At 39.8% G+C, this 63,174-nt stretch overlaps 8 protein-coding genes across 8 annotated transcripts; 1 reads left to right on the forward strand and 7 right to left on the reverse strand.

The window, feature by feature from the left end:
* Nucleotides 1–7,411: 7,411 nt before the first annotated feature.
* Nucleotides 7,412–8,177, reverse strand: LOC120295810 (ethylene-responsive transcription factor 13-like). The gene has a single exon (XM_039317388.1). It carries the CDS (start codon nucleotides 8,075–8,077, stop codon nucleotides 7,412–7,414), a length of 666 nt encoding a protein of 221 aa, XP_039173322.1. The 5' UTR covers nucleotides 8,078–8,177.
* A 9,633-nt stretch (nucleotides 8,178–17,810) lies between these two features.
* Nucleotides 17,811–18,946, forward strand: LOC120295811 (high mobility group B protein 6-like). The gene is made up of 2 exons (XM_039317389.1): nucleotides 17,811–18,671; nucleotides 18,938–18,946. The coding sequence occupies exons 1-2, from the start codon at nucleotides 17,811–17,813 to the stop codon at nucleotides 18,944–18,946; spliced, it is 870 nt and encodes a 289-aa protein (XP_039173323.1).
* Nucleotides 18,947–19,104: 158 nt separating this feature from the next.
* On the reverse strand, nucleotides 19,105–19,935 carry LOC104454905 (ethylene-responsive transcription factor 13). Its single transcript, XM_039317390.1, has 2 exons — nucleotides 19,605–19,935; nucleotides 19,105–19,496 (listed from the first exon to the last, which is right to left on the reverse strand). Exons 1-2 carry the CDS (start codon nucleotides 19,933–19,935, stop codon nucleotides 19,105–19,107), a joined length of 723 nt encoding a protein of 240 aa, XP_039173324.1.
* Nucleotides 19,936–22,655: 2,720 nt separating this feature from the next.
* Nucleotides 22,656–23,547, reverse strand: LOC104452607 (ethylene-responsive transcription factor 13). Its single transcript, XM_010067064.3, has one exon. It carries the CDS (start codon nucleotides 23,490–23,492, stop codon nucleotides 22,797–22,799), a length of 696 nt encoding a protein of 231 aa, XP_010065366.2. The 5' UTR covers nucleotides 23,493–23,547; the 3' UTR covers nucleotides 22,656–22,796.
* A 5,609-nt stretch (nucleotides 23,548–29,156) lies between these two features.
* Nucleotides 29,157–29,946, reverse strand: LOC104452608 (ethylene-responsive transcription factor 13). The gene is given in 3 exon segments (XM_039317391.1): nucleotides 29,157–29,486; nucleotides 29,489–29,692; nucleotides 29,730–29,946. Coding segments are annotated over 3 exon segments (714 nt in total). The 3' UTR covers nucleotides 29,157–29,193.
* An 8,214-nt stretch (nucleotides 29,947–38,160) lies between these two features.
* LOC120295813 (ethylene-responsive transcription factor 13-like) lies at nucleotides 38,161–38,913 on the reverse strand. The gene has a single exon (XM_039317392.1). It carries the CDS (start codon nucleotides 38,911–38,913, stop codon nucleotides 38,161–38,163), a length of 753 nt encoding a protein of 250 aa, XP_039173326.1.
* A 6,366-nt stretch (nucleotides 38,914–45,279) lies between these two features.
* Nucleotides 45,280–52,771, reverse strand: LOC120295814 (ethylene-responsive transcription factor 13-like). The gene is made up of 3 exons (XM_039317393.1): nucleotides 52,682–52,771; nucleotides 52,367–52,526; nucleotides 45,280–45,970 (listed from the first exon to the last, which is right to left on the reverse strand). The coding sequence occupies exons 1-3, from the start codon at nucleotides 52,769–52,771 to the stop codon at nucleotides 45,312–45,314; spliced, it is 909 nt and encodes a 302-aa protein (XP_039173327.1). The 3' UTR covers nucleotides 45,280–45,311.
* Nucleotides 52,772–53,446: 675 nt separating this feature from the next.
* LOC104454908 (ethylene-responsive transcription factor 13) lies at nucleotides 53,447–54,259 on the reverse strand. Its single transcript, XM_010069781.3, has one exon. It carries the CDS (start codon nucleotides 54,212–54,214, stop codon nucleotides 53,447–53,449), a length of 768 nt encoding a protein of 255 aa, XP_010068083.2. The 5' UTR covers nucleotides 54,215–54,259.
* Between the last annotated feature and the right edge of the window lie 8,915 nt (nucleotides 54,260–63,174).

Genomic DNA, 63,174 nt, shown 5'->3' on the forward strand with positions numbered 1-63,174 from the left:
TTTACATAATAAAAGAAACATCAGATCTTTCAATCATTGATGGGCATGAACAAAGGAAAGAAAATGAACTAAAATCGTGAAGATTACGCTTTGGCGTGCAAAGATGCAATCGAAAGAAGCAGAAAATTTTGCTTCTTCCATATAGGAAGTCAATTTAGTTGCGTATAAAAAGGGGCTCTTCCATTCGATCTTCAGGGGAAAGGCCAAAAGTTTCGGGAGCAAAATTTGAGAGGAGAACAAAAAGAAATTCATAGCAAAAAAAAAAAAAAAAAAAAAAGCGTGAGGAGAATTGGCCAAAAAAAAAAAAATTCATAAGGGACATAGTGAAAAGGAAGAATTTCATGAAAAAGAAAAAAAGGAAGAGGAAACCCCTCCCCTCTTTCGTCCAGAAGTCTTGTCTCTTCCTCTCTACGACAAGCTGCAAAGAAAGAAAAGCAGCAAATAAAAGAAGTTAGCAGAGAGTGACATAGAGAGAAGACGTGGAGTAACGGGAGAGAGATAGAAATGGTGCGTTTGGTAACATTTCTGTTTAAAAATTGTTTCTGGAACAAAAAAAAGAAAAAGTATTTCTCTGTTTCGGGAACAATTTTGAACAAAAAAACACGTTTGGTAAATCTGTTCCAAAAATATAAAAAGAATAGAAACACGTTTGGTAAATTTGTATAATTTTTTATTTCTTTAATTTTTAATATTTTTATTTTATTTTTTCTATTTTCTTTCTTATTCCTCTTATTTTCTTTTTTCTTTTTCTTCTTTGGCCGTTAGCCGGCCTCGGCCATCAGCTTCGCCATGCGGCCGATGAGGGCGGCGGCCTCGCCTAGCCACGAGGCTCGCCTAGCCACGGCGAGGCTCGCCGGCCCCCGGCAAGCCGAGCCTTGCTGTAGCTGGCGGCGAGAGCTCGGCCACGCCTTGGCTGGGTGAGCTCGAGCTCGCCTGGCACAGCGTGGGAGCCTCGCCGCCCGAGGGTCGGTACGCCAGCGCTCGAGGTCGCCTGCCCTCGGCGGCCGGTCACCGGCCATGGCCGAGGCCGGTGACCAGCCAAAGAAAAAAAAGAAAGAAAAAGTGTTCTTAAAATGTGTTCCAAAAACAATAAACAACTTTTTTTTTTTGTTTCTTGTTTATGTTCAGATGTGTTTCTAGGAACAAAAAATAATTTTGGAACAAAACAAACAAAAAAAAACAGATATTTTTGTTCTAGGAATAGAAACAATTTTTAACAAACGCAGCCAAACGGAAAAAAGAAAAAGAAAAATAGAAACAGGAGAAGAAGAAGGAGAGGACAGGTCCCCGTTCGCGCTTCCCTCGCCGGTCCCGAGCCTCCACCGCTGCACATCCTCGCGAGCACCGTTGTGCCCGGCGTCTAGCAACTGTGCTCAACACTTGATGACCACGCTTGCCTCTTCACCGCGCCACTCGCCTTTGTAGCTGTCGACGCTGAGATAGCTAGTATAAGCACCTAGAGGGGAGTGAATAGATAAAAAAAAAAAAATGTCGAGATAAGAGAGCAATACTAAGCAAACAATAGAAAAGGAAGTTCTCCTTTGGTTAACAAAATGAATTATGATCAAAGTAAAGCATAGAGTAGGGAAGAAAATTGAACACAAGGTTTATAATGGTTCGACTTATTTTAAGTCTACGTCCACTCTTCCGCACGCGACAGCCGCCGGCTGGATTTCACTATGAATAAAGAGATTCTGAATGTTCTCCTTGGTTCCACAGTGTAGATACTCTACCACACTTCCTCAAAGGTTTCTCACGAATATAGACTATCTTTTGCATATAAGATTTCATTTCAAAGAAATGAATTAACTAAGAACAAAGAGCTTTAGACTTTGGAATTCTTCTATCATGCACTCTCTCGAACAACTGGAACGTCTTCCTTATATATACCTTTATGCCAGCATACCCGTTGGCACTTACCAAAGGAATTCTTCCAACCTTCCCATTGGACAGAATCAATTAGGAAGATCATTCAGGCTATTTAAGGAATATGTCGATAGCCCATTAATCTTGCTCGCCCATACAATCAGGATCTCGATTTCCATAAGTAGAACCTTCCAAGTATACTTTGCCAATCATCGGATCCTTAATCAATCTTGATTCGAATAAAGGATTCCATTATGTCATATCCAGCCAAGAGATCTTCTCCCGTCGATAAGGTCAAATCCTCAATGAAACACCAGTTCTGGATAGCCTTTCTTCAATAAATTAGAAACTGTTAATGAAAATAGACTTTGAGTCTCGAGTCTGGCAGTCTGGAGGTCTTCAGACTTTTAAATAGTAGAGTCTGCAAATCTTGACTAGGCGATGGAAACGTTTTGTCGAGCTTCAAAATACTTCACGAAGATTTCTCCAACAAATGCCCCGCCCAGCCTCCATTCGCAAGCACACACCGCACCGACCGTTGCACCCGCGCCGTCGCACTCGCTCCTTTGTGCACGCACCCGCTCGGTAATGCCGGGAAGCTGCCACTGCCCGGCCCGCGGCCATTGCCTGTTCTTTGTCAAAAGCTCCACCACCTTTAGTCACCGTCCGTGCCCACTGGCTGCATCTGCTCCCACATCGCGCCCACGTCGGGCCGACCCGCCGGTCTTCGCGCACGAGCCACAACGCAGCACCCGCACGCCCGAGCGACCCCCTTCCCTTGTCGCGATCTGCCCGACCCAATACCGGCATCTTTGCTCCACTTTCGCTGCCGTCTCTTGTGCCGAGCCCAGATGCTTGCTCTTGCTCCACCGCATCAAGCCAGGGTTTCATCGCTACTTGCTTACGCAGTGTGGCCCGCTACTACCGCTGCCTCTACTTGACGCCGCTACCACCCTACAGCCATCCGAAGTCGCCCTATCTCCATCTCGAATCCTACCTTGCTCGGGCTTCCCTCCGAGCCCCCCAACCCGAAGCTCCACCCATTTGCCCGCTAGTCTTCGCCGCCGGTCGCCCGCCACCGATCCTCACCGGAGCTTCGGCAACCCACCATCAAAGTGACGACTTTGAGCCACTGCTAGAGCAAGCGGGTTATGGGTCCCAAGCTTTGCAAAAGAAAGGTCAAGGTAGTTTTTTTTTCTTTTATTATTATTTTTTAATTTTCTATTATCAAGTTTAGTTATTATTGCTCGAATTGGAACATTGGATCTCAATGTTCATTTAAGAATATTGTTAGCATTATCTGTAGGTTTTGCCCAAAATTATTGTAATTATTAATTTGATCCGTAAGACATTGGATCATTTTTTAATTATATTAATCTTATGGGCATTTTAATAGTATTACGATTCTTGAATCATTATAGTTATTAATTTGGTCCATAAAATTTCGAATCAAATTCCTAATTATTTTGAACTTTCTTATATGTTGTGATGTTTAGGATTAAAGTAATCGTTAATTTAATTCGTGAGACGACCGATTATTTTTGATTATTTTAATCTTTTATTTGATGAATATCTTGATTAGTTTAGATATAATGTTTACTTGATAATTGCTTGTTTTGAAAAACACTAAAAAAATCAAAAATCAAAATCAAAAATCAAATCTTGCATTGAAGTGTGTTGATTTAATAAATTAGGATTGCATTTTTTAGGATTGCACTTTTAGATAATTTTTGAAATTTAGGATTGATTTATATATATAAATAAGGGCTTAGATAATCTTTGCACATTTTAATAATCCCATTCTTCTAAAAAAATATTTTTCTAAGATAGGATAGGGTATAAGTCAAATTAATCCCTTAAACATATTAAGAAATTATTTATTTTGGATAGTTTAATTAGGGTTTTTATTAATTTCAATTTCAAATAAAAAAATACAAAAATGTTAGGTGCGTGTCAAATAGTTCACATAATAGGTTCATTTAATTAGAATTTGCTTGTTAGTAAAATTATGTCATGTAGTTAAATTACATGTTTTTATTTCGAGATAAAAAAAATTGTATGCTTTCTGCATTTAATTCTTTTGATACAATTTGTTTAATTCATTGAATGTTTAATGATGATTGAGCACCCATGTGATCACTTTTTCGCATGATAGTGATTTAAATTAAAATAAATCCAAACTACTTGCAAAAACATTTTTAAAAATAAAAAGAATAGTACCAAAATGATATTAGAGAAATCTAGTGTAACCAAATCTCCGTACCCAAAGTCTCTAGTTCGTAGGAGTAAAATAATTCTCTCATTATTTTATTTAGGTGTCTAATCGACCTACCATAAACTGATTAATGGTAACTCCTAGATAAAATCTATTTGCATGTTAAAAATTTGAACTTAAATCGCAAATTGGTATGGGCTTAGAAGAGCCCGAGTCAAGTCTAAGACTTAATAATCTATTAGCCTAAACCCTAGGTGGTTCACTCGAAAATTAGGTCGCAACAATGACCCTCCATTGGTTCTAGACTTTGACACCTAACTTGAGACAATGAGGATTATGAATCGAATGCTAGCCCCTTGAACGTGGATTTGTAAGGGGTGATTGTTGTCCATCAAGTCTCTGAGGTCACAATTTTGGCATCAAGGTCTACTTAGGTGCTATGTTCAGGTCGTAATCTCAGGCCTTGGATCTAGGTGTTGGTTCGTTTCAAACCCTCGTAAATCCTTGGGTAAACTTCCAAGGTCCAGGGTTAGGGCCTCTAGATCCAACCTTTAGTCCTAGGCCCAACCCATGATTTGTAATCTCATCTATCTAATCAAATCATGCATCCTAACGTAATAAAATATAGTCAACTTCCAACAAGCTAGCATCTCAAAAGCATGTGCGCTATGGCAAGACCCCCGTAGCATTGTTCCTCCCTTGTATCCAATTCATCAAGCAATCCCTCATCAGTAAACTAATCTGCCAATTGCATTGGGTGGATCCATCCACCTCCTCGAACTAGAACACAAAATAATAAGCAGTGTTTAACTTAAGGGTTTGACGAGGTTGAGTGTTAATGCCAGCAAGACTTTATCTCCCATCTCTTTTGTATTTTTTTTTATGGAATCTCTCCAATTTATTCAATGTGTCTTGCCACACAAAAACATTCTCTCTCCCCTCATGCTCCTTTCCATTGTGTCAATTACGAGTGGCGAACCTCCACATCTATTCGCGATTTTCGTGCAACCTTTTTCAGCTCGTGTACTGGCTAGTGAATTAGGCCCAAGTTCCTCGACGAGTGATTTCCGCGCTTCTTCCTTTATCTAAAGGTTGGATTTTTTTTGGGGGTAAGTACTAAAGGTTGGATTTTAATCTCTTCACGATCCATTGGAGAGCATTCTTTAGAGAAACGAGTTGTTAGGACCACCTTTGAGTCCAGCTCCATCATGAATTCCCACATCCTGGAGTCTAAAATGCTTCCACGCATCATCAAGAAACAACACAATTATTCTTTCTTTCTTTCTAAACTCTCCCGCAACATCGCTGCTTATTTCTTTGCGTTGTGATTTGGCGACACAATGATCGCAACTTTGCAATTAAATCAGAAGCTATAGAAAATGACATAAAAAGAACATGAGGAATAATGGAAAAGACACAAGAAATTTACATGTGCCTCAATCCGAACATCGAAACCTACATTCACGGGAAAATCAACAAAAAATGTTTCATCCACGGGAAAACCAACAAAAAATCTATTGATAAATCGGAGAATCTCAGAGTTACGGTCACTCACAATCAAGTATTTCACAGCCCTATAACTTACACCTAAACCCACAGCGTTTATCCTCAACATTAGTGCTCAACGAATTACTACTAACATCTTTTCGACCAAAAAAAAAAACAAATACTATTAACATCTGAATTTTTGTAGATTAATAGAGCATACATTAAAAAGAAGGGGGGCGGGGGGCGTTAGTTCGGTCCAATTATCTTCAGCCCGTGACGGCTGGGGCAGCCATATCCGAGATTCTCTCTTCTTTGACCCATTCAAACCCACGAAATCTCAAGAGAGAAACCTATCTTATCCAAGTTCAAATGACCATAGTCCTTGAAGCCTCCCCAAAAACGGAAGAGCTCATCTCTCTCTCTCTCTCTCTCTCTCTCTCTCTCTCTCTCTCTCTCTCGCGTCCGAAGAAGATGGAGATGCGAGCAAAAGAACAGGTGCGATCCAAACACTTATCATCTCGGTTCATCTTTGATCTAAAAAAATAAAAAATAAATAACGTCATCGTCGTGTTCGCAGGAAATCTGACTGATATTTAAGCTTTTTTTTGTTCATGGTTTTGCCTGAATTCCCCATCGATGAGATGGTGTCAGATCCAAACATTACTATAACGTTGTAAACAGAACCCTCGCTCAATATTGCTCACGTCTGACGAGATGTCGCTGAGAAATATAGGTGAGATGACGCCTATTTTTTGTTCGATCCGAAGACAGCCCGGTGTCCTTTTGTATGTCATTGGTTGCTTCCTTCATGAGTCATCAAATATCATTTTCCGAGATTTTATCTCTTACTGCAAGTGACATATTCTTTCTTGGGGTTGGCTAGCATGACCGTCCAATGCAGAATAACAGTGGAACGGTCAAAGGGTAGCCACTAATCCTTTTTGAAGGAAACCGATAACCAGTTTTAATTTGTGAAGAGTTGAAAAGACCAGCAAAGTGGGAGCTATAGGTAGGTTGAGCTTGACTGCTTGGCTGCTGGTGATTTCAACATAAATGATTTAATTCTTAGCTCCTAGTTATGTTAGATCAAGTTTCTAAGAAAGGGCATGTTTGAAATGCTCAATAAGACTTTTTTATTCACGAAAGACATGAATTAATATTTTTTATTATCCATTTTAAATTAAACCATGGCATGGGGCGCGCTCCTTTTTATTTCATTGGGGAAGGACAATAATGCGCGCATGCTTTTGTATATATATATATAGGGTTAGTGGCTGTCCAAAGGTTATTGAAATGTGCAATTTCAGTTTTAAAACTTACAATTTTTTTTGGCAACTGGCGACGTAAACCCGTGGGAATATTAGTGCAGGGTTCCACCACCCATGGCACCCCACTTAAGTCATGCAACGTGACAAGTAGGGGAATCGAACCCTAGCCTTTTGTGTGGCTAGTGTGTGCCCTAACCAACTCTCCCACCACAGGGTGGGTAAACTTATAGTTTTTTTTTTCTTTTTCAGTTTTAAAAACTTACGGTTGATACAAGTAAATCTTTATTTTTTTGGTAAAAAAATCTCTCTATTAACTGCATTCAATTTAATCAAGGGAAAATATTAATAAGGATTTTTGCTACTTTTTCTCTCGAACGTTTGTTAATTTTAATTTGAATGAGAATTACTGTCTAAAATGACATTGTTTTGACTTAAACCATAGCCAGGTTTGGAACTTCTCAAATAAAAAATGGTAATTGTCGATTAATCTATAGCAAAGAAGTATTTCCTTCTCTTTTCCTGTGTACAAACCCTAATGGAATGGGATAAAAACACTAAATTACAGTTTCCACAATCAAAATAAAAATTGTTCATCCACACTCAACAAGCTCATATCTAGAATGGGAAAGGAGATCGAACTGCCAAAGTCCACCTGAGTATCCACATTGACCTCTCCCTTTCTTCTCTTCGTCCCTGTCAAAAAGCTTCCACCGCTGGAGGTGGACGAAGAGCTAGGCTCGGCGGACCGACGTCTGGGGCTGACCCTGATGGGCTTGTAGTCGGTGGAGCCGATGAGGTGAGGGAAGTTGAGCTTGGCCTTGCACCCCCTCATCTTAAAAGCTGCCCGGTCATAGGCCAATGCCGCGTCCTCAAGCGTCTCATAAGAGCCGAGCCAAATCCTTGCTCCGTTCTTCTTGGGGTCCCTCATTTCTGCTGCGTATTTTCCCCACGGCCGCCTCCTCACTCCTCTATAATGCGTCTTCTTAACCGGCACTTGTACCTCACGCTCCACCGTCTCCTGTTTCTCCTCCGTCGCTAGACCAATGCTGTTATAATCAATGGTCGTCACTTCGAAATTCAGTTCTTGGCTCGAAGCCAGAGGCACTGTCCACCCGGAATTGAGTGCATCGCGCAAAGCGCTGTACACCACCATGTCCTCCGAGTCATCGACTTTTAGGGGCAGCTTGCTCCAACTCTCCATCAGTAAAAGATTGCCGAAGCCTGAACACCTCCTGCACATGTTTGCTGGAGTTTGTGTAGAAAATGATGCGTTGACAGCATGATCATCATCATCTTCTTCAAGAAGACGCTGACGGATGGATTTCAAAGCATCGCATGGATCGGTCTCAGAGGGACTGAAGATTTCCTTAAGCATTTTCGCTTTGGGCTAGAATTTGCAGCTTTGAGATCACTGGATGTGGAAGATTGAAGCGATGATTTGGTTTCTGAAGCAGTGAAATTGAAAAGAACATGAGAGAGAGAGCTTTATATAGGTCGAGCTATATTTTGGATGGAGCTTCTGAGAAAGTGCCATGTAGTCATCGATGACATATGACTGATGACTGATGAGATTCTCAACACCTGTCGCTCTATATCTTTATTTATTTATTATTCATTATTCTTTTTTGAGTTCTTTTTAGCACTATTTACTTCTTCTTTTTTAACTTTTTACAATAATTTATTGCTTAATTTGTCGAGTAAAATTTAAGAGTCGACAAAGCCATAACTGCTCCTTTGCTCGTCATGTGCACGTAGCCTAAATTCAACCAAGTATGATTAGTTTAGTGACTTGTCATGCTTACACATCTATCACTTTTTAGATTTAAATTTAAATCTGAAAATAAATAAAGAAAGTCGTCTTTAAATGTATTTGATCAATAATATTGATATAGATCTAAGGATAAAATATTTTGAAATCAATTTCTATAATCCTTCCAAAACACTTATATCTTTGAATTCATCTCATTGATTTTAAATTTGTAAAAACATATAAAAATAAGGAAAAAAAAAACAGAAAACACCTCGGACTATGCCCAAAGTAGCACATCTACCCCAAATTTATTTTGTAACATCAAAAACTCCAAACTTGTGCCCTCAGGACATATTTGATTTTTCAACCAAAAGAACGTCTTGAAGCCACATGAGTGCAATGTCAACGTGGATTTTAGTGGTGTTCATTGGTGAAATCTTGACGAGGGGTAAATGTATCCCATAGGTATAAGTTTAGGATTCATTGTATCACACACAAAAAAAAATTACAGTAAATATGTTATAATGAGTATAATTTGGGGTTTTATTCTCTAAAAATAAAGGAACTTCAAATAGATCGGTTTATCCGTGTAGTTTGTGATGAAGTCAAAACAAGAAATATATATTAATACATGAATGATACTCAGATTTTGAAATATAACTCTGGTTAATGATGTGATTAATGCATTATTTTCACTTAAATTCAAAATTAGATCAAAATAATTTCAAGGATAACTTAATTTATTCCTTGAATAAGCTCCCCTTAATATTCACTAAATTTTAGACACTACAATAAAAGAACGAAAACTTTAATTCGAAATACACATGCTTATCCTTCACTTAGTTTTATTTCCTAATTTTGATTTAGCTTTTGTACTTTTCGACCATAAAAAAAAATAGCTTTTGTACTTTAAAGAAAATTTATTTAGCAAACAACCAAAGTGAAACTAAGGTTTCTAAAAGACCACGTATTTTTGAGTTGGGGATATTTTTAAGATAAAAATAATGTTAAGTTGATGAGTTTTGGTTCATTAGTTTATTTTTCGACGATTAGTCAATTACACAAATTGAACCGACACTTATTAACTCAACTATGAAATGTATTTGATACTTACTTAAGTACAAGGTCTTGGATAAAAAAAAAACCTGAATCAGCCTAAAAGTTTCGAGTTCAAAGATTAAAGACTCCTCCCTTATCTCAAGTGTTTCTTAGTCCTGCAACTTATACCCGAATTGCACAATGTTTAGCCTCAACACTATTACACAATAAATTATCATTGGCACCTAAATTTGTGTCGATCAGTTAAGCATTCATTAAAAAAAAAAAAAAAAAGTAAGAAAGAAGAAGAAATAGAGTTGTTGAGTCAGTCCGATTAGTCTTCAACCGGCGACGGTTAGCGCTGCCATATCCGAGATTCTCGCTTCTTTGACCCATTCAAACCCACGAAATCTCAACAGAGAAATCCATCTTATCAGAGTTCAAATGACCAGAGTCCTTGAAGCCCCCTCAAAAACGGAAGATCTCTCTCTCTCTCTCTCTCTGTGGCTAACTCTCGCTTCCTCTCGCTCTCTCGCTCTCTCGCTGGCGTCCGAAGAAGATGAAGATGCGAGCAAAAGAGAAGGTGAGATCCAAGTACTCCTCATCTCGGTTCAATCTTTGATCTGAAACAATATAAAAAAATAACGTCATGGTAATGTTCGCAGGAAATCTGACTGATATTGAATCTTTTGTCCATGGTTTGACCTGAAATCCGTGTTGATGCGATGGTGTCAGATCCAAACATTACTATAACGTTCCATCCAGAACCCTCGCTCGATATTGATTACGTCTGAGGAGATGTCGCAGAGAAATATAAGCGAGATGACGCCTATTTTTTGTTCGATCCGAAGACAGCCCGATGTTATTTTGTATGTCATCGGTTGCCTCATGATTCATCAAATACGATTTTCTGAGATTTTATCTGTTAACTGCAACTGACATATTCTTTTCTTTTATTTCCGGATGGTTTGCCTGCTGTCGTGGTTCTGCGGTGGGCGTCCCGAGGAAACGATTCGATCATTACGGTCCGATTTCTGTGCTCCGATCTCGTTTGCGCGGGTATGTCTCTATATACATTAGCTGTACATTTTGAGTTCTATGAATGAGATATCATTGAGTTAATAGAAAATCCAAATGGGTGGATGATTGGTGATCAACGAGTGCGGCGATTATCTGGCAATACATGGAGGTGGTTGATAATCATGTTCCAGAGATTGGCGGTGGCCAATGATAAATTGTGCGATTTCCAATCCGATATGAATTGTTGTTGAAATTTTAATTGTCTAAAATTGAAAAATGAGTCATCAAGGTTTCTCTGTAATGATACGCAAAGGATGAATAATAATAATAACAACTGCATGATAAAACCAAAAATAAAAAAAGGGGAGAATAAGAGGATTGGTTTTATATTGGAAAACTGAATTAGAGTGCATTCTTGGAGCAGTCGTCCTTCAAGATAAGCTCAATTAAGGTTCAATAATGAATTTTGGGCTTGAACAGTGTCGGAAAGTATGGGCTTAACTTCATTAAAATATATTTGGGCTGAATTTGAATTTTGGGGAAATGGGTTAAATAGATTAAGGGGGCTTGATATAAGAGCCCAAATTGTATCCGTGGCCCATATACAGAAATAAATAATAAATCAATAATAAAATAAATTATAAAATAAAGAAAATTAGAAAACAGTTAGAAAAAAAATAGGCATTGATGAGGTAGTTAGATTTTAGTATTAAAATTAGCTTAATTTCATTTAGTTAGGGTACACATGGTTTAGGGTTTTAGTGGACACATTTGATCTAGTTTAGTTTTAGAAGGTCAATTTTTTAGAAAAGAAATTGAACTCAATTTGAACTAAGCTCATGAGGGTTACCATCTTGATAATAATGATAACGATAGGGCTATGTTAAATTCTTTGCTCGATTCTTATCGAGTCTTTTTACTGCACTTAATTTGTTAGTTATCCTTTCACTACTATCTTTAAGTGAATTGATTGTGATTCTTATATATATATTGTTATTTTTCTGTTTTAGTTTAATGGTTAGATTACAATTTAGGACCATAATAAATTTCACCATAATAAATTTAAAAACATTGCGTAGTACACCTATTGGACATAAATTATAAGAGTCATGATTGAATAAAAAAAAAAAAAAACGCATGTGATACTTAGTTAACAAATAATCAAGTTATGATATTGAAATGGCACTAGTTAGATAACTAGTGTAATCAAATCTCAAACTCTAGATTTCTGGTTATATAGAAAGTGATGTATAGTCCAATACCTATCTTGGTTTCTAGTTGATCTCAACTCCTAATATAAAATTCTCTTTGGGTTAATCGAAATTGAATATCTCAAGATTGCGCGAGATAGGAGTTTGGGAGAACTCGCGTTGAATAGGGATTGTTGGTCCTAACTCGACATCACCTCTGAACCTATCCTTTTCCCCAATGGAAAAAGTGTCACGACAATTACACTTGGGTTTCCGTGTACCTTTGCTAATAAAATTTAAAAAAAAAAAAAAACTTTGAAAAAGTCTAATATAAATATGTATATAATTTACATATTGGATATTTAATTTTTCTAATTATGGACTCTTGAATTTTTTTATTTTTTTTTATTTAGAACCAATATTTCACCATCTAAAATTTGTAGTTAATTATCCAACCACTTATTTTTCTGAATAATGTCGTCAGGTTTATTTCTTTAACTATTGCACACATGCAAAAGTAATCATTTTCTACGACAAGTAAGTATCTGGGTGCTAGTCATTAAAAAAAAAAAAGAACAATTCAAGTTCTATTGTCACTCGACGAAAGTAAGAGTATTGTTACACAAGTAAAGTCCGTTTTCTATATATTTGATTTGCATATTTTGGCATTGGTTTCTTTCACAGTCAAAGTCATTTCTCACTTTCATCCAAAACCCTAGAAAACCCTATTCCTCTTTTCCATGGCATCTCTTCCACCGCATTTCGACCTGAAAACAGCAGTCACGAGTTACCTCACTCCGCACATGCCTCCCTTCCAACCTATAGCCGCAATGCAAAATGTCCAACAAATAGATGCCAGACACTACGCATGGTTCTTTGTTGCACGTTGATTGTCGTATTAATCTATTTCACAGTGTTACTCATTTTCGCCATCTTCCTTTACCTTCCCAAATGGACCTAATTAACCATATTTAAAGTCGCGGGCCTGACTGTGTTGAGTATCACAGTCATCATATCCATTGGGACCAATTGAAATGCTGCCCTCTTGGTGGCGAAATCAAAGATTTACGAAAATTTGTACTTTCATGAAGTCGAATGCTTCATCGACTATCATTGGGACACAATGCAATCCATGGCATTGGCGTCATTAGAGCCATTCGTGCTACGATTGGCTGACAGAACTATAATAAAGGTAAATATGACAATGGAGAGGCCCAAGGAGGCAGTGGTGGAGGACATGGATTAAGAGCGGAGGTCCGTAGGGACAGTGGTTGTCAGGGTGGGTCTGACGATGTGAGGCACGTACGTGTTTGGGCTGTGAAAGAATGACTATTCCCACATTGAAGCTCATTGTGACGACATGAAGGTTGTTTTTGCAAAGTCTATGGGGGGAGTGAAGATTTAAGTTTCAGCGATAATTTAGTCCAATAATCTTTCACTGTGCTTCTATAACAATTTTGACTGAATCCATCCACAAACCCACGCTTAAGAGCTGCTATTGATAGTAAGATTTACAAGCCCGCCTTGAACTCTTGTTGGCCATAATGTTCGTTTTCTTTCCATATAATTTAGTGATCCACGATTTTTGAACGGTACATGAAATTTGCAAGTACTAAATATATATAAAAATGGGGTTGGGTTGTAACTTGCAGGCCATCTCATCTATTGAAATTCGCAAGTACTGATTTTTACTTTAAAAAATTAATTGAGTTATATATCGGGCAAAATAATACAAGGCAAGCTCATGAACCTTAATATCAATAGCAACACCTAAGATTGGGGTCGTGGATGGATTTAGTTAACATCAATATAGAAGCGTGATGAAAAATTATTGGACAAAAGATTATCGCCGATGACTAAGCTTTCCTCCCCTCTAAATTCGTCAAAGCTACCCTCAAGTTGTCACGGTGTGCTTTAATGTGGCCGTAGTTTTTCTTTCACCACAACCCAAGCACGTACATGCTTTGCATCTTCATACCCAATTCGATAGCCACTATGCTCACAGACCTCCACTCTCGATCCTATCCTAAACCACCGCCCCCTCAGGCCTTTTCGTCATATTCGCCTTTATCATAATCCTACCGGTAGCCCACAGCACGAATGGCTCCGTTGATGCCAATCCCAAGTGTTGCTATATGAACCAATGTTAGTAGAGGAAGCAGTCGACTTTATGGAAGAACAAATTGTTGTAGATCTTTAGGCTTTTTCCACCAAGAGGGCAGCTTTCCAATTGGCATCAGTGGATGTAGTGACTGTGAGATTGGGCACGATCAGCCTGACGACTTTCAATATGGGGTATCCAAAGAGGCAAAGGAAGATAGTGAAAACTAGTAATATCGTGAAACACATCAACATGACAGTCTGTGCGAGATAAAGAAGTCATGAGTCGGATGAGTCTAGTATCTATTCGTTCGACATTCTACATCATGACTGTGAATTGGAAAAGGGGGTATGCTAGAAGTAGATGTGATGCCAACATGCACATGGTGTCTTAGCGACACAATTTCTAAATGAAGCAAAAAAGTTGGCAGACTAAAAGAATAATCATAAAGATGACTCATATCATAACTGAATTCCAACTCTTTCATACGTCACATTTTGCCACGCGGGGTCTATACCAATATTGGTATTGCGTAAGTCACCGTCGCCAAAATTATAGTGACCTAGATGATTAACATAGTAAGTTTTGTGCATATCCATCACATTAACGACATTTTACTAATGAGAATCAAAATTATAGTAGTGACAATAGGAAACAAACAGTATTGCGTGAGATAAAAAATTTATACTCATTAATCATCGCATGCCAACTTGGTTTGGGCGGGCACACGGACGGGCACATTATATTACGAAAAAGCCTAAAAAAACTCTCCAGAATTAGTGTTTATTGGGATATATTGTTTGGAGTGATTTATGCTGTTAAATCGTCGCTTAACCTTTGCTCTTCTTTAAGCAACCATACTGAATCATCAGGGCATGCGATTCCAAAGAAGAAAACACGGTACCGATTCATTAAAGACCAACTTCGAACCAAGCGTACTGAATCATCACCTTCCTAGGTGCTGATGAGGTCTTCTCAGGGAGAGTTATAGAATGTTGCAAATGATTGTAAGAATTGTTTATTCTGGACTGATACCTGGACATTCTGAGAAGGCCATTTTCCCCTTTGCTCTCTGGTCGCTTTGGCCGTGACGCAATAACAAAGTCTTTTGGTGACAAAGCCAAGTTTCAAGACTTGAAGGAACTTTGTCTTGTGGGAGCTGCTGCAACACCATGCTGTTTCTGCAGAAAAGGAAACGCCATCCTGCGTGGAAACCGTCTTCGTGCAATGGACTCGCCCGGCCTCAAACTGGTTCAAGTTAAATTTGATGGCTCGACTATTGGCAACCCTGGTATCCCCGGATGCAAATGGCAATTGGGTTTCTGTTTTTAATTGCCACATTGACCACCTTGCTAGTTCTGCGGCCGAACTTTGGGCCGTTGGAGATGGTCCGAAACTTGCTGAGGAACTCCACATCAATTATCAGGAGGCGGAGTTGTGTTAAAAAGTGATCCGTTTTTGAAAAGCTCTAGAACACACTAGCCCACGCATGCTTGAGAATGAAGTATACTTCATGGAGAAGGAAAAGTGGTGGCAACAATCGTCGAAGTCGGCAACAAGCAGGAGCTGCAACAAGCTGGAGCTAGGGAACGTCCAACTGTAACATGCAAGAGGACAGCTTGCAAGCTGAAATTTTAAAAGTTATGTACTTATTGTTTTTTGTACTGAAAGTCGGCAGAAAAGGCGGTGAACGAAGTCTATCGACATTAAGTTGTCGGCCTATGTACACATCAACTAGAAACTAAGAGAACTCCTAAACTTTTGTACCACACACTTGAGAAATACATTCTCCGTGCTTTCAGTTATCCCTTACTCCATTCCTCAGCTCCCTTGCACACACACGCTTCCGCAAAATCCAACAAGTTGGATGCTTCGGTAACTGTATCGACACTCCCGTCTAATTTGTTGAAAATTCTCATTTTCACTTCCCTTATGAATGATCGTAGAACTCTACTGAAAGCTCTCGAGAGTGCTAAAACCAGGCACGCTTGCAGGTAAGGAAGCCGATGTGCAGATAAGCTTGCTCGGAGAGGAAGGATGCTGAAAGAACCTGGGAACTCTATCTCAAGACATAGACGCTGTAAATTTCTCTTTATGTTTAATTTAAAGCCTGCTATTTCCTGGAAAATAAGGTTAATACACTAAGAATTCTTTGACTTTGTTACTCACTTTTATATTGGCTGTTCTATAAGTAAACAAAACTCTAAGGAAATGGAGTAGGAAAAGCCAAATTGACAGTCTTTGCTCAACATAAAATTGCCTGATTGACTTCTCATTGATGAAGACAATAATGTCTTGAGTACAATCAAATTAAAAATTGTTCGTCATGTCAGAAGAAAAAGGCACCGCCTCTCTCTCTCTCTGGATTTTTCCAGATTACTCTCTCTCTCTCTCTATTGCTCTAGACATTTCTCTCCCTCTCTCCAGAATTTTCTCTCCCTCTCTCTCCAGATTTTTCTCGGCCATTTTGTCCGTGGACTCCACCGACTTTGGCTCCTATAAATAGGGGCTCTTGCCCCTTGAGTGTGTGTGAAGAAGTGTGAGGAGTGTGTACGTAAAGTGTGGGGTGTGTACGTGAGTGTGTGAGTGGGTGGGAGTAGGTGGTGTGAAGTGTAGAGTGAGAAAGAGTGAGTGGGTGTGTGCAAGAATTGTGTTGGTGTGAGGTGTGAGAGGTGTATGAGAGTGGTGTGTGTAGAGAGTTTGTAATATTGTTTATATAAAATAAAGTAATTATTTTACTTGCACATCCACTTGATTTCTCAACAAGTGGTATCAGAGCAGGTCGTTGGAGGCCGTGCGAAGACAGTGGTCGGGGACCATTGTAAGTGAGTAGTCGGTTGAGGATCATTGAGCCAAGGAGCGGAGTACGTCGGAGTTCTGCCAGTGCACAATCCGGGATTGTGAAGTCGGTTGGTCCAGGACCAGGCTTACTTGGTATAGTGCGGGGCATTATACTCAAGTCACGATGGCGGATTTCTCGAGTCCGGTGAACGGGATGGAGAAGCTTAATGACTTTAATTATAATAATTGGAGTACCCGCATGCGGTACTATTTTCTTGGACAAGATTTATGGGATATTGTTGGCGGCAACAACACCACACCACCCACAAATGATAGTGATTTAAGAAAGTGGAACGTCAAGTCGCAAGGCTCTTTACGTTCTTGCCGTGACTGTTGATGATGAATTATTGCAACACATAAAAAGTGCGAAGACCCCAAAGGAGGCTGGGATAACTTGGCGACACCGTTTGCAAGGACAAACGATGCCAAGTTACAATGCTCCGAGAACGAGCTCCTCTCAATCTTGCAACAAAGTATGACGGTAAGTCAATACTTTTCTAAAGTTAAATCTATTTGCAAAGAAATTTCAAAATTAGATCCCGAGAATGCCATCTCTGAGACAAGAATGAGAAGAATCATAATTCACGGGTTAAGGCCGGAATATAATGGTATTGTTACGGCCACTCGTGGATGGGCAAATGAGCCAACTCTAACAGAGTTGGAGAATATATTAGCCAATCAAGAGGCCTTAGATAAACAAATCCCTAAGGTCTCAATTAAGGAGAATGAAAGTGCCCTCTTCAGTAATAAAAGAGGGTTCAAGGGCCAAAATAGAAATAGAGTAGGTGCAAGAGATGGCAAACCATGGAAAAAATCATGGAGATTGGCGAAGGCAACCAGAAGAGAAGGGTTATAAGCCAGGGGGAGCTCATCAAGATTGTGACGACGATGACGATGAAGACAAGAGCAAAAGGCGTAGCAAACGATGCTACGTTTGTGGCAAGGTAGGACATATTGCCATATTCTGTTGGTACAGGTGAGAAGAAGGAAATGTCGTCACTTCTTGCAAGAAGGAGATTGAAAGCGAAGAAGAATGGGACTTTCAAGTGCCATTGCAATGAAGGAACAAGAAGAGCTTGCAACAGCTTGTATAGTTGAGTTGGATAATTCGACAGGTTCCATCACGACCCCGAATAAGAGCAAGCCAAGGGAGAACTCAAAGAAGCAACTAACAACGCCAACAAGTAGTCATGAAAAGAAACTGCAAGAGATGCAGGAGATGATAAAGAAGCTGAAGGTTGAGAACGCAAAGATGGAGAATATGTTGAAGAAAAGGGATGAGATGATAAGGCAGAAGGATCGAGAGCTTGAGGCAAAAGAAAGGGAGCTAGAGAAGTTCCGATGTGAGTTCAAGAAGCTGCAGAAGGTTCAGGATCTCAAGCTTGCTATGATGTTCCCAATTGGTCATGCTGAGAGAGATATCAAACACATGAAGGAGAAGAAGAAAGGTCTCTTTGAGGAAAGGAGGCCATCTACACCCTACATCCCATGGTGCAAGGATCGGTGGAATAAGATCAAGGGGAATAAATTTTATGAGGAAAAGGATCAAGAGGTCTACATTGAAGTGCTTCGGATGGGATTGAATCGGTTGAAGCACGAAATGAAAGTGACGAATGAGAGAGTTGATCAAATGAGTTCTAATCTCCAAATTCTTAGAGGAGATATGCTAAATACGAAGACTGAATTGAGTAAGAAGGAAAATGAGACTAAAGAGCAAAATGAATTGGCATTGCAAAAATTCAAGGATCATAAAACTCAATGGAAAATCGCAAGAGAAGCAACTGAAGATGAAGCCATAAAGCCATCCACGTACGAGGAAGCTTCACAATGTGCTGAATGGAAGAAGACAAAAGCAGATGCCGAAAAGCAACTTGACACAATGTCCAAGAAAAAGGCACCGCCTCTCTCTCTCTCTCTCTCTCTGGATTTTTCCAGATTACTCTCTCTCTCTCTCTACTGCTCTAGACATTTCTCTCCCTCTCTCCAGAATTTTCCCTCCCTCTCTCTCCAGATTTTTCTCGGCCATTTTGTCCGTGGACTCCACCGACTTTGGCTCCTATAAATAGGGGCTCTTGCCCCTTGAGTGTGTGTGAAGAAGTGTGAGGAGTGTGTACGTAAAGTGTGGGGTGTGTACGTGAGTGTGTGAGTGGGTGGGAGTAGGTGGTGTGAAGTGTAGAGTGAGAAAGAGTGAGTGGGTGTGTGCAAGAATTGTGTTGGTGTGAGGTGTGAGAGGTGTATGAGAGTGGTGTGTGTAGAGAGTTTGTAATATTGTTTATATAAAATAAAGTAATTATTTTACTTGCACATCCACTTGATTTCTCAACACGTCACACACCTAACAACCCCGTATCCAAAATGGGAAAAGGGATTGAAGTTCCGAACTCTGCCTCAGCATCTGAATCGACCTCCCTCTTTCTCCTCTTCGTCCTGGTCGACCCGTCATCACTGGATGGCGAGCTAGCCTCAGCGGACCAACGCTTGGTGCTGATCCTGATGGGCTCGTAGTCGGAGGAGCTGATGAGGTGAGGGAAGTTGAGCTTGGCCTTGGACCCCCTCATCTTAAAAGCTGCGCGGTCATAGGCGAATGCCGCGTCCTGAGGTGTCTCATAAGTACCGAGCCAAATTCTTGCCCCTTTCTTCTTGGGGTCCCTCATCTCCGCTGCGTATTTTCCCCACGGCCGCCTCCTCACTCTTCTGTAACTTGTCTTCTCGACCGGTGCTTGTACCTCATGCTCCACCACCTCCGGTTTCTCCTCCATCGCCACACCAATGCTGTTATAATCGATGGTCGTCACTTCGAAATCAAGTTCTTGATTTGAAGCCAGACCAATGCTATTATAACCAATGGTCGACACTTCAAAATCCAGTTCTTGATTCGAAGCCGAAGGCATCGTCCACCCAGAATGGAGCGCGTCGGGCAAAGCGCCGTACTCCAACATGTCCTCAGAGCAGTCGACTTCGAGGGGTGGTTCGGTCCAACTCTGTGCCAGTAAAAGATCGCTGAAGCTCGAACTCCTCGAGTACATGTGCGCAGGAGTCGGTGCATAAAATGTTGCATTGATTCCATCATCGAAATCATCTCCAAGAAGATGCTCCCAAATGGATCCCAAAGCATCGCGTTGATGGGTCTCAAGGGGACTGACGATTTCTTGAAGCATTTTCGTTTCTGGCGAGAATTTGTAGCTTTGAGGATCACTGATCGTGGAAGATCGAAGGGGATGATTTGGTTTCTGAAGTAAGACCGAACAGCTGAGAACATCGTCTAACTGGGAGCTATCTATATAAGTTGAGCTTGGGTTGTAGTGATCATCATTTCGATAATTTTTTCACCAGTATTTAGCTCCAACTCCCAAGACAATCTGTAGATTCCACGAAGGTGCATCTGGTGATGATCAAAGAGCTTCTCAGCACATGTTTCAAATGCTCGAATGGACTTCTTTAATCATAAGGAGACACAAAGTGATGTATTTCTTAATCTTATTTAAAAAGCATGGGGCACGCTCGTCGTATTTTTATTGGGTAAGGACGATGATGGTCCTTAGATCTGAAGACCTTAGATCTGAAGGTGTTAATGGATCCAGTGAATGATTGCTTGAAAAAAAAAATGGTGGCATGGAAACGTACATGATGTGCAGAAAAGCGAAAAAGAAAACAAAAGAAGACAAGAAAGATATTTCCCAAATTTTACTGTTTGACATTGCTCGAAATTCAAAAATGGACGGAAATTTTTTTATGGTCAACAATAATATAGCTAGGCATAATAAAAATGATTAACATGGGAACAAAGTTAGTATCCTATATCAAGTACCAAGGTTACAAGTTCACATCAAGGTCTTAGGTTCGATTGAGCACCCAAGTCTAGGTCCGAGCTTCGAGGTCCCAAGTTTGTGGGCATTGGGGTTGGAATTCGACCTTAATTAGATGTCTCGAGTCCGAGGAAGTCCCTAGATACGTACAAATATCCCTTTCATGATTCTCGGTGTCGTGTCTAACCCTTGTGAATCTTGGGTTTTAATCTTCTAAGTTCTAAGGTCCAAGTGCTTGGATTCGAGATCGTGTTGAGTCTAGCCATTGTGGGTTCGATGCCTTGTGCCTTGAGTCCAGCTATTGGGTTCGGAGTCTAAGGGCTCTAAGATCATACGCTCCATAATTAGATTCATTTAGATTTTTTAGTACCAAGAATGGAAATATCAGTTCTGCCTCATTTAAAAGGTCAAACTAAAATATTTCCTTCTTTTAAGAATTACTCCCTTGGAATATATTTTACAGTCTTGCCTAATAATCCGAAAACAGATGAGCCCTAAGTAATTTCTGAAATTCTGGATACTATTTCTAATTGCTAGAAAGTATCTAGAACTCAAACTATCATCAATTTAATATATTTTTGTTCTAATTATGAAAAATATTCTGTCGTTTTCCTTTAGTGTTGTCATTTACATTCTTTTGTTGTTTATTGGGAAACTTTCTTTTAGAGTAATTGATGCTGTTTAAGTCATCACTTACACCTGCTTCTCTTTAAGCAAACATACCGATTCATCAAGGCATGCGATTCCAAAGAAGAAAACATGGTACCTATTCATGAAAGACCGACTTTGAAGCAAACCTGCTGAATCATCCATCACCTTTCTTGCTGCTGATGAGGTCTTCTTTGGGGGATTTACGAATGTTGCTAACGATGATAAGCTTACTCTATTCTGGACTGATGATATCTGGACTGTCTGAGAAGGTCATTTTCCCCTTTGCTCAATGGTAACTTCGGCCGTGACACAGTAGCAAAATCTTTTGATGACAAAATCAAGTTTCATGACTTAAAGGGACTTTGTCTTGTAAGAGCTGCTGCAACATTATGGTGTTTCTGCAAAAAGGAAGCACCACCCTGCGAGGGGAGCCGTCTTTGTGCAAGGGACTCCCCTGGCCTAGAACTTGTTCGAGCTAAATTCGATGGCTCGACTCTTAGTAACCCTGGTATTGCAGGCTGGGGAGGTTTAATTTGGGATTTAAATGGCAATTGCCAATTGGGTTTCTGGTTTCACTCGCTACATTGACTATACCACTAGTTCTGCGGCCAAACTTTGGGCCATTTGAGATGGTCTGAAACTTGCTAAGGACCTCCACATCACTTATCCCGATATGGTGTTAGGACTCGACACACAATCACAAGGAAATAAAGAGTAAAAGTGAGAAACAGTCAAGACATAAGACTTTATCCCCGATTCTCCCTTAAATTAGGGCTATATCCAGCAAATAATTTCCCTATAATTAACACATCGTACATTTCTGTTACATTTTCCAATTACATAAGAGAGATAATGACATAGGCTCAAGCCCAAACTATCAATAAAATATGAATTCAAACTATAAAAACATTCTGGTGGCTGGAGACACTGCTCCTACGACCCTCGGCAGGGCTGCCCCAAACCCCTGCCGACTTACTGGGCAACGAGACTCTTGTTCCATCCTATCAATGGAGAGTATAAACGACACAGCAGGTGGAGTTAGATACTCTAAAATCTGGATCGACACTCCCATCAAATTTATGGAATAATCTCTTTTTGATTCTTTTTTGACTGATAAAGCTTGCTTGGAGAGGAAGGATGCTGAAAGAACGATTCTGGATTTCGTTTGAACTTCCTCCTGATGCTATGTTTCTTTTGAACCTCGACAAAGCTGGGAACTCTATCTCAAGACTGACCATGTAAATTTCTCTTTACGTCTAATTCAAAGCCTGCTATTTCCCGGAAATTAAGGTTACTTACGCTAAGAATTCTTTGCCTTTGTTACTCACTAGTATATTGGTAGATCTATAATGGGAAACGGTTTTGGTTTTTCTGACAAAACTCTTAAGGAAATGGGAATAGGAAAAACCAAATTAGCAGTCTTTGCACAACGTAAGAATCGCCTGATTGACTTTTCATTGATGAAGACAATGTCTAGACAGTGTGTACAATCAAAATAAAAATTGCTCGTCCACACCTAACAAGCCCAGATCCAGAATGGGAAAAGGGATTGAAGTTCCAAACTACACCTCAGCATCTGAATCGACCTCTCTCTTTCTCCTCTTCGTCCCAGTCAACCCGTCATCGCTGGACGGCGAGCTAGGCTCGGCGGACCGACGCTTGGGGCTGACCCTCACGGGCTCATACTCGACCGAGCCGATGAGGTGAGGGAAGTTGAGCTTGGCCTTCGACCCTCTCATCTTGAAAGCGGCCCGGTCATAGGCCAATGCCGCGTCCTCAGGCAGCTCGTAAGTCCCGAGCCAAATCCTCGCGCCGTTCTTCTTGGGGTCTCTTATCTCTGCTGCATATTTTCCCCATGGCCGCCTCCTCACTCCTCTGTAATGCACCGTCCTGACTGGCGCTCTCATCTCGCGCTTCACCATCTCCGGTCTCGTCTGCACCTCCAGACCAATGCCGCCGTTATCAACAGTCCTGGTTTCGAAATCAAGTTCTTGATTCGAAGCCGAAGGCGTCGCCCACCCAGAACTGAGTGCATCGCACAAAGCGCCATATACCAACATATCCTCTGAGTCGTCGACTCTCAGAGGTAGTTCACTCCAATCCTCCGTCAGCAAAAGATCGCTGAAGCTCGAACTCCTCGGCACAGATACTGTAGCATTCTCAACAACATCATCATCATCGTGAAGAAGATGATCACAAATCGATTTCAAAAGATCGCATTGATGGGTCTCAAAGGGACTCATGAATTCTGGAAGCATTTTCTGATGGCGATCGAGCAGCTATTCACCTGTGTACAGTTTGTATCGTTGATGATTGAAGGGCTAGAGCGGATTAGTTGAGAGGATGGACATAGTGGGAGATTTATATATATATAGGTTGAGCTAGCTTAAACAATCATTCAATTTATTATATTTTACATATTAGCTCTCATGTTGCATTTGCTGAGAAGGTGCCTGTGCATTGGTGGGGAGATTCTACGCACGTTTTGAATGTTTGAATTCACATTCATTTAACCGACAGCCCATGTGGAATAATGTGCTTTTGCCTTATCTCGATACGAATTTTTATACAAATTCAAGTTATGGGCACGTTTCTGTCTATTATTATAGTGGAAATGACTATGTTATACGAAGGCTTTTGTGCGTATAGAATATAAAATGCATCAGAAAGATTCTCATATCTTGATAGGTGCCGTATAAATCCAATCGCATACGAATAAAGAAAGGACAATTTTGGTCGGCCGGGATACTAAATGTGGAACGCGGCACCAACAAAAGAGGAAACAAACAAAGAATTGATGGAGGAATGACGAATATATCTACTTGTTTTATATTGTGTTTTAACAATTTGGGACGTGTATTCGTGGAGACAATAATTGAATAAGCATTACGAGGAGTGAATACATAGGCACGGTCGAGGGTTGAGGTTCGAGGTTGACCAAATTGTATGTGTGTGCTCTAAATCAAAGGGCAAATTTACTAATGTGGATATTGGAGATTGAGTTTGCTTTTCACTTTGGGAAAGGAGTAAGATCATTAATTTTAGAGATATATCTCTAGAATATTTTCCTCTACTAAGAGATAATTAGAACATTTTTTTGGATTCTCCGTATTTCTCAAAAATTGTGCATATCCCTTTTTTAAATTGTGCACGTCCTTGATTGATATATTACCTTAAATAACAAAAACAATTGGGGTCCACCATTCCAACATAGAAGAGGGAAGTGGGGGTTTCGAATCTTTACCTTCTCAGGGAGATTGGGGCAAGGATTGAGGGTTTGAGGCGAGGACGATCTAGTTTCAAGTATGAGTTTTGACTCTCATACTCTACTAGGAGGGAGGGCAAAAGTTCGAAAATGAGAATTAGAATAGGAGTAGAGTAGGATCAACAACAAAAAAAACTAATAAAACCTATTTATATTCATAAATTATTCAGAAATTTTTCTTTTCTCTCTTCTGCATGTCTCGCATCTAAAAAAAAAAAAACATAAAATTACAAGCAATTCACTTGAAATAAATTACTAATACATAATATATGGATTAACGAATTGGATAACATATGGTCGGTTTCAACAATTTTCAAAATAACCATATCGTGTGCTCGTTCCTTTTTCTTAGAAGCTAAAAATTTACATACTCGATTTTGGATTTAAGACAAGTAATGGGGTCTTAACATGTGACAAGATCAAGGTCAAACTGAGCAAATTCCTTCAATGGGAATGCAGTTTGTCTTCCTGTCCTAATCATGTTCGATACGTCGGAACTGTTTGACTCTTTGCCTGGCTGTCCATCCTGTTTTGGTTTGACTAAACTTTATGCGCCGACGGGCATGGGGAAAACGCCGAAAAGTATGCCGAAGAGTAAGGGTGTGGACTGACTCTGCACGCGCACTCAACACATCTTCCGTCCGCGGGGTCCGGTCGGCAGGGTTGAGGGGGACGTGGTCCCAAAACGAGGTTGTTAAAGCTTGGATGAGTTGGCCCTAGGGCTTAAAGATCAGTTCTGGCCGCTAGGGTGATCGATTTCCAATTAGTCAAGTTCCCTATATATGGAATCGAGAATCAGACCGATGTCCCAAGAACTGGACCGCATTGATGGTTCAATGGAACCGATGGCATATATATATATATATATATATTATTTTTGGTCATTATACTTGTTAAATTATGGTGTAAAACCACCCACTCATCTACCTAAATATACATACATATATATAAAAAAAAAATTAAATTATTTTTTCTTCAACTCTCTACGTCTCTCGCCTCACTCATCTCGTGGCCTCGCCTCCATCTCTCACTCTCACTCTTCATGGCCTCTGCCTTTATCAATTCCTCTCTACCTCTTGCTCTTAGTGGCCCCTAACCTCATCGATCCATATGTTGCTCTCACTCTTAATCGCCTTCGAGATTTTATCTCATTGCTCGCTCTCAAGTCTCATGACTCTTTAGAAGTGGGGACACTTCAACTAGTTTCATAAACCCACCCAAGAATTAAACCGAACCACCTATCTAGTTTTCAAGTGAGTCCATAAAACTAATGAGCAATTTTCGATTTCAAAATTAATCTTTAGTGGGCAATTCCTAGTTCTTGAAACCAATCACCCTAAGGTAAACTAGAATTCTAATTCTCGACTGATTACTTATTGGAATCCTAATGTTAGAGTTTAATCAAGATAAGGGTTGTTACTTTACTTTGATCTTTTTTCTTTGGGGTGGTGCCAAATATGTAAATATCCAAGATTGATCCACCAAGAGGTCGACTATTCTGGAACGGCGTACAAGTGACGCCACTGTTGATGATGGGCCATGTAAAGAAGGAGAAAAGGGTCTACTTGTCTTGTTTTCAGCCGCACAAAAGGAAATAGAAAGGGACGGACGGTGCGGCTTTCTTTTGGAAGCCACCCATAAGGGACCTGCCAAGTGCTTGACCGACTCAAATAAGCTAGCAAAAGTCAAAGAAACGAAAAAAACTCAGTAGGGACTCTCGTTCTGAATCTGATTGTTAGTAGGACCAGAGAACCACACGGACTTTCGCTCGGAAAGTTTACTTTCTGATCGAGGCGTTCTCATCACGGAGACACGAATGTTCAAGTCCTGACATGATTGTTGGTAAAGTTTAGATGTGGAAAACACTCAAATATGTGAGTGATTCTACTCTACAATTCTTTAATTAATTAGTGGATTATTTATTACCGACTCTTATCGTGAATTTAGATAACAACGTTGAAACTGAACCAAGTTAATTTTTATGTTTTTTATTTTATCTCATTTATTTCTCTGGTGATTTTGTATTGACAGTTGTAAAATCTACTAGCGTTTCCACCTTATAACTTGACAATGTTCTCTCATTAAATTGCCATGGAAGCGATACTTGTGCATGCAAAACAGCCTGGAGCAATTCATGTACCGAAACGCCCCATCTTCATGCACAAGCGCCTGTGCGTCTAGTTCCCTTCCAAGGTATCTTCGCTCATTCTCCTCCTCCTCCTTCTTCAGCCCGATTGTTTGTGGGAAACGCTTAAACATCGGTGTCGGATCAACCCTCTTGCTCTGATTCCTCTCGCTCCCGGGGTGGATTTGGTTGCAATCCGTTCCGGCTGCGGTTTTTAATTTCAGCGTCCGATTTCACTTCCTCGACTCTCCACGTGATTTTGGTGGAGCTATAGGCGTGAATTTGCGATCGCAGAGCACAGTTTAGTGGGAGCTTGGGTAGTGGCTTAGAACTTTATGTCAGTTTATGAAGCTTCAGATGATGAATTTTGAGCTATTTTCTTTCCTTTTCATTTGTATTTGCCTCCTTTTATACTCTGGTCGTTACGCGATGGTGTTGCATTGTTCTATGATTTCTGCTAACTTGATTCTGCTCCCCGTTTGTTATGTTGAGGTCGATTTTTTCGGTCGCTTGGTTGCTTTCAGGTGAATCTGCAGCTATTAGCTGAATGTTATCTGCACAATCATCAAGCTTACTGTGCTTACCGTATTCTAAAGGGGAGGGCTTGTCCCCCCGTGTCTTCGTGTTTCACGCATTATGCACCTTTGGTTTGTGTAGTGAAGGACGGATTAGAGTTTTTTAGTTCTTACAGTCTTAAGAAATTAAAAAAAAAAAAAAAAAAATCAGTCCAATCTGAGTGGTCTAGATGAGCAGTTCCAGGAGCCGGACTAAAAATCACTAATTTTTTGGAACTGGGAACTAAATTGGTAATCCCAGAGCCATTCAAAACTAGCCGGTTCGATTTAGTCCAAAATAGTTTCTTTTGCCCACCCCTACTTGCAGCCTTGCAGGCTTCATGTCTATTTTCTTTTCTGAATAGGTCGTTAAAGGGAGAGAACATGCTTAGCAATGTCTTCATGAATTTGAATTAGTGATCACATAAAGGGGGAGGTTAGGGTTTAGACATGCAATTGCGTGGGAGCTTAAATGATTGAGGTTTACTTGGGGAAAATTGCTAAAAAAATCATAAATTTTTTCAACTATGCCAGTTGAATTTTAAATATGCTAACGATTTGTCAATATAATTCATTTAGTCAAGTTTGGTAAGAACTCATTAAGGTGGATGCCAAACGTCCTACGTGTGAACCAACTGAGAAGGCCAATGTGGATATTAACAATTTTTATAATTTTAATAATTTCCCTTGCTGCATAGTTGAAAGAAATGAAGAAAAAGAAAAATCATAAAAATTTAGAAAGTTCAAAATATTGTTCATGTAAGCTAACGTCTATGTCAATTGTTTTTTGTCAAAATTGGTTTGATGGAATATATAGACAAATTGTTAAAATATTTACAATTTAATCAATACAATTAAAATATTTAGGACTGAACTGATATTAGTAAAATGTTTTAGAATTTTCTTTTGTAATTTTACCGATTTACTTGAGATTATTGTGTCTAGTGATGATGTAGAGCCGAGCGGTACAACAAAGATCTCATTAGCTCGTTCCTCATCAAACTGTTCCCAGATCAGGTGCTCCTTCCACGTGTGCCTTCGTTCATCCATGAGTTCTGAAGCCATCTGTCCGTTGTTCCTGTTTATGGGACCGTGAAATCAGTCATTTTTTGAGCCATGTCTTTTCATATTCATATGAATTTTCTCATACCAACCTGCTATTTCACTTAATGCAATATATAATATCTTCTTGTTACGGAATCTTCCCTTTGAATTATAATTATTTTACACCACCTACGACCCAAAAGTCTAAGATTGGCTAGCTCATCATTATAATTTCATTAAAATGCTAATAATTAGGAAGTCTCTCCACATGAAGTATGCCGCAGCTAAACAATATTGTATACACCGTTCAGATGTTCAGATAGATAATTTGGATTCTTGGGACTAAGCCAAACCAAATATGAATTTTTAAGGTTTCTTAATCTATCTTGGATTGTGTTAGATCGGTTTATTGGATGGATCGTCTCTTGTGGGTTTTGAACGTGTGCGTCCGACCCAAATCTGTCTTGACATCTCCACGAATGCCTAACCACCCTCCTCCAAGGAGAGATAGGGAGAGAATGGCGTCACCTTCTTCTTCATCAGGAGCTGTGGCGTCACCGGCGACGGAGGAAGAGCTGACGCTGATGGTGAAGTGAAGCAGCAAGGAGTACACAGTCCGAGTTTGCAGCAACAAGACGGTGGATGAGCTGAATCAAGGAGTTCACCGATAGTAATCTAGACGAGGGATTCCGGTCGATATAAGCACCCCAGCATGCAAATTCAATCCGGGAAAGACAAAGCCAAAGCGTATATTACGGACCCACAGAGTCGGATGATTGGTTCACGCGGTCTGTTCAAGCATGACGAGACAGTGTAAGCGAAATCACCAAGGAAGGGGAAGAAACGGACGGCGGCCGGGAGAGATTAACCAGCGAAACGATGGTGCCCAAAACTAGTGTTCGAGATTGTTTCAAGTTCGGGATATCTTTTTCAGATTGATGAAGAAAATAATGTCTTGACAGTATGTACAATCAAAATAAAAATCGTTCGTCCACACCTAACAAGCCCAGATCCAGAATGGGAAAAGGGATTGGAGTTCCAAACTCCACCTCAGCATCTAAATCGACCTCTCTCTTTCTCCTCTTCGTCCCAGTCGACCCGTCATCGCTGGACGGCGAGCTAGGCTCGGCGGACCGACGCTTGGAGCTGACCCTCACAGGCTCGTACTCGACGGAGCCGATGAGGTGAGGGAAGTTGAGCTTGGCCTTCGACCCTCTCATCTTGAAAGCGGCCCGGTCATAGGCCAATGCCACGTCCTCGGCATCTCGTAAGTCCCGAGCCAAATCCTCGCGCCGTTCTTCTTGGGGTCTCTTATCTCTGCTGCATATTTTCCCCATGGCCGCCTCCTCACTCCTCTGTAATGCGTCATCCTGGCTGGCGCTTTCATCTCGCGCTTCATCATCTCCGGTCTCGTCTGCACCTCCAGACCAATGCCGTCGTTATCAACAGTCCTCGTTTCGAAATCAAGTTCTTGACTCGAAGCCGAAGGCATCACCCCCCCCAGAACTGAGTGCATCGCACAAAGTGCTATACACCAACATGTACTCCGAGTCGTCGACTCTCAGAGGTAGTTCGCTCCAACTTTCCATCAGCAAAAGATCGCTGAAGCTCGAACTCCTCGGCGCAAATACTGCATCATTCTCAACGATATCATCATCATCGTGAAAAAGATGATCACAAATCGATTTCAAAAGATCGCATTGATGGGTCTCAAAGGGACTCATGAATTCAGGAAGCATTTTCTGATGGCGATCGAGCAGCTATTCACTTGTGTACAGTTTGTATCGTTGACGATTGAAGGGCTAGAGCGGATTAGTTGAGAGGATGGCCATAGTGGGAGATTTATATATAGGTTGAGCTAGCTTAAACAATCATTATTTTCAATCATTCAATTTATTTTTCACATTATTAGCTCCCGTGTTGCATTTGCTGAGAAGGTGCCCATGCATTGGCGGAGATATTCTACACACGTTTTGAATGTTTGAATTCACATTCATTTAACCGACAGTCTTATGGAATAATGTGCTTTATCCTTATCTCGATGCGAATTTTATAAATTAATTGAAGTTATGGGCACGTTTCTTTGTTTATTATTATAGTGGCAATGACTATATTATACCAATAATATACATCAGCAAGATTCTCATATCTCGACAGGAGCCGTATGAACCCAATCGCGTCTGAATAAATAAAAAAAAAAAAAAAAAAAAAAAAAAAGGGGGCAATTTCGGTCGGTGGGGAGACAAATTGTGGAACGTGGCACCAACAAAAGAGAAAACAAACAAAGAATTCATGGGGGAATGATGAATATATCTATTTTTGTATATATTGTGTCTTCAAATGCGAATGAGAATTAAATATCTAAAACGTTAATTAGCACGTGTAATCGTGGATAAAATAATTGATTGAGTATCACGAGGAGTGAATACATCGGCACGGTCAATGGATGAGGCAGGAGGTTTGACCATTTTGTCTGCGTGTGCTCTAGATTAAAAGGCCAATTTACTAACGTGGATATTGGAGATAGAGCTTGCTTTCACTTTGAGAAAGGAGTAAAATAATTAATATTAGAGATATTTTTCTAGGATATTTCTCTCTATTGAGAGATAAGTAGAACATTTGTTTGGATTCTCCGTAATTCTTAATTATGCATATCTCTCTTTTTATCATCTACATCATTAATCAATATGTTACCTAAAAATAATCAAACTCTTCATTGTTCAATATCGAAATATATAGAAATTCTGCATTTCTCTCTTCCGCAAACCTCATGTCTATTAAGGAAAAAAGGTAAAATTACATGTAATTCAGGCAAATAAATGATTAATACATAATAAGATGGATTAATGAACTAAACAACATACAGTCAGTTTCAACAATTCAAATTAGCCATGTAGTGTGCTCGTTCCCTTTTCTTAAAAACTAAAACTTTACGTACTCTATTTTGGATTTGCGAAAAGTAATGGGACCTAAGCATGTCACAAGGTCATGGTCAAATCGTTCAATGGGAAAGCAAATTGTCGCTTTCTCAACCATGTCGATGTGTCGGAACTATTTGACTTTTTGCCTCCTGGACATTTTGTTTTGGTTTGACTAAGCTTCATGCGCCGACGGGTATGGCGAAAACGCCGGAAAGTATGGGCGCGGTCGACTCTGCACGCGCTCCCCACACAACTTCCGTCTGCTGAACGTTCGATTTTGTTTGTATTCAAGCTCATCGCCCGGCAGGTTGAAGGGTGATCCGGTTCGTACCTAAGGGTTCAGTTCCCTATTTTTGGAATCGGGAACCAGACCAATACGCCTAGAATCATACCGGATTTGACCAATGGCAAGTTTTTCTTTGTCATTACATTTGCTGAGTTTGAGCCTATATATGAGACCCAACCCAAATTGTATGAGGTGGACTAGCAGTATGCAAAAGAAATTGGAAATGCCTGAAACCGAACCAAACCAGCCCAACATTGATAATTTCCAAGGGGACCAGTCCGATTCCCGATTCTAAGTGCGAAATCACTCTCCCATCTACTCGGACTTGACCTGTATATATATAATTTTTTAAATTTTTATGTTTTCTTTGTCTCTCGCCTCACTCATCTCACGGCCTCACCTCCTCCCGATGGCCTTCGGCTTCATCGATCCCTCTCATTCTCGCTCTTGGTGGCCTCCAGCCTCATTGCTTCCTCTATCACTCTCACACTCAATTGCCTTCGGCCTCCAACCTCATCACTCACTCTCAAGTCTTATAACTCTTCAAAATGTGGGTGCATTTCAACCGGTTTCATAAGCCCACCCAGAAACTAAACCGGACTATTTGTTTAGTTTCCATGTGAGTCCATAGAACTAATGAGCGATTTTCAATTTCAATTTTTCATAACTGATCCTTAATGGACGATTCTTAGTTCCCGAAACCAATCGCCTCTCAAGTGGACTAGAATTCTAATTCTCGACCAATTACTTATTGGAATCCTACTGTTAGAGTTCAACAAAGATGAGGGTTGTTACTTTACTTTGATCTTCTTCTTTTTTCCGAGTGGTGCCAAATATGTAAATAGTCAAGATTGATCAATCAAGAGGCCGACTATTCTAAAAGGCCATACGAGTGACGCCACTGTTGATGATGGGCCATAGAAAGAAGAAAAAAGGGTTTATTTGTCTTGCTGTTAGCTGCACAAGAAATGGGAAAGAGACGGACGGCGGGGGGTTTCAATTGGAAGCCAGCCATAAAGGGCTCTGCCAAGTGGTTGACCTTTCGAATAAAAAAATCTAGCAAAAGTCAAAGAATCAAATATAAACTCTGTAGGGACTCTTGTTCTGATCGTTAGTAGGACCAGAGAACCACACGGACTTTTGCTCGGAAAGTTTACTTTTAAATCGGTGCATTCACATCGTGGGGAAGTGAGTCTAATTCTTGTGATTTACTTTAGAGTGCAATTACATGGGGCTAAACACTATCGTGGAAGCGATACTTTGTAATTCTCTGATCGATTAGTAAATTACTTATTACCGACTCTCCTCATGGATGTCCATATCCACATTCTGATTAAACAAGTGTTGTTTATTCGTGATATAAATCAACTATACTCTCTCGTTAAATTGCCAAGGTAGCGATACTAGTGCATGCAGCATAGCTTGCGGCCCTTAATGTACAGAAGCGCCGCCTTCATGTGCGAATGCCTGCGCCCCTCGTTCCCTTCTGAGGTATCTTCGCTGATTCTCGTCCTCCTTCTCCTTCAGCCTGATTGTTCGCGGGAAAGGCTTGAACATCGGTGTCGGATCAACCCTCTTCCTCTGATACCTCTAGCTCTTTGGGTGGATTTGGTTGCAATCTATTCTGGCTGAGATTTCGATTTCGGCATCTGATTTCATTTCCTGGACTCTCCCCGTGCTTTTGGTGTAGTTATAGGCGTGAATTTACGATTGCAGAGCACAGTTTAGTGGGAGCTTGGGTAGTGGTTTAGAAATTTCATGTCAGTCTACGAAGCTTCAGATGTTGAATTTTGAGATTTTTTCCTCTTTTCTTTTCATTTTTATTTGCCTCCTTTTTAATTTCAGTGTCCGAGCAGTTCCTTTTACTCACCCCTAATTGCAACCTTGCTGGCTCCATGTGTATTTTCTTTTTTTTTAATAGGTCATTAAAGGGAGAGGATAGGAGGCTTGGCAAATGGTGGAGAAAGAATGAAAGAAATAAGAAAGAAAGAAAAAAATTTACAAAAAAATTGTCGATGTTAAGGTTGATTATTCACGTCAGTGATTTCTGTCTAATATTGGCTACATTGATTACATTAATAAATTGTCAAAATTTTAGAACTCAATTAGTCAAATTAAAAAATTTATGACTGAATTGGTACTAATACCAAAAAAAAAAAAAAAATGAAAGCTTTTTTGGTTATTTTTTCATGTTAAATCTGTCGGCCCACTTCAACGACCTATAAAGAAAAGAGATGACACATGGAGCCCGCAACTGATTTTTAAGCTCAAGGCCCTCTCATCCCAACTTAACAACCTCACCTTGGGACCGCGTTCCCCTTCAACCCGCCGACCGGACACGGCGATGAACTCGAGTGCAGACGTAATCGAACGTTCAGCAGATGGAAGATGTGCGTGGAGTTCGCGTGCAGAGTCGGTCCAAGCCCGTACTTATCGGCGTTTCCGCCATACCCGTCGGCACAGAAAGCTTAGTCGACCCAAAACAGATTGTCCACGAGGCAAAAAGTCAAAAACAGTTCCGAAGCATCGAACATGGTTACGGAAGAGCAACAAATTGCATTCCCATTCAACGAATTTCCTCGATTTGACCATGACCTTGGTACATGCTAAGACCCCATTACTTGTCTCAAATCCAAAATAGAGTTCGTAAATTAGAAAAGGGAACGAGAACACGATATGATTAGTTGAAACCAAGCATATGTTGTTCAATTCATTAATACACGTTGTTATGTATTAATCATTTATTTTGTGTAAATTGCATGTAATTTTACATTTTTCTTGTAGATGTGAGATATGTAGAAGAGAGAAATACAGAATTTTGGTACATTTCGATATTGAGCTACGAAGAATGAGGTTTTGTTAGTTGATTATTTGAGATAACATATCATCATTTAAGGATATGCACAATCGAATGGAGATGTATGCACAAGTTTGAGAGATATGAAAAATTAAAAGAATTATTCTAATTATCTCGAAGCGGAGAACACCTTATAGAAATATCTCAGACTTGATGTATAAAAAATTCAATATGAATTTGCATAAAAGATCCGAAAAATGCTCGAGTGGATCGCCGGCTTGATGTGGTGAAGAGTGAATCAGTTGAGTTAACACGGCTGCTTGTGTGTCGAACGTAGCTGTTGTGCAATCTAGACGCCAAGACACCGTTGATCTAGCTCGTCACAAGCCGTGACTTTATTAGTGTTTGTTTGTAGATAGAAACATGGTCAGTGTGACTAGCATTGTCATGAAACAAGCTCGATGGGTGCTTCCTTAGATAATAGTGTTTTGTAGATTATGCGACAACAGAACGGGGTGATGTTGGTTAGCAATGTTGAGGATCGACATTGAGAGAGGTTATTGAAAAAGAAGATGACATGAAATATGAGAATTGCACCACACTCAAGCGCACCTAAGGATTGAATGACACTGATACTAAAATAAGAGATATGCAGAACTGAGAATTGCAATACTTTTGTATATTTCAATGTGAACAATGAAGGATATTAATAAGCCTTATTACATGATTATTTAAGGTACCATATTAATTAAGGATATGCACAATTAGATATATACGCAACTTTTGAGAAATACGGTGAGTTCAGATAAATATTCTAATTATCTTTGACAGAGAAAAATATCCTTGAGAAATATCTCCGACATTGGTGACTTTACTCCTTTCTTGAAGCGAAAAGCAAACTCATCTCTGATATTCACATTAGTAAATTTACCCTTTAAAGTAGAGCACACGCAGACAAATTGGTCAAACCTCTTGCCTCACCATTGACCGTGCCAATGTATTCGCTCCTCGTGATGCTTATTTTTATTATTATCTCCACGACTGCACGTGCCAATTTGCGTTTTAGATATATATTTCTCATTCTCCTTTAAAAATACAATATATAGAAAGGCAAGAAAGAAAGAAAAAATAAAATAAAAATAAAATAAATTGAAATTTTGTAAAAATTATCCACGTCAATGTCAGCTATATCCCTTAAGATGGCCAACTTCCACGTTAGCAATTTCTAGCCAAATTTGGTTAGATTAATTGTATTGACAAGTCGTCAGTAGATTTAGAACTTGAGATGAGCAGTTTCAGGTTTCTATTGGAATTTCGAATTTACCCGTTTGAACAGATTCCTTACTTTTGATACTTGAAACTTACCATACATGCTTTAGAATATGGAACATATCCTATCATGAGTTCTAGGATCAATTTTAGGGTCTATAAGGTTTTATCTATATTATTAATTAAACAATTGCAATGAATTAAAACCTTTAATGGCCATCACTTGCTGCTATAATTCACTCATCATAAAAACACACAAAAAATATGAATATTAATAAAGTAAGTCTCGGTAATAAAATGGAAGTTCAAATTAGTGCTTTTAGATTATACATTCATCATCGACCTATATAGAATATTGTAAGATCATGTGAAAACATGAATCAAGAAAAATATTAAAACTTGCTCCAGGTTATAAATTTCAAGTTCCAAATTACGGGTTCCTTCAACTAAAACCTTATAGGTGACAAGGGTTACCCGTCCTCACTGAATTGTGGCAAGGGGTGACCTTGCTTGCGTGGTGCGCCCTCACCAAAGGCTAGCAAGGGCAAGGCTTGACCTTATTGGGATCTAGCAAGAGGCGACCTTGTTGACTTAAAGCAACAATTGCCCTCAATAGAGGCCGGCGCAAGTCGGCCTCATCGGCCTCGCTAGCTACAAGCGAGGTTCGACCTTGCCGAGATCTGACAAAGGGCAACCTTACTGCCCTTGGACGAGATCCCAAGGAGGGCAACCTCACCTAAGGCCGGGGAGGGCAACCCCTATCAATCATTGCCTGTAGGCCATCACTCACCCGGCAACTAGGGGAGGAAGAAGGAACAAAAAGAAGAAAAAGGAAATAAATAAATAAATATATTATAAAATATAATAAAAATTATAAAAATAATTACAAAATTTGTCCAAGTCAGCAACGGCTTGCTGCTTCAAACAGTTGTCATCCACATTAGCGATTTCAATCAAAATTGGATGGATCAACCAGAAACCCTAGCCCTGTCTCACGGTTTGTTGTTGCTGAAACAGAGAGAAGTACTTCACGTGTGGGAGAAGTACATAACCAGAAATAGTCTGTAGTCTGCGAAAGTGACTGTCTTCAACTAGTGGAACTCGTTTTAGGCCGGGCTAAGGAGTCATGGGCTGTGAGGAATCTCATCCGGAGGTGCAAATAGGTGTTGGCCCAGCTGTCCCATGTTAAAGTGGTCCATTGCTCGTGCGAAGCAAATCGAGCCGCAGACTGGGTTGCAAAATCATTCCGCCTTAAAATCCTTCCCCCAACATGGAAGTTTGAACCCCCTCAATCCCTTTGGAACATTTTGTGATCCGATTCCGAACTGTCGTTTTCCTGTAATTATCGCTTTAATGAATGAATGAACGCACTACTTTCAATCAAAAACAAAAGCTATATTGGTAAATTGTCAAAATGTTCGAAACTCAATTGATCTAATGAAATTACCAACAAAAAAATTGATCAAATTAAAAATTTTAATATTGAATTGACTTAGTATAATTGATTTGGGACCTTTTAAGGAATTTTCCTGACTTAACAATGTCTCCATGGAATTTGATTCGCTAATCGCAGAAAGGGAGAGGTTGTTAGGGTTTAGATGGGCAGCGGCGTAAACGTGACTATGTGGACATACGATGAGTATCCATCCATCTTCCGCTCACGACACATGTGGAATTAATCCAAGACGAAACATGCTTCATCACCCTAACTTAACACCTCTCTCTCTCTCTCTCTTTATATATATATATATATATATATATATATATATATATATATATATATATATATATATGTTTGTGTGGGCTAGGTTGAGTTTTGAAATGGCATAAGATGAAGAGGAGGCTGAGATTTGCTTGAGACTATTATATCTACTGATGATGTAGAGGTCAGCGGCACAATTCCACATGTGCTTTCGTTCATCCATTAGTTCTGAAGCTAAATAATATTGTACACACCGTTCAGATGTTCAGACAATTAGATTAATTGGATTATTGGGATTGAGCCAAACCAAATATGAATTTTTAAGGTTTCTTAATCTATCTCGGATTGTGTTGGATCGGTTTATTGGATGGATCGACTCTTGTGGCCTTTGAACGTGTGCGTCCGACCCAAATCCGTCTTGACATCTCCACGAATGCCTGACCATCCTCCTCCAAGGAGAGATAGAGAGAGAATGGCGTCACCTTCTTCTTCGTCAGGAGCTGCGGCGTCGCCAGCAACGGAGGAAGAGCTGACGCTGATGGTGAAGTGGAGCAGCAAGAAGTACACGGTTCAAGTTTGCGGCAACGAGACGGTGGACGAGCCGAATCAATGAGTTCACCGACAGTAATCTACACGATGATGATCGATGGAGGGATTCCGGTCGTTATAAGCACCCCAGCATGCAAATTCAATCCGGGAAAGACAAAGCCAAAGCGTATATTACGGACCCACAGAGTCGGTTGACTGGTTCACACGGTCTATTCAAGCATGACGAGACAGCGTAAGCGAAATCACCAAGGAAAGGGAAGAAACAGACGGCGGCTGGGAGAGATTAATCAGCGAAACGATGGTGCCGAAAACTAGTGTTCGAGATTGTTATGTCATGGCTTTCTTTTTTGGTTTCAAGTTCAGGATATCTTTCTCCCACTGATGAAGAAAATAATGTCTTGACAGTATGTACAGTCAAAATAAAAATCGTTCGTCCATACCTAACAAGCCCAGATCCAGAATGGAATAAGGGATTGGAGTTCCAAACTCCACCTCAGCATCTGAATCGACCTCTCTCTTTCGCCTCTTCGTCCCAGTCGACCCGTCATCGCTGGACGGCGAGCTAGGCTCGGCGGACCGACGCTTGGGGCTGACCCTCACGGGCTCGTACTCGACCGACCCGATGAGGTGAGGGAAGTTGAGCTTGGCCTTCGACCCTCTCATCTTGAAAGCGGCCCGGTCATAGGCCAATGCCGCGTCCTCGGGCATCTCGTAAGTCCCGAGCCAAATCCTCGCGCCGTTCTTCTTGGGGTCTCTTATCTCTGCTGCATATTTTCCCCATGGCCGCCTCCTCACTCCTCTGTAATGCGTCATCCTGGCTGGCGCTTTCATCTCGCGCTTCACCATCTCCGGTCTCGTCTGCACCTCCAGACCAATGCCGCCGTTATCAACAGTCCTCGTTTCGAAATCAAGTTCTTGACTCGAAGCCGAAGGCATCACCCACCCAGAACTGAGTGCATCGCTCAAAGCACCATACACCAACATATCCTCCGAGTCGTCGACTCTCAGAGGTAGTTCGCTCCAACTTTCCATCAGCAAAAGATCGCTGAAGCTCGAACTCCTCGGCGCAAATGCTGTATCATTCTCAACAATATCATCATCATCGTGAAAAAGATGATCACAAATCGATTTCAAAAGATCGCATTGATGGGTCTCAAAGGGACTCATGAATTCTGGAAGCATTTTCTGATGGCGATCGAGCAGCTATTCACTTGTGTACAGTTTGTGTCGTTGATGATTGAAGGGCTAGAGCGGATTAGTTGAGAGGATGGCCATAGTGGGAGATTTATATATAGGTTGAGCTAGCTTAAAGAATCATTATTTTCAGTCATTCAATCTATTTTTTCACATGATTAGCTCCCGTGTTGCATTTGCTGAGAAGGTGCCCATGCATTGGCGTGATAGTCTACACACGTTTTGAATGTTTGAACTCACATTCATTTAACCGACAGTCTTATGGAATAATGTGCTTTATCCTTATCTCGATGCGAATTTTATAAATTAATTGAAGTTATGGGCACGTTTCTTTGTTTATTATTATAGTGGCAATGACTATATTATACCAATAATATACATCAGCAAGATTCCCATATCTCGACAGGAGCCGTATGAACCCAATCGCGTATGAATTTAAAAAAAAGGGGGCAATTTCGGTCGGTGGGGAGACAAAATGTGGAACGTGGCACCAACAAAAGAGAAAACAAACAAAGAATTCATGGGGAATGATGAATATATCTATTTTTGTATATATTGTGTCTTCAAATGCGAATGAGAATTAAATATCTAAAACGTTAATTAGCACGTGTAATCGTGGATAAAATAATTGATTGAGTATCACGAGGAGTGAATACATCGGCACGGTCAATGGATGAGGCAGGAGGTTTGACCATTTTGTCTGCGTGTGCTCTAGATTAAAAGGCCAATTTACTAACGTGGATATTGGAGATAGAGCTTGCTTTTCACTTTGAGAAAGGAGTAAAATAATTAATATTAGAGATATTTTTCTAGGATATTTCTCTCTATTGAGAGATAATTAGAGCATTTGTTTGGATTCTCCGTAATTCTTAATTATGCATATCTCTTTTTTATCATCTACATCATTAATCAATATGTTACCTAAAAATAATCAAACTCTTCATTGTTCAATATCGAAATATATAGAAATTCAGTATTTCTCTCTTCCGCAAAACCTCATGTCTATTAAGGAAAAAAAGGTAAAATTACATGTAATTCAGGCAAATAAATGATTAATACATAATAAGATGGATTAACAAACTAAACAACATACAGTCAGTTTCAACAATTCAAATTAACCATGTAGTGTGCTCGTACCCTTTTCTTAAAAACTAAAACTTTACGTACTCTATTTTGGATTTGCGAAAAGTAATGGGACCTAAGCATGTCACAAGGTCATGGTCAAATCTTTCAATGGGAAAGCAAATTGTCGCTTTCTCAACCATGTCGATGTCGGAACTATTTGACTTTTTGCCTCCTGGACATTTTGTTTTGGTTTGACTAAGCTTCATGCGCCGACGGGTATGGCGAAAACGCCAGAAAGTATGGGCGCGGTCGACTCTGCACGCGCACCCCACACAACTTCCGTCTGCTGAACGTTCGATTTTGTTTGTATTCAAGCTCATCGCCCGGCGGGTTGAAGGGTGATCCAGTTCGTACTTAAGGGTTCAGTTCCCTATTTTTGGAATCGGGAACCAGACCAATACGCCTAGAATCATACCGGATTTGACCAATGGCAGGTTTTTCTTTATCATTACATTTGATAAATTATATCCTGAGTTTGAACCTATATATGAGACCCAACCCAAATTGTTTGAGGTGGACTAGCAGTATGCAAAAGAAATTGGAACTGCCTGAAACCGAACCAAACCAGCCCAAAATTGATAATTTCCAAGGGGACCAGTCCGATTCCCGATTCTAAGTGCGAAATCACTCTCCCATCTACTCGGACTTGACCTGTATATATATAATTTTTTAAATTTTTATGTTTTCTTTGTCTCTCGCCTCACTCATCTCACGGCCTCACCTCCCTCCCGATGGCCTTCGGCTTCATCGATCCCTCTCACTCTCGCTCTTGGTGGCCTCCAGCCTCATTGCTTCCTCTATCACTCTCACACTCAATTGCCTTCGGCCTCCAACCTCATCACTCACTCTCAAGTCTTATAACTCTTCAAAATGTGGGTGCATTTCAACCGGTTTCATAAGCCCACCCGGAAACTAAACTGGACTATTTGTTTAGTTTCCAAGTGAGTCCATAGAACTAATGAGCGATTTTCAATTTCAATTTTTCATAACTAATCCTGAATGGACGATTCTTAGTTCCCGAAACCAGTCGCCTCTCAAGTGGACTAGAATTCTAATTCTCGACCAATTACTTATTGGAATCCTACTGTTAGAGTTCAACAAAGATGAGGGTTGTTACTTTACTTTGATCTCTTCTTCTTTTTTCCGAGTGGTGCCAAATATGTAAATAGTCAAGATTGATCAATCAAGAGGCCGACTATTCTAAAAGGCCATACAAGTGACGCCACTGTTGATGATGGGCCATAGGAAGAAGAAAAAAGGGTTTATTTGTCTTGCTGTTAGCTGCACAAGAAATGGGAAAGAGACGGACGGCGGGGGGTTTCAATTGGAAGCCAGCCATAAAGGGCTCTGCCAAGTGGTTGACCTTTCGAATAAAAAAATCTAGCAAAAGTCAAAGAATCAAATATAAACTCTGTAGGGACTCTTGTTCTGATCGTTAGCAGGACCAGAGAACCACACGGACTTTTGCTCGGAAAGTTTACTTTTAAATCGATGCATTCACATCGTGAGGAAGTGAGTCTAATTCTTGTGATTTACTTTAGAGTGCAATTACATGGAGCTAAACACTATCGTGGAAGCGATACTTTGTAATTCTCTGATTGATTAGTAAATTACTTATTACCGACTATCCTCATGGATGTCCATATCCACATTCTGATTAGACAAGTGTTCTTTATTCGTGATATAAATCAACTATATTCTCTCGTTAAATCGCCAAGGTAGCGATACTAGTGCATGCAGCATAGCTTGCGGCCCTTAATGTACAGAAGCGCCGCCTTCATGTGCGAATGCCTGCGCCCCTCGTTCCCTTCTGAGGTATCTTCGCTGATTCTCGTCCTCCTTCTCCTTCAGCCTGATTGTTCGCGGAAAGGCTTGAACATCGGTGTCGGATCAACCCTCTTCCTCTGATACCTCTAGCTCTTTGGGTGGATTTGGTTGCAATCTATTATGGCTGAGATTTTGATTTCGGCATCTGATTTCATTTCCTGGACTCTCCCCGTGCTTTTGGTGTAGTTATAGGCGTGAATTTACGATTGCAGAGCACAGTTTAGTGGGAGCTTGGGTAGTGGTTTAGAAATTTCATGTCAGTCTACGAAGCTTCAGATGTTGAATTTTGAGATTTTTTTCCTCTTTTCTTTTCATTTTTATTTGCCTCCTTTTTAATTTCAGTGTCCGAGCAGTTCCTCTTACTCACCCCTAATTGCAACCTTGCTGGCTCCATGCGTATTTTCTTTTTTTAATAGGTCATTAAAGGGAGAGGATAGGAGGCTTGGCAAATGGTGGAGAAAGGATGAAAGAAATAAGAAAAAAAGAAGAAAAGACATATAAAAAAGTCAGAAACAAATATTACAAAAAAATTGTCAATGTTAAGGTTGATTATTCACGTCAGCGATTTCTGTCCAATATTGACCACATTGATTACATTGATAAATTGTCAAAATTTTAGAATTCAATTAGTCAAATTGAAAAATTTATGACTGAATTAGTACGAATACAAAAAAAACTGAAGGCTTTTTTGGTTATTTTTTCATGTTAAGTCTGTCGGCCCACTTCAACGACCTATAAAGAAAAGAGATGACACATGGAGCCCGCAACTGATTTTTAAGCTCAAGGCCCTCTCATCCAAACTTGACAACCTCACCTTGGGACCGCGTTCCCCTTCAACCTGCCGGCCGGACACGGCGATGAACTCGAGTGCAGACGTAATCGAACGTTCAGCAGATGGAAGATGTGCGTGGAGTTCGCGTGCAGAGTCGGTCCAAGCCCGTACTTTTCGGCGTTTCCGCCATACCCGTCGGCACAGAAAGCTTAGTCGACCCAATACAGAATGTCCACGAGGCAAAAAGTCAAAAACAGTTCCGAAGCATCGAACATGGTTACGAAAGAGCGACAAATTGCATTCCCATTCAACGAATTTCCTCGATTTGACCATGACCTTAGTACATGCTAAGACCCCATTACTTGTCTCAAATCCAAAATAGAGTTCGTAAATTAGAAAAGGGAACGAGAACACGATATGATTAGTTGAAACCAAGCATATGTTGTTCAATTCATTAATCCATGTTGTTATGTATTAATCATTTATTTTGTGTAAATTGCATGTAATTTTACATTTTTCTTGTAGATGTGAGATATGCAGAAGAGAGAAATGCAGAATTTTGGTACATTTCGATATTGAGCTACAAAGAATGAGGTTTTGTTAGTTGATTATTTGAGATAACATATCATCATTTAAGGATATGCGCAATGGAATGGAGATGTATGCACAAGTTTGAGAGATATGAAAAATTAAAAGAATTATTCTAATTATCTCGAAGAGGAGAATACCTTATAGAAATATCTCTGACATGATGTATAAAAAATTATTGCATAAAAGATCCAAAAAATGCTCGAGTGGATCGCCGGCTTGATGTGGTGAAGAGTGAATCAATTGAGTTAACACAGCTACTTGTGTGTCGAACGTAGCTGTTGTGCAATCTAGACGCCAAGACACCGTTGATCTAGCTCGTCACCAGCCGTGAGTTTGTTAGTGTTTGTTTGTAGATAGAATTAGTGTGACTAGCATTGTCATGAAACAAGCTCGATGGGTGCTTCCTTAGATAATAGTGTTATGTAGATTATGCAACAACAGAACGGGGTGATGTTGGTTAGCAATGTTGAGGATCGACATTGAGAGAGGTTATTGAAAAAGAAGATGACATGAAATATGAGAATTGCACCACACCCAAGCGCACCTAAGGATTGAATGACACTGATACTAAAATAAGAGATATGCAGAACTGAGAATTGCAGTACTTTTGTATATTTCAATGTGAACAATGAACGACATTAATAAGCCTTATTACATGATTATTTAAGGTACCATATTAATTAAGGATATGCACAATTAGATATATACGCAACTTTTGAGAAATACGGTGAGTTTAGATAAATATTCTAATTATCTTTGACAAAGAAAAATATCCTTGAGAAATATCTCCGACATTGATGACTTTACTCCTTTCGTGAAAAGCAAACTCATCTCTAATATTCACATTAGTAAATTTGCCCTTTAAAGTAGCGCACACGCAGACAAATTGGTCAAACCTCTTGCCTCACCATTGACCGTGCCAATGTATTCGCTCCTCGTGATGCTTATTTTTATTATTATCTCCACGACTGCACGTGCCAATTTGCGTTTTAGATATATATTTCTCATTCGCCTTTAAAAATACAATATATAGAAAGGCAAGAAAGAAAGAAAAAATAAAATAAAATAAAATAAATTGAATTTTTGTAAAAATTGTCCACGTCAATGTCGGTATGTCCCTTAAGATGGCCAACTTCCACGTTAGTAATTTCCAGCCAAATTTGGTTAGATTAACTATATTAACAAGTCGTCAGAGATTTAGAACTTGAGATGAGCAGTTTCAAGTTTCTATTGGAATTTCGAATTTACCCGTTTGAACAGATTCCTTACTTTTGATACTTGAAACTTACCATACATACTTTAGAATCTGGAACATATCCTATCATGAGTTCTAGGATCAATTTTAGGGTCTATAAGGTTTTATCTATATTATTAATTAAACAATTGCAATGAATTAAAACCTTTAATGATCATCACTTGCTGCTATAATTCACTGATCATAAAAACACACGAAAAATATGTATATTAATAGAGTAAGTCTCGGTAATAAAATGGAAGTTCAAATTAGTGCTTTTAGATTATACATTCATCATCAACCTATATAGAATATTGTAGGATCATGTGAAAACATGAATCAAGAAAAATATTAAAACTTGCTCCAGGTTATAAGTTTCAACTTCCAACTTACAAGTTCCTTCAACTAAAACCTTATAGGTGGCAAGGGTCACCCACCCTCACTGAATTTTGGCAAGGGGTGACCTTGCAATGAGTTCACCGACAGTAATCTACACGATGATGATCGATGGAGGGATACCGGTCGTTATAAGCACCCCAGCATGCAAATTCAATCCGGGAAAGACAAAGCCAAAGCGTATATTACGGACCCACAGAGTCGGATGACTGGCTCACGCGGTCTGTTCAAGCATGACGAGACAGTGTAAGCGAAATCACCAAGGAAGGGGAAGAAACGGACGGCGGCCGGGAGAGATTAACCAGCGAAATGATGGTGCCCAAAACTAGTGTTGGAGATTGTTATGTCATGGCTTTTCTTTTGTTTCAAGTTCGGGATATCTTTTTCACATTGATGAAGAAAATAATGTCTTGACAGTATGTACAATCAAAATAAAAATCGTTCGTCCACACCTAACAAGCCCAGATCCAGAATGGGGAAAGGGGTTGGAGATCCAAACTCCACCTCAGCATCTGAATCGACCTCTCTCTTTCGCCTCTTCGTCCCAGTCGACCCGTCATCGCTGGACGGCGAGCTAGGCTCAGCGGACCGACGCTTGGAGCTGACCCTCACGGGCTCATACTCGACCGAGCCGATAAGGTGAGGGAAGTTGAGCTTGGCCTTCGACCCTCTCATCTTGAAAGCGGCCCGGTCATAGGCCAATGCTGCGTCCTCAGGCAGCTCGTAAGTCCCCAGCCAAATCCTCGCCCCGTTCTTCTTGGGGTCTCTTATCTCCGCTGCATATTTTCCCCATGGCCGCCTCCGGACTCCTCTGTAATGCGTCATCCTGATTGGCGCTTTCATCTCGCGCTTCACCATCTCCGGTCTCGTCTGCACCTCCATACCAATGCCGTCGTTATCAACAGTCCTCGTTTCGAAATCAAGTTCTTGATTCGAAGCCGAAGGCATCACCCACCCAGAACTGAGTGCATCGCTCAAAGCACCATACACCAACATATCCTCCGAGTCATCGACTCTCAGAGGTAGTTCGCTCCAACTTTCCACCAGCAAAAGATCGCTGAAGCTCGAACTCCTCGGCGCAAATGCTGTATCATTCTCAACAATATCATCATCATCGTGAAAAAGATGATCACAAATCGATTTCAAAAGATCGCATTGATGGGTCTCAAAGGGACTCATGAATTCTGGAAGCATTTTCTGATGGCGATCGAGCGGCTATTCACTTGTGTACAGTTTGTATCGTTGATGATTGAAGGGCTAGAGCGGATTAGTTGAGAGGATGGCCATAGTGGGAGATTTATATATATAGGTTGAGCTAGCTTAAACTATCATTATTTTCAGTCATTCAATCTATTTTTTCACATGATTAGCTCCCGTGTTGCATTTGCTGAGAAGGTGCCCATGCATTGGCGGAGATATTCTACACACGTTTTGAATGTTTGAATTCACATTCATTTAACCGACAGTCTTCATGGAATAATGTGCTTTTGCCTTATCTCGATGCGAACTTTATAAATTAATTGAAGTTATGGGCACGTTTCTTTGTTTATTATTACAGTGGCAATGACTATATTATACCAATGATATACATCAGCAAGATTCTCATATCTCGACAGGGTGCCGTATAAATCCAGTTGCGTATGAATTAAAAAAAGGGCAATTTCGGTCGGTGGGGAGACAAAATGTGGAACGTGGCACCAATAAAAGAGAAAACAAACAAAGAATTCACGGAGGAATGACGAATATATCTATTTTTTTATATATTGTGTCTTCAAATGCGAATGAGAAATATATATCTAAAACGTAAATTAGCACGTGTAATCGTGGATAAAATAATTGAATGAGTATCACGAGGAGTGAATACATTGGCACGGTCAATGGATGAGGCAAGAGGTTTGACCATTTTGTCTGCGTGTGCTCTAGATTAAAGGGCCAATTTACTAACGTGGATATTGGAGATAGAGCTTGCTTTTCACTTTGAGAAAAGAGTAAAATAATTAATATTAGATTCTCTCTATTGAGAGATAATTGAAACATTTGTTTGGATTCTCTGTAATTCTTAAAATTGTGTGTATCTCTCTCTTTATCATCTATATCATTAACCAATATGTTACCTAAAAATAATCAAACTCTTCATCGTTCAATATTGAAATAAATAGAAATTCCGCATTTCTCTCTTCCGCAAACCTCACATCTATTGAAGAAAAAAAGGTAAAATTATAGGTAATTCAAGCAAAATAAATTATTAAGACATAATAACATGGATTAATGAACTGAACAACATATGGTCAATTTCAACAATTCTCAAAATAACCATGTAGTGTGCTCATTCCCTTTTCTTGAAAACCAAAAATTTACGTACTCTATTTTGGATTTGCGAAAAGTAATGGGACCTAAGCATGTCAGAAGGTCATGGTCAAATCGTTCAATGGGAAAGCAAATTGTGGCTTTCTCAACCATGTCGATGTGTCGGAACTACTTGACTTTTTGCCTCCTGGACATTTTGTTTTGGTTTGACTAAGCTTCATGCGCCGACGGGTATGGCGAAAACGCCGGAAAGTATGGGCGCGGACCGACTCTGCACGCGCACTCCACACAACTTCCATCTGCTGAACGTTCGATTGTGTCTGTATTCAAGCTCATCGTCCGGCGGGTTGAAGGGTGATCTGGTTCGTACTTAAGGGTTCAGTTCCCTATTTTTGGAATCAGGAACCAGACCAATATGCCTAGAATCGGACCGGATTTGACCAATGGCATGTTTTTCTTTGTCATTACATTTGATAAATTATATCCTGAGTTTAAGCTTATATATGAGACCCGACCCAAATTGTATGAGGTGTACTGGGGGTATGCAAAAGAAATTGGAACTACCCAAAACCAGACCAAACCAGCCCAAAATTGATGATTTCCATGGGGACCAGTCCGATTCCCGATTCTAAGTGCGAAATCACTCTCCCATCTACTCGGACTTGACTTGTATATATATAATTTTTTTAAATTGTTATGTTTTCTTTGTCTCTTGCCTCACTCATCTCACGGCCTCGTCTCCCTCCCGATGGCCTTCAGCTTCGTTGATCCCTCTCACTCTCGCTCTTCGTGGCCTCCAGCCTCGTTGCTTCCTCTATCACTCTCACACTCAATTGCCTTTGGCCTCCAACCTCATCACTCACTCTCAAGTCTCATAACTCTTCAAAATGTGAGGACATTTCAACCGGTTTCATAAACCCACCCGAGAACTAAACCAAACTATTTATTTAGTTCCCCGGTGAGTCCATAGAACTAATGAGCAATTTTCAATTTCAATTTTTCAGAATTTAATGGCCGATTCTCAGTTCTTAAAACCAATCACCTCTCAAGTGGACTAGAATTCTAATTCTCAACTTATTACTTATTGGAATCCTACTATTGGAGTTCAACAAAGATGAGGATTGTTAATTTACTTTGATCTAATTTTTTTAGAGTGGTGCTAAATATGTAAATAGTCAAGATTGATCAATCAAGAGATCTACTATTCTGGCAGGCTATACAAGTGACGCCACCGTTGATGATGGGCCATATAAAGAAGAATAAAGGGTTTATTTGTCTAGTTGTTAGCTGCACAAGAGGAAATGGGAAAGAGACGGACGGTGGGGGTTTTCAATTGGAAGCCAGCCATAAAGGGCTCTGCCAAGTGGTTGACCTTTCAACTCCAAAAATCTAGCAAAAGCCAAAGAATAAAAAAAAATAAACTTAGTAGGGACTCTTGTTCTGATCGTTAGCAGGACCAGAGAACCACACGGACTTTTGCTCGGAAAGTCTACTTTCAGATCGAGGCATTCTCATCGTGGGGAAGTGAGTCTAATTCTTGTGATTTACTTTTAGAGTGCAATTACATGGGGCTAAACACAAATTGGCACGTGTAGTCGTGGAGACAATAATTGAATAAGCATCACGAGGAGCGAATACATTGGCACAGTCAATGGTTGAGGCGGGAGGCTTGACCAATTTGTCTGCCCATGCTCTGGTTTAAAGGGCAAATTTACTAATGTGGATATCGGAGATGAGTTTGCTTTTCGCTTCAAGAAAGGAGTAAAGTCATCAATGTTGGAGATATTTCTCAAAAATGTTTTTCTCCGTTAAAGATAATAATAATATTGATCTGAACTCACCGTATTTCTCAAAAGTTACGTATATGTCTATTTAGGATTGTGCATATCCTTAGTTAATCTAACACCTTAAATAATCATATAATAGAGCTTATTAATGTGCTTCATTGTGCTCGTTGAAATATACAAAAGTACCACAATTCTCACTTCTGCATATCTCTTATTTTGGTATCAATGTTATTCAGTCCTTAGGTGCACTTTGGTGTGGTGCAATTCTCGTATTTCATGTCATCTTCTTTTTCAATAACCTCTCTCAATGTCAATCCTCAACATTGCTAACCAACTACACCGTGTTCAACTATTGCGCAATCCACGAAACATTATTATCTAAGAAAGCGTCCATCGAGCTTGTTTCATAACAACGCCAGTCGCGCTAACCACGTTTCTATCCCCAAACGAACAGTAATGAACTCACTGCCCTTGATGATCCAATTCAACAGTGTCTTGGCACGTGGCTTGCACAACAACTAAGATTAACACACAAGCAGCCATGTTAACACAACTAATTCGCTCTTCACCACATCAAACCGGCGATCCCCTCAAGCATTTTTCAGATCTTTTGTGCAAACTCATATTGAAATTTTTTTATATGTCATGTCAAAGATATTTCTATAAGGTATTCTTTTAATTTTCCATATCTCTCAAAATTGTATATACATCTCCATTCGATTGTGCATATTCTTAAATAATGATATGTTATCTCAAATAATCAACTAACAAAGCCTCACTCTCCATAGCTCAACATCGAAATGTACCAAAATTCTGCACATCTCACATCTACAAGAAAAATGTAAAATTACACACAATTTACACAAAATAAATTATTGATACATAATAACATGGATTAATGAATTGAAAAACATATGGTCGGTTTCAACAAATCATATCGTGTGCTCGTTCCCTTTTCTTAAAAACTAAAAATTTATGAACTCTATTTTGGATTTGAGACAAGTAATGGGGGTCTTAGCATGTACCAAGGTCATGGTCAAATCGAGGAAATTCGTTGAATGGGAATGCAATTTGTCGCTCTTTCGTAATCATGTTCGATGCTCCGGAACTGTTTTGACTATTTGCCTCGTGGACAAAATCGGTTTTGGGTCGACTAAGCTTTCTTTGCCGACTGGTATGGCGGAAACGCCGATAAGTACGGGCTTGGACCGACCCTGCACGCGAACTCCACACACATCTTCCATCTGCTGAACGTTCGATTACGTCTGCACTCGAGTTCATCGCCGTGTCCGGTCGGCGGGTTGAAGGGGAACGCGGTCCCAAAGTGAGGTTGTTAAGTTTGGATGAGAGGGCCTTGAGCTCAAAAATCAGTTGCAGGTTCCATGTGTCATCTCTTTTCTTTATAGGTCGTTGAAGTGGACCGACAAACTAACATGAAAAAATATCCAAAAAAACCTTCAATTTTTTGTATTCGCACCAATCCAGTTATAAATTTTTCAATTTGACTAATTGAGTTCTAAAATTTTTAAAACAATTTATCAATATAATCAATCTAACCAATTTCGGACAGAAACCGCTAACGTAAATAATCAACTTTAACATTGACAATTTTTTGTAATTTTTTTTTACTTTTTTTATATGTTTCTTTTTTCTTTCTTTCTTATCTCTTTCATTCTTTCTCCACCATTTGCCAAGTCTTGACGATGACTGGCAAGGGTTGCCCACCCTCGCTGAATTTTGGCAAGGGGTGACCTTGTTTGCATCAAGTGACACTTGCCCTCACCAAAAGCTAGGAAGGGCAAGCCTCAACCTTACTGGGATCTAGCTAGGGGTGACCTTGCATACTTAAAGCAAATGTTGCCCTCAACAGAGGCTGGTGCAAGTCAGCCTCGCTAGTTATGAGTGAGGTTCAACCTTGCCAAGATTTGACGAAGGGCAACCTTACTGCCCTTGGACGAGATCCCGAGGAGGGCAACCTCACCTAAGGCCAGGAAGGGTGACCCCTATCAATCATTGCCTGTAACCATTTATCAGCCATCACTAGCCCAGCAACTGAGGGAGGAAGAAGGAACAAAAAGAAGAAAAAGAAAACATATTAATAAATATATATAACATAAAATATAATAAAAATTATAAAAATAATCATAAAATTTGTTCACGTCAGCATTGCCGTGCCGCTTCATACAGTTGTCATTCACATCAGTGATTTCAATTAAAATTAGACGGATATATTATATTAGTAAATTGTCAAAAGGTTTGGAACTCAATTGATCTAATTAAATTACTGACAAAAAAATTGATCAAATTAAAATGTTTATATTGAATTGACATAAGTATAATTGATTTGGGACTTTTTAAGTAATTTTCCTGACTTAACAATGTCTCCATGGAATTTGATTCGCTAATCACAGAAAGAGAGAGGTTAGGGTTTAGATGGGCAACGGCGCAATTGTGACTATGTGGACATACGATGAGTATTCTTCGATCTTCCGCTCATGATACATGTAGAACTAATCCAAGACGAAACATGCTTCACCACCCTAACTTAATATATATAAATGTTCGTGTGGGCTAGGTTGAGTTTTGAAATGGCATAAGATGAAGAGAAGGCTGAGATTTGCTTTAGACTATTATATCTACTGATGATGTAGAGCTCAGCGGCACAACAAGAATTGACTGACGTAGAGCGGATCAGGTGCTGCTTCCACATGTGCTTTCGTTCATCCATTAGCTCTGAAGCCATCTGTCCTCGGTTCCTGTTTATAGGGCCGTAAAATGAGTCCTTCTTTGAGTCCCGTCTTCTCGAATTCATATCGATTTTCTCGTCCTAACCAACAATTTTGCTAAATGAGACATTGAATATCTTTTTATTATAGAATGTTCGATTTGAGTCATAATTACTCCGCACCACCCGTGACTCAAAAGTCTAAGGTTGGCAAGTTTGTCATCATAACTTCGTTAAGATACTAGTAGTTAGGAAATCTCTCCACATGAGGTGCGCCACATCTAGACAACGCACCGCTCAAATGTTCCAATAGTTAGATTATTTGGATTCTTCGAGTTTGGGTCATTTTAGATATGGTCCCAGCTAGATATGAATTTTTGACATTTCTCCGAAGGGTCTCTCTTGCCAGTTTTAAACGTGTGCGTTTGATCCAAATCCGTCTTGCCATCTCCACAAATGCCCGATCGTCCTCCTCCAGGGGGGTTCATCTTTTGCTTTCTCAGTAGCATCGCTGACGGAGGAAGAGTTGACGCTAATGGTGAAGTGGAGCGGCAAGGAGTACACAGGCCGAGTTTGCGGCAACGAGACGGTGGATGAGCTAAGTCAATGAGTTCACCAATGGTAATCTACATGATGATGATTGATGGAGGATGGAGGCATACCGATCGATATAAGCAAGACATCAAGCAAATTCAATCCGAGAAAGACAAAGCCAAAGCGTATATAACAGATGTCAAAGTGGTAGTCGGTGACTCCCATCTTCAGATGAACGGAGCCCAAGTGCTTCATAGCCGAACCCACGATCGCAGCCGATTCACACATCTGTTCAAGTGCGACAAGACAGTGTAACCGAAATCACCAAGGAAAGGGAAGAACGGATGGTAGAAGGAAGAGTTTAATTAGCGAAAGGATGGTACCGAAAACAGGGGTTTGAGATAATCATATCATACACATGATGGTCTTTGAGAGATACTCACCAACTTGAAGACCTTCATGGCATGAGCGTGGAGCTGGGGGGTTGTTCTGGGAAAGGAGAACATGTTCTTGGCTTGTGGGGCAACCTCCATTATCCTTTACATAAAATCATATTCGTGCATGAACAGAAAAAAAACCCATTTACACTTAGAGAACATGTACACAAACACAATCACACCCTGCAAGAAATCGATAGCTCTCTCTTTTCCTGAATAATGTCATTGTCATTTGATCTAATAACCTTCCATTAGATGGGAAAAAATTTAATATGTACCAATAACTCTCGGATGAAGTGTTAGAAAGGAAAAGTCCATTAGATGAATGAACCATCGGCTCTAAGCCATCTTTGGCGATGAATCAACAATTCGAAGTGCTTTTTTTTTTTTTTTTTTTTTTTTTTTTTTTTTTTGCGGTATTCTTGATAAACCAGCATTAATATATGGATGTAAGGGTATCTATTTGGGAAGTAAGAAGCCCCTTTGACATCTCTTCATCTGCAAAGAATTCTCAACGTGAAAACACCGAGATAAAGGGCTGATCTTTGAATAGAAAAGAGAGTGGATCTGCAGGGCCTCAAATGAATTGGCTTATTCTTTTACGTCTCTCCATCTCTGAACTCACCGCAACTTACAGAAGGAAATTGAAGCTTTAGACTTTTCATGTTTTTCCATGAAGCTTTAGACTTTTCATTCCTCGTTTTTCTTTCGTTGTAAGTTTAGGAGATCTTTTTCGCATTTATTAAGACAATGTCTTGACAGCGCGTACAATCAAAATAAAAATTGGTCGTCCACACCTAACAAGCCCATATCCAAAATATGAAAAGGCATGGAAGCTCCAAAGCCCACCTCAGCATCAGAATCGACCTCCCTCTTTCTCCTCTTCATCCCGGTCGACCCGTCATCGCTGGACGGTGAGCTAGGCTCCATGGATCGACGCTTGGGGCTGACCCTGACGGGCTCGTACTCGGCCGAGCCAATGAGGTGAGGGAAGTTGAGCTTGGCCTTTGATCCTCTCATCTTGAAAGCGGCCCGGTCATAGGCCAATCCTGCATCCTCGGGCGTCTCGTAAGTCCCAAGCCAAATCCTCGCGCCGTTCTTCTTAGGGTCTTTTATCTCCGCTGCATATTTTCCCCACGGCCGCCTCCTCACTCCTCTGTAATGCGTCTCCCCGACCGGCGCTTTCAGCTTACGCTCCACCATCTCCTCCGGTCTCTTCTGCACTGCTGAACCAGTGCTGTCATAATCAACTGTCGTCGCTTGGAAATCAAGTTCTTGATTCGAAGCCAAAGGCATCGACCACCCAGAACTGAGCGCGTCGCACATAGCGCTGTACACCAGCATGTCATCCGAGTCGTCGACTTTCAGAGGAAGTTCGCTCCAACTTTCCGCAAGCAACAGATCGCTGAAGCTCAAACTTCTTGGCGCAAAAACTGGCGCATTCTCAATTATATCATGATCCTGAAGAAGATGATCGCAGATAGATTTCAAAGGATCGCATTGATGGGTCTCAAAGGGACTCATGATTTCAGGAAGCATTTTCTAATTGCTATCGAGCAGCTATTGACTTGTGTATGGTTTGTATCGTTGATGATTTAAGGGCCAGAGTGGGATAGTTGAGAGGATGACCATAAGTGGGAGATTTATATATATAAGTTGAGCTAGCTTTGAAAATTATTATTTTCAATCATTCAATCTTTTCTTAGCTATCATAGTGCAGTTGCTGAGAAAGTGACTCTGCATTGATGGTGAGATTCCAGGACACATGCTTTGAGTGTCAAATTCCCATTTATTTAATCAACGGTCCATGCAGAATAATAAAGTACCTTTACCTTATCTCAATACGAATTTTTATAAATTCAAGTCAAGGGCATGGTTCTTTATTTATTATTATAGCGGCAATGACTATATTATATCAAGGTTTTCGTACGCATAGAGAATAGCATACGTCAGCAAGATTCTCATATTTCGACAGGTGCCTTATAAGTCCAATAGCACATGAATTAAAAGGGATATTTTGGTCGGTGGGGATATAAAATGTGGAACGTGGCACCAACAAAACAGAAAACAAACAGGCAATCATGGAGGAATGACGAATATATCTATTTTTTTATTGTTTTATTAAATGCGAATGAGAAATATATATCTAATAAGTCAAATTAGCACGCGTATTCGTGGAGGCAATAATTGAATCAAGTACAGCGAGGAGTGAATTCTTTGGCACGGTCAATGGTTGAGGCAGGAGATTGACCAATTTGTGTGCGCGTGCTCTAAATCAAAGGGCAAATTTAGTAATGTGGATATTGGAGATGACCTTGCTTTTCACTTTGAGGAAGGAGTAAAATCATTAATATTAGAGATATTTCTCTTCTCTCTTCTTTTGAAGATAATTAGAATATTTCTCTTGATTCTCCATATTTCTTAAAATTTGTGCATATCTAACTTTAATTATGCATATATTTGATTGATATACCACCTTAAATAATCATCTAATAACTCTTATTTATGTAATCTTCATTGTTCACATCGGAATATGGTATTTTCTACCATATTTCTCACTTCCACATATTTCTTATTTTGGTATCGAGGCTAATCGATCCTAAGGTGCACTCTAGTGTGGTGCAATTCTTGTGTTTTGTGTCATCTTCCTTTTCAATGACTATTATATCCCTCTCTCAACATCAAACCTCAATATTACTCAGTCTTCAATAGCCAATGCCATCCTATTTTGTTGTAGCATAATCTACAAAGCCCTATTACCTAAGGAAGCGCCTATCAAGCTTATTTCATTATAACGCCAGTCGCGCCAGCCATGTTTTTGTCTACAGACACCAATAGACTTACTGACCTCAGATGAGCCAAATCAACAAATCCTAGCAAGTAGCTTGCACAATAAATACACAAGTAGTTATGTTGACGCAACTGATTTCGTTCTTCATCACATCAAGTCACTTTGACGATCCATTCAAGCTTTTTTTCAATCTTTTATCCAAACTCTTGTCAAAATTTTCTATACACCATGTTAGAGATATTTCTCTAAGATATTTTCCTCTTTAGAGATAATTAGAATAATTTTTAAAAAAAATTTATGTACTTCTTAAAATTTTGCATATAACTCTATTTAATTATGCATATCTTTAATTGATATGATATCTCAAATAATCAACTAATAAAGCCTATTTATATATACATATGTACTTTTCATTATTCAACAATGATATATATACAGAAATTCCACATATCTCATATTTATTTATTTAAAAAAAAAAGAAAGGTAAAATCATTGGCAATCCATGCAATATAAATGATTAATAAATAATAACATGGACTAACCTAATGAACCCCATGTGGTCGGTTTCAACAATTCTCAAAATAATCATATCATGTGCTCATTCCCTTTTCTTAAAAATTAAATTTTTGCGTACTATATTGTGGATTTAAGACAATTAATGTTAGCATGCAACGGGTTCTGGTCAAATTGAGGAAATTCGTTCAATGGGAATGCAATTTGTCACTCTCTCTTAATCATGTACTTGGAATTCAACTTTGTCACACTGAACGCTAAAAATAGTAGTTCTAAGTAGTGAAGTCCCTTTCGTTGTATATATATAGAAAACCAAAACGCGTCGATTCTTAAATCATGGACTTAAAATATAGTTCGATGCTTCGGAATCATTTGACTTATCGCTTCGTGGTCTTCCTGTTTTGGTTTGACTAAGCTTTATGCGTCGACGGGTATGGCGAAAGGCATGGGTGTGGACCGACTCTGCACGCGCACTCCACACATCTTCCATCTGCAGAACGTTCGTACACGTCCGAGTTCGAGTCCAGCCGGCGGGTTGGAGGGGAAAGTGATCCGAAAACGAGGTCGTTCAGATCGGAGGAGATGGCCTTTGGGCTTTAAAGATCAGTTACAGGAGGCTGCTCCATGCGTAATCTCTTCTCTCAATAGGTCGTTTAAGGGGAGAGGACAGGCTTAACAATGTCTTCATGAATTTGATTCACCAGCTACAGAAGGGGAGAGATGTTAGGGTTTAGACGGGCTGCGGAGTAAACGTGACTCCCGGGAGATGCCACGATTGTTCATGGATCTTCCGAAATATGCTTCACCTGCAAACCCTAACTTAACCCACATGTGCCTTCGTTCATTCATGAGTTTCTGAAACTATCTGGCGTTCTTGTTTCCTGTTTATGAGGCCATAGAGTCAGTCCACTTTTTGAGCCCTCTCTCTTCTCAAATTCATATCGATTTTCCTTGTCCTAACGTGCAATTTCACTAGACACTACATAAAATATTCGGTTCGATTCATAATTATTTCATACCACTCACGACTCGAAAGTCTGAGATTGGCGAATTTATCATTACAATTTCATTTAAGATCTTGCTAAATCGAAGTCTCTTCGTGAGATATGTCGCAAAAATTTAAACAACGTTTATACAAGTCATTTATAATTGAAATTGTGACAAAATAAATTACCTTTCATTGCTAGGCCGTCACCTTAGAAGTAAATATTAGCCAATCCCCCCCCCTTTTTTTTTTTCCTTTCTCCTCTGTTGTGTCGCTGTCGTGCATAAAGACCTCATCACACGCTACCCCTACTCACCAGAGTAGATGACACTTCAATGGCCACGTCTCTCTCTCTCTCTCTCTCTCTCTCTCCATGTCGTGACCTCTAATCATCATTTCGATCTTAAAAAGTAGACAATCTATTTGTTCCATGCGTCATTGTTTCTATTGCATTCCATTTTACGTTTTAGACTTTGTTCTTCGATATTTAAATGGACCGTCAATATCTTTGGTCTAGATCGGGAGCATGCAGACAATTCCCGCTATGGTTGTAAATCGCTCAAGGCTGTAGTCGTGGTCCCACGCGTTGTCTAGAGGGAGGGGAGACTATCGTTTGGGTCAAATAGGTTATGTGGCTTAATTTGAACCTTGATACATCAAGTACGTAGGGACAAATTCAAATTCGTCAGAATAATTTGAAGGATAAGCCCAAAAGCCTCAAAATTCTCAAAATTCATAGGTAAAATGTGAAATGATATTAAAACCTCTAGAAAATATGTATTTTGAGGGTGTTAATTGCTCGATAGAAGTAAACTTATAAAAGACTCAAATCTAATACATAATATATGTTATGTTCATTGATATCATGTGAATCTCACGTGGTGCCTTCATAAAATTTAACGGCCATAATTGCACTAAGTTTATGGAAATGAGCTTACCCATTTGATCAAATACCTACTACTGCAACTTTTTTTTATTTTTTTTTTTGAAAATTTGTCTCCCAACAACATCTAATGTGGCAAGTTGTACATATCAATTTTGAAATGCCTAATTGAGTTTTGATTTTGGTCCAAAGATGGAAAGTGTATGGGTGACATTGGTTTTAATTCAATTAATTTTGGTCTAGTGTTATGTATCTTTACAAGTGATTTTAATTGATAGAATTTCAGGTGCAGTGTGGGACAGAATGGTATCTCTTCACACCAATTTATTTCTCTTTGTCCATTTTCTATGTCGTTTGATCAAGTCATTACAAGTCTTTGATTTTCTCAAGTTTTGTATAATTTAAATACAAGTTTATATTGCACTTTGACATCAATTTTTTTTTGGCAAATGGAAGAGTTAAATCAGTTCAAGTCAATTAAATTCAATTACACGTCATATGCATACAAATCATTTCAATCGGTAAAATTTCGAAATAAATTTCAGGTTCGCATCAGTTCAAGCCACATCAAATTTAGGTCCATTCAAAATTCTTCTTTCTTCGATATCGAGTTGGTCAGGTTCGGATAGTTAGATCATTTGGATTCTTCGGATTTGGGGTATTTCAAATATAGGCCAAGCCAGATACCAATTATTAACTTTTCATGATCTACCGCGGGTTGTGTTGGATTGGTTTATCGGGCGGGTCATCCCCTGCGGGTTCCCGACACGTGCGCCCGACCCGAATCCGCCTCGACATCTCCACGAACGCCCCGATCATCCTCCTCCAAGGAGACACCGAGAGAGAGAGAGAGAGACAGAGAGAGAGAATGGCGTCGCCTTCTTCTTCTTCTCCAGTAGCGGCGGCGGGGGCGTCGCCGGCGACGGAGGAAGAGCTGACGCTGACGGTGAAGTGGAGCGGCAAGGATGTACGCTGAAGCTGCGTCTGCGAGCTCACCTGAAGCTGAGGCTGCCCAAGCGCCAGAAGCTCATCTACCCGAAAGTCGCCTCCAAGCTCGCCGACGACACCCTCTTGCTCTCTCAGATCCCCCTCAAGTCCTCCCTCAAGATGACCATGATTGGATCCCTATTCTCCTTCTCCCTCTCTCTCTTTCTCTCTGTGAAGCTTTGGACTTTTCGTGTTGTGCTCTGTATGTCTTGGATTCTTGTCGTCTGAAATTTCTTGGATTTGGAATCTTGGTGCCGTATGAGGTGATGGGTTCTTGGCTTTTCCTCCTTTTTTTTTCTTTTGCTTCGAGTTCAGGAAATCTTTTCTGGGTCAAGATCAGTATGGTGGTGTCAGATGAATAGTGGCAATGACTATATAATACCTAGGCTCGTGTATGTGATAATATGCATCAGTAAGATTCTCCTATCTCGACAGGTGCCGTACAAATCCAAACGCGTATGAATTAAAAAAGGACAATTTTGGTCGGCGGGGATACAAAATGTGGAACGTGGCACCAACAAATACAGAAAACAAACAAAGAATTTATGGAGGAATGACAAGAATATGTCTATTTTTTATATTGTTTTTTTTCTAAATGCAGCTGAGAAATATATCTAAGACGTAAATTAGCACGTGTATTCATTGAATACATAGGCACAGTCGATGGTTGGGGCAGGCGTTTGACCAATTTGTCGGCGCGTGCTCTAAATTCAAGGGCAAATTTACTAATGTGGATGTTGGTGATGAGTTTGCTTTTCACTTTAACAAAGGAGTAAAATCATCAATGTTAGAGACAATTTTTTTAAATATATTTTTTATATATATATGTGTGTGTGTGTGTGTGTGTGTGTGTGTGTATTTTCAATTGAGACAATTAGAATATATTTTCTAGATTCTTTGTATTTTCTATAATTTATGCATATATCTCCATTTGGTTATGTATATTCTTGAATGATATGTTATTTTAGATAATTTTATAATAAAGAAGATTTATGTTCTCTTCATTGCTCACATCAAAATACACAAAATGCCACATTTCTCACTTTTGCATATTTCTTAGTTTTGACATCAAAGCTAGTCAATCTTGAAGTGCACTCCAGTGTGGTGTAATGGCATATTTCATGTCGTCTTCTTTTTCAATAATTAATAATATCCCTCTTGCAATTTTAATCTCAACATTGCTAGGTCTTCAATAGCCAACTTAGACCTGTTCTACTATCATGTAATCTATGAAGCGCTTTTATTTAAGGAAGTGTCCATCGAGCTTGATTGATGATAATGTCAACCGCACTGGCCGTGTTTCTGTCCACAAACAAATACCGATAGACTCGCTGCACTCAAACAAGGAAGATCGACGGCGTCTTTTCGTGTAGCTTATAGAACAATCACGACAATACACAAGTAGCCATGTTAGCATCAACCGATTTGCTCTTCACCACATTGAACCGCTTCGGCGATCCATTTAAGCATTTTTCGGATCCCTAATCCAAAATCAAGTTGACAATCTCTACACACCATACTAGAGATATTTATCTAAGATATTTTCTTATCATTGTTTCTCTTCATTTTTCGCATCTCTCAAAATTGTGCATACGTCTCCCTTTGATTATGCATATTCTTAATTGGGAATAATTTATCTTAGATAATCAACTAATAAAGCCCATCCTTATCTATGTACTCTTTATTGTTCAACAATTGAAATATACAGAATTTCTCCATTTCTCTCTTCCACATATCTCGCATCTATTAAAAAAAATTGTAAAATTATGGGCAACTCATGCAAATCCAAACGAATGAAACATAATAACATGGACTAAAGAATTGAACCCCATATGATGGATTTCAACAATTCTCAAAATAATCATGTAGTATGCTCGTTCCCTTTCCTTAAAAATTAAAATTTACGCACTCTATTTTGGATTTAAGACAAGTAATGGGGTCTTAGCACGTAACATGGTCATGGTCAAACCAAGGAAATTCGTTCAATGGGAATGCAATTTGTCGCTCCCTTAATCATGCAGTCGGAATTCAATTTATGACACCGAACGCCAGAAATAGTAGTTCTAAGTCACGAACCCCCTTTTAAAACAAAACAAAACAAAACGTGGCGATTTCTAAATCATGGGACTTATGTAGTTCGATGCTTCGGAATTATTTGACTTCTTGCCTCGTGGTCTTCCTGTTTTGGTTTGACTAAGCTTTATGCGTCGACGGGTATAGCCAAAAGCTTGGGCATGGGCGTGGACCGACTCTGCACGCGCACTCCACACGTCTTCCATCTGCCGAACGTCCGAATACGTCTGAGTTCGAATCCGGCCGGCGGGTTGGAGGGGAAAGTGATACGAAAACGAGGTCGTTCAGCTCGGAAAAGATGGCATTTGGGCTTAAAAGATCAGTTGCAGGAGGCTTTCCATGCGTAATCTCTTTTCTCAATAGGTCGTTTAAGTGGAGAGGACAGGCTTAACAACGTCTTCATGAATTTGATTCGCCAGCTACAGAAAGGGAGAGAGGTTAGGGTCTAGACAGGTAGCGGAAACGCGACCGCGAGGAGATGCAACGCTTGTTCATGGATCTTCTGAAACATGCTTCACCTACAAACCATAACTTAGCAACTCTCTCTCTCTCTCTCTCTCTCTCTCTCTCTCTCTCTCTCTCTCTCTCTCTCTGAAATGGCCTAACAAGAAGAGGAGGCTGCTGTGGGATCTTTTGAGTGACTGAGGTTTGCTTGAGAGCGTTGGTATCTACTGATGATGTCGAGCATGTCGAGCTGGTACATCAAGAATCTCGTTAACTAGCTCCTCATCGAACCATTCCCAGATCAAGTGCTCCTTCCACATGTGCCTTCATTCATCCATGAGTTTCTGAAGCTATCTGGAGTTCTTGTTTCCTGTTTATGAGGCCATAGAATCAGTCCACTTTTTGAGCCCCCGTCTTCTTGAATCCATATTGATTTTCCTTGTCCCTACCAGCAATTTTACTCAATGCGATATAAAATGCTTGGTTCAAATTATAACTATTTTGCATCACCTATGACTCAAAAATTCGAGGTTGGCGAATCTGTGATTTCAATTTCATTTAATATACTAACAGTCAAGAAGTCTCTCCACATAAGATATGTCGTAACTAAACAATGTTATACAAGCAATTTATAATCGAATTTGTGATCTCATATGGAAGATAAATTATCTTTCATTTCTAGGCCATCACCATAGTAGTAAATGTTGACCAACTTTTCCCCATTTTTTCCTTTCTCCCGTATGGTGTCACTATCGTGTATGAGACATGAGACCTCATCACCTCTCTCTCTCTCTCTCTCTATGTTGTGACCTCAACATGCTAGCAATTCGCATAGGTAGTGTTGAAATCTCTCACACAACAGTCATCACTTCGATCTTTAAAAGTAAGTAATCTATTTGTTGCATGCATCATTGTTGCTATTGCATTCTATTTTATGTTTTACACTTTGCTCTTCGATATTTAAATGAACTGTCGATGTCTTTGGTCTAGATCTGGAACATGCGAACAATTCCCGCTATGGTTGTAAATCGCTCAAGGCTGTACTCGGGGTCAAACGCATTGTCTAGAGGGTGGGAGGGGAGACTTGATGGTTTGAGTCAAATAGGTTATGTGGCTTAATTTGAACCTTGATACATCAAGTATGTCGGGACAAATTCAAATTTATCAAATGAATTTGAAGGATAATTCCATCAAAAGCCTCCAAGTTGATAGGTAAAATACAAAATGATAAAAACCTTTGGAAAATATGCATTTTTAGGGTGTTAATTGCTTGATAGAAGTAAACTTATAAAAGACTTGAATCCAATAAATCATATATGTTATGCTCATTAAAATCATGTGAAATTTATGTGATGTCTTCATAAAATTTTATGGCTATAATTGCATTGGGTCTATAGAAATGAGTATATACAAGATTTTTTCAGCTCTTTGATCAAATACTTATAATTGCAACTTTTTTTTATTCATTTTGTCCCCCAACAAAATCTAATGTTGCAAGTTGTACATATCAATTTTGGAAGCCTAGTTGAGTTTGGATTTCTGTCCAAAGGTGGAAAATGTATGGGCCACATCGATTTCAGTTCGATTAATTTTGGTCTAGTATTATGTATCTTTGATAATTTCAATTGATAGAATTTTAGATGCAGGGCGGGACAGAATGTAATCGATTTTCACTTATTTGTTTCTCTCTATCCATTTTTCTATGCGATTTCATTCAAATCATTACAAGTCTTTGAGACTCTCTCGAGTTTCGGATAATTCAAACACAAGCTTATATCACACTTTGACATCAGTATTAGTGGCAAATGGAAGAGTTAGATCAC

Source organism: Eucalyptus grandis, chromosome 7 (genome assembly GCF_016545825.1).
Source record: "Eucalyptus grandis isolate ANBG69807.140 chromosome 7, ASM1654582v1, whole genome shotgun sequence".
NCBI lineage: Eukaryota > Viridiplantae > Streptophyta > Magnoliopsida > Myrtales > Myrtaceae > Eucalyptus > Eucalyptus grandis.

What these genes read in the sequence shown, in the direction of transcription:
- LOC120295810 (XM_039317388.1), bottom strand. Translation starts at nt 8,077, where the DNA reads ATGTGCAGGAGGTGTTCAGGCTTCGGCAATCTTTTACTGATGGAGAGT.
- LOC120295811 (XM_039317389.1), top strand. Translation starts at nt 17,811, where the DNA reads ATGGGACTTTCAAGTGCCATTGCAATGAAGGAACAAGAAGAGCTTGCA.
- LOC104454905 (XM_039317390.1), bottom strand. Translation starts at nt 19,935, where the DNA reads ATGCTTCAAGAAATCGTCAGTCCCCTTGAGACCCATCAACGCGATGCT. An exon ending in CATTGGTTATAATAGCATTG is followed by an intron (nt 19,497 to 19,604) that starts GTCTGGCTTCAA and finishes ATGAGGTACAAG; the next exon opens with CACCGGTCGAGAAGACAAGT.
- LOC104452607 (XM_010067064.3), bottom strand. Translation starts at nt 23,492, where the DNA reads ATGCTTCCAGAATTCATGAGTCCCTTTGAGACCCATCAATGCGATCTT.
- LOC120295813 (XM_039317392.1), bottom strand. Translation starts at nt 38,913, where the DNA reads ATGAGTCCCTTTGAGACCCATCAATGCGATCTTTTGAAATCGATTTGT.
- LOC120295814 (XM_039317393.1), bottom strand. Translation starts at nt 52,771, where the DNA reads ATGGAGGTTGCCCCACAAGCCAAGAACATGTTCTCCTTTCCCAGAACA. An exon ending in CCATGAAGGTCTTCAAGTTG is followed by an intron (nt 52,527 to 52,681) that starts GTGAGTATCTCT and finishes GCACTTGAACAG; the next exon opens with ATGTGTGAATCGGCTGCGAT. An exon ending in TGTCTTGCTTATATCGATCG is followed by an intron (nt 45,971 to 52,366) that starts GTATGCCTCCAT and finishes AGAATGATACAG; the next exon opens with CATTTGCGCCGAGGAGTTCG.
- LOC104454908 (XM_010069781.3), bottom strand. Translation starts at nt 54,214, where the DNA reads ATGCTTCCTGAAATCATGAGTCCCTTTGAGACCCATCAATGCGATCCT.